The sequence below is a fragment of the Anomaloglossus baeobatrachus genome, chromosome 5 (genome assembly GCF_048569485.1).
Source record: "Anomaloglossus baeobatrachus isolate aAnoBae1 chromosome 5, aAnoBae1.hap1, whole genome shotgun sequence".
NCBI lineage: Eukaryota > Metazoa > Chordata > Amphibia > Anura > Aromobatidae > Anomaloglossus > Anomaloglossus baeobatrachus.
The window spans coordinates 569947908-570014136 of NC_134357.1; the positions used below are offsets into that span (position 1 = coordinate 569947908).

The window sequence follows — 66229 nt, forward strand, 5'->3', positions numbered from 1 at the left end:
GCCGGGCCGGACTAGTCTGGAGGTAGTCAGTGGTGGCTGGGCCCGGCTCCGTGGCCCTGGTGGGTGTCAGTAGAATATGTGGCTTGAATTAAAGTTTGTGTTCGTGACGCCACCTGTGGTATGCGGCTAATAAGCCGCCGCTGCTGTGTAAGGCCTCCGGGGTGATGATATGGCAGCAATGGTAATACTGCTCCCCACAGGTGGAGCGGTGTCCCGGGGCACAGTTGGTGCTTGTGAGTGTCTATGCAGATGAAATAACAGAGGCAACTCCAAGGGTACAGTTTCAAGTTCTTTACTCACAATTCTTGTCACAGTCCTGCAGGAACCCTTGGACTGCTGGGACCACTGTCAGGGACCTCCGCCGTTTCTGGGTGATTCTTGGAGTAAAGGCCGGTACCCTTCTCTTAAGTGTCTCTGTCTTCAGCTGTCTTCCTTAAGCCTTGCCTTTTGTAGGATAAACCTGGCTCGGCCTCCACAACAGCCTCCAGGCTGGGGGGTCACCTGTCGGCTGATTATCCCTTTTCTAGAGGTACTGCTGTGGGCTCTGGCCCGGGGAGCTTACAACATTCCCTGGGCCTCGGTTTTTACTGTCTGGAGATGATTTTGCACTCCTCCGGTTTCTAGGAACCGTCCCCTGCTGCAGCTTGATCCCTCCACCGTTGTTCCTGTGGAACAGGCCACCGCAGCTCTACAGCTACCCGTGGCCCTGGGATCCCTTCTGTTCTCAGCTTGGTGTCACCTGGACCCTCTGAGTCCCAGGATCTTCACCAGGAAGCGTCTCTTTCCTCTTCTCAGCTCCTGACTGACTTGGAGCTCTCTTTCTACTTCTCCTCTTTGCCTGCCTCCTGCAGACCTCTTCCTCCTTCCGCACTCTCTCTCTCAGACTTCTGTTGCTTTCTCTGTGCGGACGCTCTGAGCTCACAGAGCTCCTTTCTCTTTCACAGCTACATGCTGGCTCCTCACTCTCCCACTCTCTGAGGTAAACTCAAACTAACTTGACCTTCCTTTCTCTATCTGCACTCTTGTGGCTCCTCCCACCTCCCCAGTTGCTCTGTTCTACCCTATAGGAACAGGGATGGGTCTTACAGCCCCTCCCAGCATGCAGCATGGGAGGGTTTTCTGCCACTTTCCCTGGTCCCAGTGTGTTCCTAGCAATGGGTGTAGTGTAGATTTACCAGGGGACCGGCGTTCACTCCTTTCCTCACCCAGAATGGGGCATCACACCGCTGGATGGGGTGCAATGACCTGTGGCGATGGAAGCCTCAGGGGCGCCACATATGTGATATGACTTCTTAAGCAGGATGGAGTCTTCATTTGAGTCCGGTTGTAAGATTTGAGTAGATTCTGTCTTGATGTATAGTTCTGCTTATCTGTGAACTGATGTACATCCTGATTACCTGTGATTGTTTATATATATTTACATAATTGTAATGTTTTGGGGTTTTTTTTGTTTTTTTCCTGATTGTAAAAACCTTTTCAAAAATAAAAAGTTGATAAAAAAAAAATGACTTTGAGGGTCCTAGGTGACAGAAAATACCCGAATTGACACCATCCTAAAAACTACACCCCTCACACTGCTCAAAACCACATCAAAGAAGTTTATTAACCCTTTAGGTGCTTCACAGGAATTAAAGCAATGTGGAAGGAAAAAAATTAAAATGTTACTTTAGCCCCAATATTTTCATTTTTACAAGGGTAACAGTAGAAAATTGACCTTACATTTTGTTGTGCTATTTGTCCTGAGTGCATTGATACCTTATTTGTGGGAGAAAACTACTGTTTGGGTGCACGGCAGGACTTGAAGCAGAAAGAGCGCTATTTGAATTTTGAGCGCCATTTTGGCTGGAATAGATTGCACATACAATGTCATATTTGAAGAATCTCTGACATGCCAAAACAGCAGAAACCCCCATAAGTGACCACATTTTGGAGAGTACACTTCTCGAGGAATTCAACTATTCCTAGCGCTAAAGGGCCATTTACACGCTGCGACATCACTAACGATATATCGTCGGGGTCACGGTGTTTGTGACGCACATCCAGCGTAGTTAACGATATCGCAGCATGTAACACCTATGAGCAACATTAAACGATCGCAAAAGAGGCAAAAATTATTGGTCTGTGACACGTCATTCATTTACCAAAAATCGTCGTCTGGTCAGTAGCGAGGTTGTTTGTCGTTCCTGCGGCATCACACATCGCTATGTGGCATGTTCCGGCCACTCATCTCCGCCCCTCCTCTTCTATTGGACGGCCATTTTGTGACGTCGCTGTGATGCCGAACGCACCGCCCTCTAGAAGGAGGGATTGTTCGGCATCAACAGCGACGTCGGATAACAGTTATGTGCGTGTGACACTGCCGTAGCGATAATGTTCGCTACGGCAGCGAACACCACATAACGCACCAAAGACTGGGGCGGGTGCTATTGCTCGCGACATTGCTAGCAATCGCTAGCGATGTAGCAGCGTGTAAAGCACCCTTTACAGTTAAAGTACCAACCAACAACCCCCAATCATGTGTCTTCTCTTTTTCTAACATCTTCTTGGGATCATCCCCCAAGTTGGGCAGAGATACGCACACCTCAACCCCTTAGTCATCAGGTACATTTAATTCAAAGAATAAAAGAGGTTCACTAAATGCTCTGGCCAGTCTGCAAAGTTATGTTTCCAGGAGGCCCCCTGCACAGAGGAGCAAAGACCCACATCTTACACATGCAGCTCAGCTCCGTACATGTCATACACACGCTCCTCCACTCCATACACGTCATACACACATGGCTCCACTCTACACATCGTACACACGCGACTCCGCTCCGCACACCTCGTACACACATGGCTCTGCTACATCCACACTGTAAATCCCTCCTGACCAGTAGCATAGCTACCGAGAGGCAGAGGGTCGGTCAACACGGGCCCCATGCTCATCAAGGGCCCACTCGGATCTGCGCTACTGTTAACTATATTGTCGTGCAGAGCGCGTAAATATACTTAGGGGTACTTTGCACGTTGCGACATCGCTAGCATCGGCTAGCGATGCTGAGCGCGATAGTGCCCGCCCCCATCGCACATGCGATATCTTGTGAAAGCTGCCGTAGCGAACATTATTGCTACGGCAGCTTCACACGCACTTACCTGCCCTGCGACGTCGCTCTGGCCGGCGACCCGCCTCCTTCCTAAGGGGGCAGGTCGTGTGGCATCACAGCGACGTTCATTCATTTTTTGGCCCTTGAGGAAGCCACATCTCCAGTGGCGATACGCGTGGGGAACACCCCATACTTGCGCCGATCCTGAGGCCTCACACCACCTTAAACGTAGGACTTCTAGCAAGGGGTAATACATCTTGGTGATGACTTTCTGGATTATTCTGGATAGTCTGTGGTTTAACTATTGAACTGGGTGTATTGATTTCCTCATTATAAGGTTATCTTCATCCACTTTTTTAGCTAGTATTTTGTACTTATTATATTGTATTTATTGATGGTGGTGCCAGATGGGGTACGATTCTCTAGAGTACTATATGGCATAGGGTTTGCAGTGAAAATTTGTACACAGGTCCTGCATTTATGCCTGTGAATATTATTGATTTGTACATCTAATGGAATTTCATTCAGGATCATGGTGCTGGGTTCCTAACATGGAACTATGTATTGGGGTGTTCGTTGACTGTTTTTAGATGTTTTTATTATTTTTATGTTTATTTATTATTGTTATTATTTTATTATTATTTATTTTTCACTGTTCTGTGTGGATATTTTTGTAGGTATAAAATTTGTGCCAATAAAATAATTTTTTGATGATTTGAACAAAATCTTATTGGTTGATCCCTATATATGTGGCGCCCCTGACCTGGTCAGGCACCACTGAGTACTGCACCCATGCTGGGGACAGTACAATACAGGTAATCCAGAAGGCTGACCGAGGTGTGACTACACAGGCGCATAGTGATCAGGTCTCACACATGTACCTTTGAGAGGACCCCTGGGGATCCCAGGAGGGGGCAAAGCCTTCACCTCCACTGGAAGGGTGGAGGGGGCAAAGCCTCCATCTCCAATTGAGGGGTGTGGTGGAGAGCCTGGTTGCTAGGTGGCGTAGGCAAGAACAGGAGAGGAGGGAACAGTGAGTCAGTTTAGTGTGCAGCTCAGGGAAAGCAGACGTGAGGAGCAGACCCTGGAGCTGTTGCAGTCTAACAGCGTCCGCGCAGTGACTACCGACGGGGGAGAACGGTCACCTGGTAGTGCTGCCTGAACCCCACACACAGCTGGAGAGAGAGCCGCGTAGTGGAAAGTACGGAGACTGTCAGGGAGTACCAGGCCCAAACGGGCGGCAGATCCCGGTGCGGGGATAGATCCACCTTTCCTTGCTAAACCTGCCGGTGTGGGGCCCTCAAAGCCCACGCCACAACACCCCAAAGGCCGCAGCCACGTAGCCACAGTTAGGGCCCATAGTTCACAGGAGGCAAGCAGCTGGAGTGATCTGGTCCAGGCGACAAGCAAACGGCAAACAAACGAGGGGAGCAGCAACTTCCCTGGGTGACCCCCATAGGGACTAAAAGTCGGGGTTACCACAAACCACAGAAGGGCTAAGGAAGGCGAGTCGGTAGCCACCCTCATCAGTCAGCCTGAAGGACACCTGGTTCCAGCCTGGTTCATCCCAGCTACGCCCGGGTTACTCACCCTGCCACCATCAGTGAGTAAAACCCCTGAAAGACATTCTGCTTGTGTGGAGTTATTCTGCGCCTTGTGGTTCTACACACTTACACAGGGCCCTGGGGCTTGCCTCACTCTCAGGAGGCTATTACAACTGACTGCACCCACCATCAGCCCCAGGCATCCCTTAACCTGCAGTGGCGGTCCCCACTGACCGCAATTCTGAGAGTGGCGTCACGACAATCCTAGAAGAAGGTTCCCTACCTGTGACAAGATCCAGCCGAGTGGAGTCCCTGAAGGTAATGCACCGACACAATACTTGCGGGGCTTCACATCTGGCGTCACGAACAGGATAAGGACTAGACCTGTTCAGACAGGTGACCATGTGCCTGGGCGGTCCGCTTGGAAAATTGGAAGCGCCGCCATATTGCCACCATGAAAAGCGCGCTGAAAAACAACAGCAGCCCGCGCTGGGAGAAGTTACCGCCCACGAAGAGGTGTGGCTACCCAGAGATCCCCTGCAGAGTCCTGACCTCGCAAGTGAAGAGAGCGGAGGCGTTCAGAGATGTCGGGACAGAAAGGGAGCCAGAAGCCTGCTGCTGGAAGAGGCAGAGCAGAAACTGAAGAGCCTGCTACTGGAGGCAGCGACGAGTCCACTGCTGAGAAATCGTGCAGAAGAAGGCGCAGAGGAAATGGCGTCTGAACGCAGAGACCCAGAGCCAGGCTCCGCTGCCTGGTGGTATCAGGAACTTGCCCAGTTCTGCGACCAACTGGAGGCCAGGGTCATACGGCAGATCAGCGAGGAACGCACGGCGCTTCTGGAGATGGCTGCCGCGGTGCAGGCCTATGAGGAAAAAGCTGCGCGACGAGTGTCAGACCGGACGGCGACGACTCAGACCCCGATGATACCACCGATGGGTGAGTCCAGTGTTGCCCCTGCCGGCGCGAGTGCCCCGACCCCTGCTGCCACGCCCGCGGTCCCTGAAGAGGCGCCCGGCGCGGCGACGCTGACTCAGGCCGCAGCCACGCCAGGTGCGGCCCGCCAAGCCCAGGCCGCCGCAGCGATGCCCTGCCCGGCCCGCAAAGATCCGGCTGCCACCGCGACCCTCATCCACGCCGCAGGTGTGACGCTGACCCAGGCCGCCGCCCTGCTGGGCCCGGCCCGCCAAGACCCCACCGCAGCAGCGACGCTCGTCCGCGCCGCAAGTGAGGTGCTGAATCAGGCCGCAGCCATGCCAGGTGCGGCCCGCCAAGCCCAGATCGCTGCAGCGACGCCCAGCCCAGCCTGCACAGATCCCATCGCGGCTGCGACGCCAATCCAGGCCGCCGCAGCGATGCCCTGCCCGGCCCGCCAAGAACCGGCCACAGTAGCGATGCCCGCTAAGACTCCAGCTGCGACCCTGATTGACACAGCGACGCTGATCCAGGCCGCCGCCATGTCAGGCGCGGCCCGCCAAGACAAGAATGTACCACTGTTTACCCCGGCCTGCAAGGCCAGAGCAGACACCGCTCCCCAGTCTAAGGAAGTCCCTGCTAGGAAGTCCCTGATAGGAGAGGACCCCGCATACTGGAAGCTGAAGGCTGATCTAGAGGCCCAGTTCCCACAGGAGATGGTGGACCGGTATCTGCTCCCTCCGCACACCCCCAAGGCGACTCCTGCAGCAACCACGCCAAAGAGTCCCCCGCCCGGGCCTGCTGATGAACACCCATCCCCAGCTCTGCCACAACAGGAGTGCTCAGAAGAACTAAGGGGGAGAGGAGGCCAGGAAGCTGAGGAGCTGACCCCGGAGCCATCAGCAGTGGATCCATGCCCAGAGCCAGAGATGCTGCCGTACTCCCGCTGGGATGAAGAGGAAGATTTGTCCAGAAACCTTACCTGGGGGCCTGCAGGCAGTGAAGTAGCAGCCCAGCAGAATCCAGCCCGTAGGACACGGCGCCGTAGCAGAACAAAGTTTTCCCCTGCACCGCAGTCTCCAGAGCAGAAAGACGAAGTCATGGCCAGAGACTTGGAAGAGAAACGGTTCCTGAGAAGGGCCAAATCCCAGGTCAGAGGCCCACTTTGTCGGGGAGTTGTGGAAGATTTCAGTTTGAAGAGTAGATATGGCTTCATAGTAGCTCCTGGTATGAAGGAAGGCATCTTTGTTAACAGAAGAGACGTTAGAGCCCATTTGCCTAGAGGACATCCAGGAAGGAACTTACAGATGGGAGATACAGTGGAATTCACAATGCATCAGGGAGAAAGAGGATGGTACGCACTTGACGTTACGCCATGTACCAGAGATTCCTATAGAAACCCAGCTGTCTCCATACCACAAGAAAAAGAAACAGATACAGAAGAAGAAAGGAAAGAGAAAGAACCCACTGATGAGACTACCTCCGATGATGAGAGAAATGAAGAAGGCAACAGGTGCCGCAGCCCTACGGGCCCAAGCCCTGGTGAGGAGGAATCTGTTTAAAGTAAAGAAAGAAGTACAGAAGTTACCAGTTTGACAAGTTTTGAAAAGTTTGCAACGTTTATGTTTAAGCATGTGCCCACATGAACTAATGTGAGAAACCCATGAACCTTAAGGCTATGAACTGGCTATAGCCACAAACTCTCGCAGTGTAAATAGTTACCCCAGAGGTACCACCACCAGAGCCAGCCTGTTTAGGGGCTTGGCTCGCCTGCAACCAGGGAGCACGTCCGTTTATGGGGCCTTGGCTCGCCTGCAACCAGGGAGCATGCCTGTTTATGGGGCCTGGCTCTCCACCACAAAGAGGGTATCTGGTCAGCACCAACTGTGGAGGCCGCCTCTACATCCTGCCAGAAGAGGCTGAAGGCGCGGCTCCACCAGGCCAGGTATACCCTGAAACCACCAGCCCATGAAAGCCGCCTCTACATCCTGCCAGAAGTGGCTGAAGGCGCGGCCAACGGGAGAGGCAGATTGGAGGAAAGGTCTGGGGAAACGGATGGCCCAGACCTGGTTACCAAAAGAAACCGGTGACCTGCCTCCTGAAAGGGTTTAGGGTGGGTTAACGGACTTGTGGGTGGAGGGTGGTGATGTATGGTACCTGGTGGTTTTAAAAGTTTTACCATGTTTTAATGTTTTATGCATTTTAAAATGTTGTCTTGCAGCCCGAGGACGTGCTGGTGATAACTAAGGGGGAATGTGGCGCCCCTGACCTGGTCAGGCACCACTGAGTACTGCACCCATGCTGGGGACAGTACAATACAGGTAATCCAGAAGGCTGACCGAGGTGTGACTACACAGGCGCATAGTGATCAGGTCTCACACATGTACCTTTGAGAGGACCCATGGGGATCCCAGGAGGGGGCAAAGCCTTCACCTCCACTGGAAGGGTGGAGGGGGCAAAGCCTCCATTTCCAATTGAGGGGTGTGGTGGAGAGCCTGGTTGCTAGGTGGCGTAGGCAAGAACAGGAGAGGAGGGAACAGTGAGTCAGTTTAGTGTGCAGCTCAGGGAAAGCAGACGTGAGGAGCAGACCCTGGAGCTGTTGCAGTCTAACAGCGTCCGCGCAGTGACTACCGACGGGGGAGAACGGTCACCTGGTAGTGCTGCCTGAACCCCACACACAGCTGGAGAGAGAGCCGCGTAGTGGAAAGTACGGAGACTGTCAGGGAGTACCAGGCCCAAACGGGCGGCAGATCCCGGTGCGGGGATAGATCCACCTTTCCTTGCTAAACCTGCCGGTGTGGGGCCCTCAAAGCCCACGCCACAACACCCCAAAGGCCGCAGCCACGTAGCCACAGTTAGGGCCCATAGTTCACAGGAGGCAAGCAGCTGGAGTGATCTGGTCCAGGCGACAAGCAAACGGCAAACAAACGAGGGGAGCAGCAACTTCCCTGGGTGACCCCCATAGGGACTAAAAGTCGGGGTTACCACAAACCACAGAAGGGCTAAGGAAGGCGAGTCGGTAGCCACCCTCATCAGTCAGCCTGAAGGACACCTGGTTCCAGCCTGGTTCATCCCAGCTACGCCCGGGTTACTCACCCTGCCACCATCAGTGAGTAAAACCCCTGAAAGACATTCTGCTTGTGTGGAGTTATTCTGCGCCTTGTGGTTCTACACACTTACACAGGGCCCTGGGGCTTGCCTCACTCTCAGGAGGCTATTACAACTGACTGCACCCACCATCAGCCCCAGGCATCCCTTAACCTGCAGTGGCGGTCCCCACTGACCGCAATTCTGAGAGTGGCGTCACGACAATCCTAGAAGAAGGTTCCCTACCTGTGACAAGATCCAGCCGAGTGGAGTCCCTGAAGGTAATGCACCGACACAATACTTGCGGGGCTTCACATATACAGCAATTCTTTTTCTCTTTCTTGATCACAGCAACGTCACACGGCAGGCGGCCAATAGAAGCGGAGGGGCGGAGATGGGCGGGACGTAAACATCCCACCCACCTCCTTCCTTCCGCATAGCCGGTGGAGGCAGGTAAGGAGATGTTCCTCGCTCCTGCGGCTTCACACACAGCGATGTGTGCTGCCGCAGGAACGAGGAACAACATCGTATCTCCTATTGGTGCGACATTATGAAAATGACCGACGCTACACAGATCACCGATTCTCGACGCTTTTGCGATCGTTTATCGGCGCATCTAGGCTTTACACGTTGCGACGTCGTTACCGGCGCCGGATGTGCGTCACTTTCGATTTGACCCCGACGATATCGCAGTAGCGATGTCGCAGTGTGCAAAGTACCCCTTAATCTCTGAGGTAGTAGTGGGAGACACAATCTCCCTTCACTGCCGCTGATGACAGCACACGCGCAGGACATCAGAGTCCCAGCATGGTGACGTCATCGCTAAGCGCCAGGACTCTGATATCTTGTGCAAGCGATGTCCTGTCCGTGCTGCACCAATCAAGACCTGCTGGATTAGGTGAGGAATAATTATTATTATTATTTTTTTCTTTTTTAAATGCAGAACATGGGACTTGAATACCAAGGCTGGGGGCCCATATATACCAGCATAGGGCCCAGGCTGGAGGCCAATATACACCAGGCTGGGGACCCATATGTGTGGCGCCCCTGTGGCTTTAGATGCCACAGCGTACTGCACCTCATCCGGGGTGCAGTATTCATCTCAGATATGGAGGAGGTCATCACCAGTAAACGACCATAACACATCCAACACATAACACAGGAGATTTTTCACTGGGACTGGGCTAGGGTAGGTGCAGGGGGTGTCCATCACAAAGTATGGGACCTCTTGCCCATTAGTTCAGCCACCCGGGGGGTGGGGCACCTTCAGGGGAAGTTAGTAGCCATCTCACACAGAATGCAGTTAGCACCAGGCGAGGGTCCGCGCCAGGTCGGACTCAGGCAATGTAATAATACAGAAAAAAGGAAAAACGGGTTTTAGCCGCGCTAAAAAACCACTGGTGTTGAATTGATTAAAATTTCTTTTTATTTCAGCATTTCCAACGCGTTTCCGAGACAAGGTCCGTCTCCTTCCCTGAGGAAGGAGACGGACCTTGTCTCGGAAACGCGTTGGAAATGCTGAAATAAAAAGAAATTTTAATCAATTCAACACCAGTGGTTTTTTAGCGCGGCTAAAACCCGTTTTTCCTTTTTTCTGTATTATTACATTGCCGTGTACGGGGCCGCTGCTTAATACCACGCTGACACTCAAATGCGATTTAAGGGGTTGTGACTGGCACAACCGAAATAGGTGAGTGTTTTCCTACTTTACATTAATCAGAGTTATATCGGGTAAGACCCTATCTGCGCCTTTTCTCTTCCCTCACCTCTAGTATCCAAAAGGTCGGACTCAGGGACAGATGTCAGCGAGAAAAGAGAGATTAGAAAGGGGCCCGTGGTCCGAAACTGGAGGCACGACCCGGGTTCTTAGGAAGAAGAGGGATCCCAGGGTTCTCGGGGAGTGTAGCAAGCACCCTTGACCCTTTCCACGGCCCAGGAGCTGGGGTGGAGGGAAGACCACCAGAAAGGACACACGGAAGGAAACACCGGCCTTGACATCCCAACTATCCGGGATCGGCTGGAGCCCATAACAACACCCCCATCATCGCACCCCTGCACCATAGGCGACTAGTACTCCCAACATCCTCATTGGGGCCTGAGCTCTGCCTGTGGAGAGCTGTACCATCTGAGTTGCATTAACATCCGCCCCAGAGAAGACCTCCCACAGCGGCGGCTAATGCCTGGCTGCACACCACAGGTGGCATCTTGAAGGCAAATTCCACACCCCATCCCCCTTTTATTGATACCGCCGGGGTCATAGAACCGGGCCTGGCCGCTGTGACATCCCAAACCTACACCGGCCCGGTGACGAAAAACCCTTGGGACCCCATGGGTGCGTCATATACACCAGGCTGGGGGCCCATATAAACCAGAATGGGGATATACAATATACAACAGGATGGGGGACATTACTACATAATGAAGGGGGAGCAACTCATGTCTTTATAGGATTCGGATAGCTACAAGGGCCCATACATGTGACAAACATGAAGGAGTGAGAATGGGGGAGGGGGTGAGATCCAATCTTGCATCAGGGTCCATCGTACACTAGTCATACCACTGGTGTGGGGGGCACTTATACAGTGTGGGAGCTAATGTAGGGGTCATTATACAGTGTGGGAACTAATGGGGGCCTTTATACAGTGTGGGAGCTAATATGGGAGGCTGTCGTACTGTGGGGACTACTTTGGTGGCCCTCATACAGTGTGGGGAGCTACTACTGAAGCCATTATACATCGTGGGGATTACTGTATGGACAATTAATCAGTATGTCTGCTACTGTGGTGGGCACTATACAGTGTGTGGACCATTGATTTGGGGGAGCTGTGGGCACATAATACTGTGTATAGGGGAGGTGGAGAGGTATCATACTGTGTACAGGGGAGCTATGGGAACATCATACTGTGTATAGGGGAGGTTTAGGGGATTTTTACGCTATATACAGTGCCTACAAGTAGTATTCAACCCCCTGCAGGTTTACACATTCGGAATTAACTTGGCATTGTGACATTTGGACTGTAGATCAGCCTGGAAGTGTGAAATGCACTGCAGCAAAAAAGAATGTTATTTCTTTTTTTATTTTTTTTTTTTAAATTGTGAAAAGTTTATTCATAGGGTCATTTATTATTCAACCCCTCAAACCACAAGAATTCTGTTTGGTTCCCCTAAAGTATTAAGAAGTATTTCAGGCACAAAGAACAATGAGCTTCACGTTTGGATTAATTATCTTTTTCCAGCCTTTTCTGACTAATTAAGACCCTCCCCAAACTTGTGAACAGCACTCATACTTGGTCAACATGGGAAAGACAAAGGAGCATTCCAAGGCCATCAGAGACAAGATCGTGGAGGGTCACAAGGCTGGCAAGGGGTACAAAACCCTTTCCAAGGAGTTGGGCCTACCTGTCTCCACTGTTGGGAGCATCATCCGGAAGTGGAAGGCTTATGGAACTACTGTTAGCCTTCCACGGCCTGGACAGCCTTTGAAAGTTTCCACCCGTGCCGAGGCCAGGCTTGTCCGAAGAGTCAAGGCTAACCCAAGGACAACAAGGAAGGAGCTCCGGGAAGATCTCATGGCAGTGGGGACATTGGTTTCAGTCAATACCATAAGTAACGTAAAGAACCTCCGCTCCTCCATCAAGGATCTTAAGATGGGTCGTCATTTCATCTTCCAACAAGACAACGACAAAAAAGCACACAGGCAAGAAAACCAAGGCCTGGTTCAAGAGGGAAAAAATCAAGGTGTTGCAGTGGCCTAGTCAGTCTCCTGACCTTAACCCAATTGAAAATTTGTGGAAGGAGCTCAAGATTAAAGTCCACATGAGACACCCAAAGAACCTAGATAACTTGGAGAAGATCTGCATGGAGGAGTGGGCCAAGATAACTCCAGAGACCTGTGCCGGCCTGATCAGGTCTTATAAAAGACGATTATTAGCTGTAATTGCAAAAAAGGGTTATTCCACAAAATATTAAACCTAGGGGTTGAATAATAATTGACCCACACTTTTATGTTGAAAATGTATTAAAATTTAACTGAGCAACATAACTTGTTGGTTTGTAAGATTTATGCATCTGTTAATAAATCCTGCTCTTGTTTGAAGTTTTCAGGCTCTAACTTATTTTCATCTTATCAAACCTGCTAAATCTGCAGGGGGTTGAATACTACTTGTAGGCACTGTATACCAGCTGTACATGGGGCGACATTCTTAAAAGTGGATACTTAAGAAGCATTATTGTTATAGAGACACACAGGGTATTGTGACCGTCACATTACCATTATTACTTTCTAGGAGCAATATGTGGGCACTTTTCTAGGACACTTACATAGGGCATTAATATTTTCTAGGGGTCAATTTTACCATCTAGAGGGCAAAAGGAGCATTTTACCATGTAAAGGGCAGAGTGGTGGCCTTACTATGTGGGGCAGTAGGAGGAGCACGTTTTGTTTGCCACACAGCAGGTGCAGTAGTAGGGACACATACGGCAGCAGCGGCTCAGTATTGGGGTGACTGCAAGATGAGGAGTGGTGCAGATCAGGAATAGATTGGGTTGGGGCTGGAAATGTGAGAAGTCAAATGTGTCTTTATTATCTTTGTAGATGAGTTGTGGCTGGAAGAAGTTGTCATGTCGGTCTGGGCCAGAATGAAAAGACGGGTAAAGCAAACAATTCCATCCAAAAGAACATCAGCTGTAAGTCACCATCTGTAACTGTACTGTAACCTCTGCAGGACATACAGTGCTGGCCAAAAGTATTGGCACCCCTGCAATTCTGTCAGATAATACTCAGTTTCTTCTTGAAAATGATTGCAATCACAAATTCTTTGGTATTATTATCTTCATTTATTTTGCTTGCAATGAAAAAACACAAAAGAGAATGAAACAAAAATTAAATCATTGATCGTTTCACACAAATCTCCAAAAATGGGCCAGACAAAAGTATTGGCACCCTTATGCCGGAGTCACACGGTACGATTTATCGTGCGATTGCATGAGCGATCGCACCCGCCCCCGTCCTTTGTGCGTCACGGGCAATTCATTGCCCGTGGCACACAAAGTCGGTAACCGCCGTCACACGGACTTACCTCCCGCACGACCTCGCTGTGGGTGGCGAACATCCTCTTCCTGAAGGGGGAGGGACGTTCGGCATCACAGCGACGTCCCTCAGCTGCCGGCCAATAGAAGCGGAGGGGCGGAGATGAGCAGGACGTAACATCCCGCCCACCTCCTTCCTTCCGCATTGCCGGTGGACGCAGGTAAGCTGTGTTCGTCGTTCCCGGGGTGTCACACGGAGCGATGCGTGCTGCCTCGGGAACGATGAACAACCGGAGCACAGAAGGAAAATGAACAACGTGTCAACGAGCAACGATAAGGTGAGTATTTTTGCTCGTTCACAGTCGTTCAGAGGTGTCACACGGTACGACATCTCTAACGATGCCGGATGTGCGTCACGAATTCCGTGACCCCGCCAACATATCGCACGATATATCGTACCGTGTGACGCCGGCATTAGCCTAATACTTGGTTGCACAACCTTTAGCCAAAATAACTGCGAACAACCGCTTCCGGTAACCATCAATGAGTTTCTTACAATGCTCTGCTGGAATTTTAGACCATTCTTCTTTGGCAAACTGCTCCAGGTCCCTGAGATTTGAAGGGTGCCTTCTCCAAACTGCCATTTTGCGATCTCTCCACAGGTGTTCTATGGGATTCAGGTCTGGACTCATTGCTCGCCACTTTAGTAGTCTCCAGTGCTTTCTCTCAAACCATTTTCTAGTGCTTTTTGAAGTGTGTTTTGGGTCATTGTCCTGCTGGAAGACCCATGACCTCTGAGGGAGACCCAGCTTTCTCACACTGGGCCCTACATTATGCTGCAAAGTTTGTTGGTAGTCTTAAGACTTCATAATGCCATGCACACAGTCAAGCAGTCCAGTGCCAGAGGCAGCAAAGCAACCCCAAAACATCAGGGAACCTCCGCCATGTTTGACTGTAGGGACCGTGTTCTTTTCTTTGAATGCCTCTTTTTTTTTCCTGTAAACTCTATGTTGATGGCTTTTCCCAAAAAGCTCTACTTTTGTCTCATCTGACCAGAGAACATTCTTCCAAAACGTTTTAGGCTTTCTCAGGTAAGTTTTGGCAAACTCCAGCCTGGCTTTTTTATGTCTCGGGGTAAGAAGTGGGGTCTTCCTGGGTATCCTACCATACAGTCCCTTTTCATTCAGACGCCGACGGATAGTACGGGTTGACACTGTTGTACCCTCGGACTGCAGGGCAGCTTGAACTTGTTTGGATGTTAGTCGAGGTTCTTTATCCACCATCCGCACAATCTTGCGTTGAAATCTCTCGTCAATTTTTCTTTTCCTTCCACATCTAGGGAGGTGCCATGGGCTTTACACTTCTTGATGACACTGCGCACCTTAGACACAGGAACTTTCAGGTCTTTGGAGATGGACTTGTGGCCTTGAGATTGCTCATGCTTCCTCACAATTTGGATTCTCAAGTCCTCAGACAGTTCTTTGGTCTTCTTTCTTTTCTCCGTGCTCAATGTGGTACACACAAGGACACAGGAGAGAGGTTGAGTCAACTTTATCCATGTCAACTGGCTGCAAGTGTGATTTAGTTATTGCCAACACCTGTTAGGTGCCACAGGTAAGTTACAGGTGCTGTTAATTACACAAATTAGAGAAGCATCACATGATTTTTCAAACAGTGCCAATACTTTTGTCCACCCCCCTTTTTTATGTTTGGTGTGAAATTATATCCAATTTGGCTTTATGACAATTTTTTTTATTTTTTTTCATTGAAGACAAATTAAATGAAGATAATAATACCAAAGAATTTGTGATTGCAATAATTTTCAAGAAGAAACTGAGTATTATCTGACAGAATTGCAGGGGTGCCAATACTTTTGGCCAGCACTGTATATCTACCACTATATAGTCACCATATAGCGGTAATATCAGTGTCATCTGGTGGAGGGTGCACCATACCCACAATCAGTCTCCGCCATCGTAGTTATCATTGATACCTGGTTAGGGGCCCACTCGGACTTTCCGCGCCCCTGAGCTCAACCCTTAGCTAAGCCACTGCCCCACACATAAACTTCCCCTCATCCAGCACCATGACACCCAGCACAGCAGAGCCCTGCATACACTAAAGAGCTGGTCATGTGACCCCTGACTCCTCCCCTCCATGTGACATCATCACAGGTCCTGTAAGCACAGAGCAGCCATATATCTAGTGTGCGGCTCTGCAGGTGGAGGTAGGTGCCGGGTATTATATATCTAGTGTGCGGCTCTGCAGGTGGAGGTAGGTGCAGGGTATTATATATCTAGTGTGCGGCTCTGCAGGAGGAGGTAGGTGCAGGGTATTATATATCTAGTGTGCGGCTCTGCAGGTGGAGGTAGGTGCAGGGTATTATATATCTAGTGTGCGGCTCTGCAGGTGGAGGTAGGTGCAGGGTATTATATATCTAGTGTGCGGCTCTGCAGGTGGAGGTAGGTGCAGGGTATTATATATCTAGTGCGCGGCTCTGCAGGAGGAGGTAGGTGCAGGGTATTATATATCTAGTGCGCGGCTCTGCAGGAGGAGGTAGGTGCAGGGTATTATATATCTAGTGTGCGGCTCTGCAGGTGGAGGTAGGTGCAGGGTATTATATATCTAGTGTGCGGCTCTGCAGGTGGAGGTAGGTGCAGGGTATTATATATCTAGTGTGCGGCTCTGCAGGAGGAGGTAGGTGCAGGGTATTATATATCTAGTGTGCGGCTCTGCAGGTGGAGGTAGGTGCAGGGTATTATATATCTAGTGTGCGGCTCTGCAGGTGGAGGCAGGTGCAGGGTATTATATATCTAGTGTGTGGCTCTGCAGGTGGAGGTAGGTGCAGGGTATTATATATCTAGTGTGCGGCTCTGCAGGTGGAGGTAGGTGCAGGGTATTATATATCTAGTGTGCGGCTCTGCAGGTGGAGGTAGGTGCAGGGTATTATATATCTAGTGTGCGGCTCTGCAGGTGGAGGTAGGTGCAGGGTATTATATATCTAGTGTGCGGCTCTGCAGGTGGAGGTAGGTGCAGGGTATTATATATCTAGTGCGCGGCTCTGCAGGAGGAGGTAGGTGCAGGGTATTATATATCTAGTGTGCGGCTCTGCAGGTGGAGGTAGGTGCAGGGTATTATATATCTAGTGTGCGGCTCTGCAGGTGGAGGTAGGTGCAGGGTATTATATATCTAGTGCGCGGCTCTGCAGGAGGAGGTAGGTGCAGGGTATTATATATCTAGTGCGCGGCTCTGCAGGAGGAGGTAGGTGCAGGGTATTATATATCTAGTGTGCGGCTCTGCAGGTGGAGGTAGGTGCAGGGTATTATATATCTAGTGTGCGGCTCTGCAGGTGGAGGTAGGTGCAGGGTATTATATATCTAGTGTGCGGCTCTGCAGGTGGAGGTAGGTGCAGGGTATTATATATCTAGTGTGCGGCTCTGCAGGAGGAGGTAGGTGCAGGGTATTATATATCTAGTGCGCGGCTCTGCAGGTGGAGGTAGGTGCAGGGTATTATATATCTAGTGTGCGGCTCTGCAGGTGGAGGTAGGTGCAGGGTATTATATATCTAGTGCGCGGCTCTGCAGGTGGAGGTAGGTGCAGGGTATTATATATCTAGTGTGCGGCTCTGCAGGTGGAGGTAGGTGCAGGGTATTATATATCTAGTGTGCGGCTCTGCAGGTGGAGGTAGGTGCAGGGTATTATATATCTAGTGTGCGGCTCTGCAGGAGGAGGTAGGTGCAGGGTATTATATATCTAGTGTGCGGCTCTGCAGGTGGAGGTAGGTGCAGGGTATTATATATCTAGTGTGCGGCTCTGCAGGAGGCGGTAGGTGCAGGGTATTATATATCTAGTGTGCGGCTCTGCAGGTGGAGGTAGGTGCAGGGTATTATATATCTAGTGTGTGGCTCTGCAGGTGGAGGTAGGTGCAGGGTATTATATATCTAGTGTGCGGCTCTGCAGGTGGAGGTAGGTGCAGGGTATTATATATCTAGTGTGCGGCTCTGCAGGTGGAGGTAGGTGCAGGGTATTATATATCTAGTGTGCGGCTCTGCAGGTGGAGGTAGGTGCAGGGTATTATATATCTAGTGTGCGGCTCTGCAGGTGGAGGTAGGTGCAGGGTATTATATATCTAGTGTGCGGCTCTGCAGGTGGAGGTAGGTGCAGGGTATTATATATCTAGTGTGCGGCTCTGCAGGTGGAGGTAGGTGCAGGTTATTATATATCTAGTGTGCGGCTCTGCAGGTGGAGGTAGGTGCAGGGTATTATATATCTAGTGTGCGGCTCTGCAGGTGGAGGTAGGTGCAGGGTATTATATATCTAGTGTGCGGCTCTGCAGGTGGAGGTAGGTGCAGGGTATTATATATCTAGTGTGCGGCTCTGCAGGTGGAGGTAGGTGCAGGGTATTATATATCTAGTGTGCGGCTCTGCAGGTGGAGGTAGGTGCAGGGTATTATATATCTAGTGTGCGGCTCTGCAGGTGGAGGTAGGTGCAGGGTATTATATATCTAGTGTGCGGCTCTGCAGGTGGAGGTAGGTGCAGGGTCTCTTGTGTTTTTACATCTTTAGTTTTTCCTTTCCTCTCACATTTCGCCCCTGAATCCCCCCCCACTCTCCCCCTGGGTCCCCCCTGAATCTCCCTTCTCTCCCCCCTGAATCCCCAAGACCCCCTGCTCTCCCCCCCCTGCTGTCCTCCCTGAGTCCCCCCTGCTGTCCTCCCTGAGTCCCCCCTGCTGTCCTCCCTGAGTCCCCCCTGCTGTCCTCCCTGAGTCCCCCCTGCTGTCCTCCCTGAGTCCCCCCTGCTGTCCTCCCTGAGTCCCCCCTGCTGTCCTCCCTGAGTCCCCCCTGCTGTCCTCCCTGAGTCCCCCCTGCTGTCCTCCCTGAGTCCCCCCTGCTGTCCTCCCTGAGTCCCCCCTGCTGTCCTCCCTGAGTCCCCCCTGCTGTCCTCCCTGAGTCCCCCCTGCTGTCCTCCCTGAGTCCCCCCTGCTGTCCTCCCTGAGTCCCCCCTGCTGTCCTCCCTGAGTCCCCCCTGCTGTCCTCCCTGAGTCCCCCCTGCTGTCCTCCCTGAGTCCCCCCTGCTGTCCTCCCTGAGTCCCCCCTGCTGTCCTCCCTGAGTCCCCCCTGCTGTCCTCCCTGAGTCCCCCCTGCTGTCCTCCCTGAGTCCCCCCTGCTGTCCTCCCTGAGTCCCCCCTGCTGTCCTCCCTGAGTCCCCCCTGCTGTCCTCCCTGAGTCCCCCCTGCTGTCCTCCCTGAGTCCCCCCTGCTGTCCTCCCTGAGTCCCCCCTGCTGTCCTCCCTGAGTCCCCCCTGCTGTCCTCCCTGAGTCCCCCCTGCTGTCCTCCCTGAGTCCCCCCTGCTGTCCTCCCTGAGTCCCCCCTGCTGTCCTCCCTGAGTCCCCCCTGCTGTCCTCCCTGAGTCCCCCCTGCTGTCCTCCCTGAGTCCCCCCTGCTGTCCTCCCTGAGTCCCCCCTGCTGTCCTCCCTGAGTCCCCCCTGCTGTCCTCCCTGAGTCCCCCCTGCTGTCCTCCCTGAGTCCCCCCTGCTGTCCTCCCTGAGTCCCCCCTGCTGTCCTCCCTGAGTCCCCCCTGCTGTCCTCCCTGAGTCCCCCCTGCTGTCCTCCCTGAGTCCCCCCTGCTGTCCTCCCTGAGTCCCCCCTGCTGTCCTCCCTGAGTCCCCCCTGCTGTCCTCCCTGAGTCCCCCCTGCTGTCCTCCCTGAGTCCCCCCTGCTGTCCTCCCTGAGTCCCCCCTGCTGTCCTCCCTGAGTCCCCCCTGCTGTCCTCCCTGAGTCCCCCCTGCTGTCCTCCCTGAGTCCCCCCTGCTGTCCTCCCTGAGTCCCCCCTGCTGTCCTCCCTGAGTCCCCCCTGCTGTCCTCCCTGAGTCCCCCCTGCTGTCCTCCCTGAGTCCCCCCTGCTGTCCTCCCTGAGTCCCCCCTGCTGTCCTCCCTGAGTCCCCCCTGCTGTCCTCCCTGAGTCCCCCCTGCTGTCCTCCCTGAGTCCCCCCTGCTGTCCTCCCTGAGTCCCCCCTGCTGTCCTCCCTGAGTCCCCCCTGCTGTCCTCCCTGAGTCCCCCCTGCTGTCCTCCCTGAGTCCCCCCTGCTGTCCTCCCTGAGTCCCCCCTGCTGTCCTCCCTGAGTCCCCCCTGCTGTCCTCCCTGAGTCCCCCCTGCTGTCCTCCCTGAGTCCCCCCTGCTGTCCTCCCTGAGTCCCCCCTGCTGTCCTCCCTGAGTCCCCCCTGCTGTCCTCCCTGAGTCCCCCCTGCTGTCCTCCCTGAGTCCCCCCTGCTGTCCTCCCTGAGTCCCCCCTGCTGTCCTCCCTGAGTCCCCCCTGCTGTCCTCCCTGAGTCCCCCCTGCTGTCCTCCCTGAGTCCCCCCTGCTGTCCTCCCTGAGTCCCCCCTGCTGTCCTCCCTGAGTCCCCCCTGCTGTCCTCCCTGAGTCCCCCCTGCTGTCCTCCCTGAGTCCCCCCTGCTGTCCTCCCTGAGTCCCCCCTGCTGTCCTCCCTGAGTCCCCCCTGCTGTCCTCCCTGAGTCCCCCCTGCTGTCCTCCCTGAGTCCCCCCTGCTGTCCTCCCTGAGTCCCCCCTGCTGTCCTCCCTGAGTCCCCCCTGCTGTCCTCCCTGAGTCCCCCCTGCTGTCCTCCCTGAGTCCCCCCTGCTGTCCTCCCTGAGTCCCCCCTGCTGTCCTCCCTGAGTCCCCCCTGCTGTCCTCCCTGAGTCCCCCCTGCTGTCCTCCCTGAGTCCCCCCTGCTGTCCTCCCTGAGTCCCCCCTGCTGTCCTCCCTGAGTCCCCCCTGCTGTCCTCCCTGAGTCCCCCCTGCTGTCCTCCCTGAGTCCCCCCTGCTGTCCTCCCTGAGTCCCCCCTGCTGTCCTCCCTGAGTCCCCCCTGCTGTCCTCCCTGAGTCCCCCCTGCTGTCCTCCCTGAGTCCCCCCTGCTGTCCTCCCTGAGTCCCCCCTGCTGTCCTCCCTGAGTCCCCCCTGCTGTCCTCCCTGAGTCCCCCCTGCTGTCCTCCCTGAGTCCCCCCTGCTGTCCTCCCTGAGTCCCCCCTGCTGTCCTCCCTGAGTCCCCCCTGCTGTCCTCCCTGAGTCCCCCCTGCTGTCCTCCCTGAGTCCCCCCTGCTGTCCTCCCTGAGTCCCCCCTGCTGTCCTCCCTGAGTCCCCCCTGCTGTCCTCCCTGAGTCCCCCCTGCTGTCCTCCCTGAGTCCCCCCTGCTGTCCTCCCTGAGTCCCCCCTGCTGTCCTCCCTGAGTCCCCCCTGCTGTCCTCCCTGAGTCCCCCCTGCTGTCCTCCCTGAGTCCCCCCTGCTGTCCTCCCTGAGTCCCCCCTGCTGTCCTCCCTGAGTCCCCCCTGCTGTCCTCCCTGAGTCCCCCCTGCTGTCCTCCCTGAGTCCCCCCTGCTGTCCTCCCTGAGTCCCCCCTGCTGTCCTCCCTGAGTCCCCCCTGCTGTCCTCCCTGAGTCCCCCCTGCTGTCCTCCCTGAGTCCCCCCTGCTGTCCTCCCTGAGTCCCCCCTGCTGTCCTCCCTGAGTCCCCCCTGCTGTCCTCCCTGAGTCCCCCCTGCTGTCCTCCCTGAGTCCCCCCTGCTGTCCTCCCTGAGTCCCCCCTGCTGTCCTCCCTGAGTCCCCCCTGCTGTCCTCCCTGAGTCCCCCCTGCTGTCCTCCCTGAGTCCCCCCTGCTGTCCTCCCTGAGTCCCCCCTGCTGTCCTCCCTGAGTCCCCCCTGCTGTCCTCCCTGAGTCCCCCCTGCTGTCCTCCCTGAGTCCCCCCTGCTGTCCTCCCTGAGTCCCCCCTGCTGTCCTCCCTGAGTCCCCCCTGCTGTCCTCCCTGAGTCCCCCCTGCTGTCCTCCCTGAGTCCCCCCTGCTGTCCTCCCTGAGTCCCCCCTGCTGTCCTCCCTGAGTCCCCCCTGCTGTCCTCCCTGAGTCCCCCCTGCTGTCCTCCCTGAGTCCCCCCTGCTGTCCTCCCTGAGTCCCCCCTGCTGTCCTCCCTGAGTCCCCCCTGCTGTCCTCCCTGAGTCCCCCCTGCTGTCCTCCCTGAGTCCCCCCTGCTGTCCTCCCTGAGTCCCCCCTGCTGTCCTCCCTGAGTCCCCCCTGCTGTCCTCCCTGAGTCCCCCCTGCTGTCCTCCCTGAGTCCCCCCTGCTGTCCTCCCTGAGTCCCCCCTGCTGTCCTCCCTGAGTCCCCCCTGCTGTCCTCCCTGAGTCCCCCCTGCTGTCCTCCCTGAGTCCCCCCTGCTGTCCTCCCTGAGTCCCCCCTGCTGTCCTCCCTGAGTCCCCCCTGCTGTCCTCCCTGAGTCCCCCCTGCTGTCCTCCCTGAGTCCCCCCTGCTGTCCTCCCTGAGTCCCCCCTGCTGTCCTCCCTGAGTCCCCCCTGCTGTCCTCCCTGAGTCCCCCCTGCTGTCCTCCCTGAGTCCCCCCTGCTGTCCTCCCTGAGTCCCCCCTGCTGTCCTCCCTGAGTCCCCCCTGCTGTCCTCCCTGAGTCCCCCCTGCTGTCCTCCCTGAGTCCCCCCTGCTGTCCTCCCTGAGTCCCCCCTGCTGTCCTCCCTGAGTCCCCCCTGCTGTCCTCCCTGAGTCCCCCCTGCTGTCCTCCCTGAGTCCCCCCTGCTGTCCTCCCTGAGTCCCCCCTGCTGTCCTCCCTGAGTCCCCCCTGCTGTCCTCCCTGAGTCCCCCCTGCTGTCCTCCCTGAGTCCCCCCTGCTGTCCTCCCTGAGTCCCCCCTGCTGTCCTCCCTGAGTCCCCCCTGCTGTCCTCCCTGAGTCCCCCCTTCTCTCCCACTTGAAGCAACCCTGAATCCCCCTGAGTCCTCCCTGCTCTCTCCCCTGAATCCCCCTTGCTCTCCCCCCTGAGTCTTCCCTGCTCTCCCCCCTGAATCCCCCTTGCTCTCCCCCCTGAGTCTTCCCTGCTCTCCCCCCTGAATCCCCCTTGCTCTCCCCCCTGAGTCTTCCCTGCTCTCCCCCCTGAATCCCCCTTGCTCTCCCCCCTGAGTCTTCCCTGCTCTCTCCCCTGAATCCCCCTGAGTCCTCCCTGCTCTCTCCCCTGAATCCCCCTGAGTCCTCCCTGCTCTCTCCCCTGAATCCCCCTTGCTCTCCCCCCTGAGTCTTCCCTGCTCTCCCCCCTGAATCCCCCTGAGTCCTCCCTGCTCTCCCCCCTGAATCCCCCTGAGTCCTCCCTGCTCTCCCCCCTGAATCCCCCTGAGTCCTCCCTGCTCTCCCCACTGAATAACCCCCCACCCCACCCACCCCGCCTCCCCCCTCCCCCCTCCTATTCTAGCTTCCGCTATCCGCTCCTGGATGTATCAGAGGTTTGTGCTTGGCCTTGGCTCCATCATTATCTACGGGAAACAAATAGAAAAAAAAATTGTTCACACAGGTATTGGGGCTGATTTTTGGTATAGTCCGTCTTCTGGATCAGAATCTGTCATTTATTTTTTTGTAGCAGCTCTACCTTTTTCAGATTGTCGTTTCCCCTCATATTTCAGATAATTTACTCAACAGGGGTATTAATTATCTATGGTTTACCTTTTACAATAAAAAGAACAAAAAAACACAGGAAAAACTGTCTTTCCATCATACAGCTGACAATAAAAGTGGAATAAACCTCGATCAAAAAGTCATAAATAAATAAAAATGGTAATGCTGAAAACGGCATCTTAGCCCTCAGAAAAGAAGCCACCATACAGCTCTATCAGCGAAGAGATAAAAAGCTATAGCTCTCATAATACAACAATACAAAAACGTTTTTTGTTTTTCCATAAAACTGTTTTTAAGATGTAAAAGTGACAAAAAAACACAACTATATAAATGTGGTATTGCTGTAGTTGTACTGACCCAAAGAACATGACTTTGTCAGGTGAAAAATAAAAAAGCTATAGCCTTCAAGATTCGGTGTTTCAAAAAAACTTTTTTTGTGGTTTCAGTGTGATAGTAGTCAGACCTAAAAAAACAACATAAATCTGGTATCACTGTAATCGTACTGACCGGAGGAATAAAACCGCCTAATCACTTATACCTCAAGGTAAACGGTGTAAAAAAAATAAATAAAGCTAATTCTTCAAGCGCTATTGATTTGTTTCATTCTGCCTCCCAAAGATTGCAGTATGGCGCAACTTATATTTATCCTGCACTTTACACTGAGCGCTTACACTGGGGTTTACGTGTAAATCTCTGAAAAACTTAATTTAGACATTCTCAGCGGAATGAGGCAGAGGGAGTAACTTTGACCTCACGTCTGGCCTGCGATCTGGCGTTGTCTGTCTTTTTACACCTTTTTTCAGACGTGCACAAAAGTGCAGTCATCAATAATTTTGTTCACCATTGAAAAGATGGACACCGCAGAAAAGAGGATGAATGGAGTGCGGCGTAATTCTCCTGCCTCATTAGTGAATGGATCTGTTGGGAATTTCACCTGAATCACGTATACTGTGTGCAGAATTATTAGGCAAATGAGTATTTTGATCACATGATACTTTTTATACATGTTGTCCTACTCCAAGCTGTATAGGCTTGAGAGCCAACTACTAATTAAGTAAGATGTGCCTCTCTGTAATGAGGAGTGGTGTGGTGTAATGACATCAACACCCTATATAAGGTGTGCTTAATTATTAAGCAACTTCCTTTCCTTTGGCAAAATGGGTCAGATGAGAGATTTGACTGGCTCTGAAAAGTCCAAAATTATGAGATGTCTTGCAGAGGGATGCAGCAGTCTTGAAATTGTCAAACCTTTGAAGCGTGATCACCGAACAATCAAGCGTTTCATGGCAAATAGCCAACAGGGTCGCAAGAAGCGTGTTGGGCAAAAAAGGCGCAAAATAACGGCCCATGAATTGAGGAAAATCAAGCATGAAGCTGCCAAGATGCCATTTGCCACCAGTTTGGCCATATTTCAGACTTCAACGTTACTGGAGTATCAAAAAGCACAAGGTGTGCCATACTCAGGGACATGGCCAAGGTAAGGAAGGCTGAAAAACCACCACCTTTGAACAAGAAACATAAGATAAAACGTCAAGACTGGGCCAAGAAATATCTTAAGACTGATTTTTTCAAAGGTTTTATGGACTGATGAAATGAGAGTGACTCTTGATGGGCCAGATGGATGGGCCAGAAGCTGGATCAGTAAAGGGTAGAGAGCTCCACTCCGACTCAGACACCAGCAAGGTGGAGGTGGGGTACTGGTATGGGCTGATATCATTAAAGATGAACTTGTGGGACCTTTTCGGGTTGAGGATGGAGTGAAGCTCAACTCCCAGACCTACTGCCAGTTTCTGGAAGACAACTTCTTCAAGCAGTGGTACAGGAAGAAGTCAATATTGTTCAAGAAAAACATAATTTTCATGCAGGACAATGCTCCGTCACATGCATCCAACTACTCCACAGCGTGGCTGGCCAGTAAAGGTCTAAAAGATGAAAAAATAATTACATGGACCCCTTGTTCACCTGATCTGAACCCCATAGAGAACCTGTGCTCCCTCATAAATGTGATATCTACAGGGAGGGAAAACAGTACACCTTGGCGTTTGGTTTTGGGGCGCTTTTTCATTGATCAATACAATGGCTAAACATATATTCCTATTATTCATAGCAGTTATGCATATTCCATTTTTCATGTTTTTCACTTTTTCAGATAGTTCATTGTATTTTTCAGTCTAGTATTCCCATAGCAGTTTTGCTTTTCATCATTCCCATATACATTGTGACTTGTGTGCAACTCTTTATCCTATCATAAAGAAAGGTGGCTATATTGGTCACTAATTTTGTGGGGTTTTGTTTTTGCATGTCAGAAATGTTTATAAACAAGTGAGATGGGAATATATTTGGTTTTTATTAAGTTGTCTAATAATTCTGCACAGTAATAGTTACCTGCACAAACAGATATCCTCCTAAGATAGTGAAATCTAAAAAAAAAAACACTCCAACTTCGAAAAATATTAAGCGTTGATATTTATGAGTTGATTGAGAACATAGTTGTTGATCAATAATAAAAAAATATCCTCTAAAATACAACTTGCCTAATAATTCTGCACACGGTGTATGTTGGAGATGTACATGGAAACCCCGATGTAAGTGTTCAGCATAGAGCACAGGATAAAGGGGAACTAATCCAAAATGTTCTTAAATCCAAATTGCCACCAAATAGCATTAAACTGAACCCACAAAATACAAGTGACCACTCACGTTCGTCATCTGTTAACGGAAATATAGGCTTCCAGGACAAAGGCTCTGGAAAAACGCTATGGCTCCACCCCTCAATAAAGAAACCCAGCAAATCTTTGCTCCCAAATCCCAATGTCCCTGTCACTTCTGAGCCCACAATGTGCCTAAACCACAGTTAAGGCCGCTTTACACGCTACGACATCGCGAAAGCGATGTCGTTGGGGTCACGGAACTTGTGACGCACATCCGGCCGCGTTAGTGATGTCGTTGCGTGTGACACCTACGAGCGATTTAGAATCGTCGCAAAAACATGCAAAATCGCTAATCGGTGACATGCCCCCCTATTTCCAATTATCGTTGCTGCTGCAGGTACGATGCTGTTCGTCGTTCCTGCGGCAGCATACATCGCTATGTGTGACACCGCAGGAACGAGGAACCTCTCCTTACCTGTGGCCGCCCGCAATGAGGAAAAAAGGAGGTGGGCGGGATGTTCGTCCCACTCATCTCCGCCCCTCCGCTTTGATTGGGTGACTGCTGTGACGCCGAACGAACCACCCCCTTAGAAAGGAGGTGGTTCACTGGTCACAGCGACGTCGCAAGGCAGGTAAGTAGTGTGATGGGTCCGCGCGATTTTGTGCGCCACGGGCAGCGATTTGCCTGTGATGCACAAACGATGGGGGCGGGTACGCGTGCTAGCGATCTCGCGAGATCGCAGCGTGTAAAGCGGCCTTTAGCGTCCACATATTTGGCATTATTGTAGTGAGGAGAGCCCGCTTAATTTATGGGGTGCAGGTTTCCAGAAACACAAGCTGGGCCCAATGTACGGGCACTACAATGTACTAGGCACAACAAGGGCTTATTTGCAATTTCTAAATGTAGCAACCTTCACTGTATTTGACTCCACAGATGTTTTTCAGAGACTAAATCATGACTACACTATTGGATGAACTCCCCGACGGGTGTAATTTCCAAAATATTGTCATCTGAGGGGGTTTCTGTTGTTCTGGCACTTAGGAGTTCTCAAGTCCGCAAACTATTACAGGAAAATCTGTGCTTCAAACATTAAAAGGCGCTCCTTCCCTCCTGAGTTTTACAGTGCGGCCAAATAGTACTATACAGTCACATGTGGGGTATTGCCATGTTCAGCAGAAATTGTGTTACACATTATTGTGAAAATTGAAAATCTGGGGTTTTTCTTCACCGCCCAATAGTATAACATTTTGTGACACACCTGTGGTGTCAAAACATTTTGATTGTGCTATTTTGGGGGTGATATACTGACCAACATATTTTTTTCTTGCCATTTACCATATGGATTACATAGTTTTCTATTCTGAAAGGCGGGGCTTTTACAGACATGTCGATACCATTTTTTTTTTTAAAGGGAATCTGTCACATAGAATATGCGTTCTCACCTATCAGCAGACGCATGTGTGCCCTAATTACACTTCCCTACCCATCCTTGTGTTATAAAATTGTATAATATGAAAGTAATAAAAAACGTTTTATTACCTTCATATTTCCTATGTAAATTAGAGAGCCGCTGGCCACATGGGCGGCGCCTTGCCCTATGGACGTCTGCATACTTTCCGTGGTATCACGCTCCTGTGGGTTTGATACCATGGAGTCACATGAGCGACGTGCCCGTCGCTCATTCTATCCTGCGCTCGTTTATACTTACCATTGCGGCAGACTTCTCTTCTGGGTTCTCCTTGTCAGTTACAGACGCGCACTGCGCATCTGAAGCCAGCGAGTGAACACCCGGAAAAGAAGCCTGCCGCAATGCACGCAGGATAGAATGAGCGACGGGGACGTCGCTCATGTGACTCCATGGTATCACGCCCACAGGGGCACAGGGGCGTGATACCACGGAAAGTATGCAGACGTCCATAGGGAAAGGCGCCGCCTATGTGGCCAGCGGCTCTCTAATTTACATAGGAAATATGAAGGTAATAAAACGTTTTTTATTACTTTCATATTATACAATTTTACAATACAAGGATGGGTAGGGAGGTGTAATTAGGGCACACATGCATCTGCTGATAGGTCAGAATGCATATTCCAGGTGACAGGCTCCCTTTAATTTTTATCTATTTTGTTTACCTTTTATATTCTTTTTTTTATATTATTGCTCGACTGAGCCTATAATAGCTTGATGGTTTGTAAAATATAGTGAAAAATACAGACATCTGAGAAGCCAAGCCCGAGGCTGAGTTTCACGATGAGCACCAAGATGGCATTAATACGCTGTGGCATAATGACAGAGTGCAGTATAGACTTAGGTCAAAATTTATCATTTGTGCTATCTCTTTAAGTCACTTTTCTTCTTTGCTTTGTAGTATTAATTGATTTATTTTGCACCTAACTTTTCAAAATTGTGCAAGAATTTCATGAATTTTGCGAAAATTAAAACTACTCTTAGAGCAAAAATACTCAGGTATTGATAAATGGCACAACATTTTACCCAAAAATAATATATATGCTCAGGGTAAACTTGAGAACATTTGTGACAAATTCTGATACTTTTTAAAAGTTGCAGTTGATGAATCGGCCAAAAACATCCGATAACCCCAGCTGCAAGGATGAGCAGAACACAACAAACAAAAATAGGTGAACACTATATAATAGTCATACGCCACAAATATGAGAATCATTTCTGTGGTCAGTAATTGTATTGTTACACCGGATTCTTTATGATGTTCCATCGTCCTCTTCTCCCCATTCAGGTCCTTATAATATTGGATCCTCTCAGTGGAGATCTTCTATATAAGATAATTCTCCTGATTACCCCGTGAAGGATGGATATGGACAGAGACAAGATGGCGGAGAGGATATTACACCTCACCCTAGAGATCCTCTTCCGGCTTACTGGAGAGGTGAGAGATTCTGATGACGTCACATTACATCATTCTTATCTATGGGAATAACAGATGGACAGAACTGGAGAGGTGAGGACTCTGGAAATGTCTGGAGTGAGATTTCTTACTGTGTCTCTCCATAACCAGGATTACACAGTAGTGAAGAAGACCTCTAGTGAGCGCTGTCAGGCCCCTGTGTGTGAGGGATGGGGAAGACCCCTGAGCCCAATCACGGGACCTCCACCTCACCCCCCGATACATGAGGACATCAATGACCAGAAGATCCTAGATCTCATCTACAAGATGATTGAGCTGCTGACTGGAGAGGTGACACTGCTGGGAATGCTGGGACATTATACAGTAACGCTATGAAGGGATCGGGGGTGACGGTATCATTGTATGTGTCAGGTTCTTATAAGGTATCAGGACGTCACCGTCTATTTCTCCATGGAGGAGTGGGATTATTTAGAAGGACACAAAGATCTGTACAAGGACGTCATGATGGAGGATCCCCGGCCCCTCACATCACCAGGTAATAGACAGGACTAAATACACACGGCCTATAATTATCTGTATGTAAGGAATTAATTCAGTCCCTGTATGTGTCTCCTCCAGTTCTATCCAGTAAGAGGACAACACCAGAGAGATGTCCCCGTCCTCTTCTCCCACAGGACTGTAAACAAGAAGACCCCGATGTTCCTCAGGATCATCAGGTAGATGGAGAGAAGGTGCCATGAAATCTCCCTATGATGTGTAGACGGCTGTGAAGGTCTTGTGCTCAGACTTGTTTCATCCTCCAGTATTATATGTGTTATACTTGTGTAATGAGAGCGGTGGAGATGGCAGGATTAGAGCTAACCATAGATGGGACTTCTCCATCTGTCTGTGACTTTTACATTATTTGTTTCAGGGGGAAGATCTGCCCCATATTAATACTACAGAGACATATGTGAGGGGTGATGAGCGGAGTAAAGAGGAGATTCTTACAGATAATCGCCCAGGTAAGTAGTGGCCTCTATATTTATTTTTCACCAGTTGGCACAATTGTGTTTAATTTTGTAGGCCTTTTATTGAACCTATACTTTGATCTGGGTCCCTGCCTTACATGATATGAACTAAGCAGTCTATTAAGCAGCCGGTGCCGGTCTCAGGACCTGGACATCCACTTATTTGCAGGCAATTAAAGAAGACCTTTCATAATATTTTTAGTTTAAACTGTTTATATCACTAAACAGGGGAGAGTAGCTAATTATTATAGGTTTTTTTTCTCGTCTGTATTGCGAAGACATGCTCTACTGAAATTGAAAGTGCCCAATTTGAAAATTTAACCCTAGAACGCATACCTGGGGCCTCGCAGGCCTGTTAGGTTACTCGTTTTCTATTGTAGATTTCTATGGTTGCGCGTTCTAGGGTTAATTGAAGTCAAAACTCCCTTTCAACAAAAGATGTATGAACAGAGATTTTTCTGGGGTGGGGGTTACTGTTTCCACTCTGACACTATCCAATCATAGGAGAAAAAACAAACGCCCACAGAGAATGTCTAAACCTTAGGTTTTTCCTTTTCACAGTGCAGCCTTAAAAAATTTTGTGATGTAATTTGAATGTTAAAAATGCTCAACACACCCATAGATGACCTCACAATGGGGCTTACTTTGCCAAAGGGGAACACTTGCTGGTGTTTCTGCTTTTTCGGCAGCTCAGAGGATCTGCAAATGCAATACGGTCTTAGAAAACAACGAGTGCTATGTAACTTTTCGAATACAAATTCTGAGTTTTGTCAGGTGCCTAAACATTAGTTTTTGACCACATTTGGGATATTGCTGTGTTCGGAAGAAATTGCATAACAAATTATGAATCCATTTTTTCCTATTATCCTTCCGTGTCAATTATAAATTTGGTGATAAAACAGTATTTTATTTGAAAACAATTTTTTTTGTTGTTTTCATATTTATAACTTTTTGAAGTTTTCTGAATCACCTGTAAGTTAAAAATGGTCAATAAACCACCAGATGAATTCCTTCATGGGTCTAGTTTCCAAAATGGGGTCACTTGTGGTAGGTTTCTACTGTTTGGGCACCTTGATGGACCTACAAATGCTATATGGCGTCTGCAGTCTATTTCAGCCAAATTTATGGTCCAAAATTTGTATATCGCTTCTTCCATTCAAAGCCCAAACAAGGTTTCTGACCTCATATCAGGTGTCGGCGCGCTCAGAAGAAGCTGGGTACCAAAATGTGCAGCCCATTTTCTTGTTCCATCCCTTAAAAAAGTAAAAAGTGTGGGGTACTGCAACAGTTTATTTTTATTCCACTTCACATAAATTCCTGTTTAGTATGTGGGATGTGGGAAAAGCAAATGTTTTAAATGCTTTTTTCTCAACTGTGTTCACACAGGAAAAGCATATGCCATGGGAAATGCAGAGTGATCATGTAAACGCTTCATTAAGTATGACCTGCCTAACCCAGGAAGGAGTGCAGAACCGACTTAGTAACATTAAAATTGACAAATCACCAGGCCCTGATGGCATTCACCCTCGGGTATTAAGGGAGTTAAGTAATGTGATAGATAGGCCTCTATTCCTTATATTTAAAGACTCTATAGAAACTGGGTCAGTTCCACTGGATTGGCGGCTAGCAAATGTGGTACCAATATTCAAAAAAGGGTGTAAAAGGGAACCTGGAAACTATAGGCCGGTAAGCTTAACATCTGTTGTGGGTAAAATGTTTGAAGGGTTTTTAAGGGATACTATTATGGAATGTCTCAATGTTAATAATTGTTTAACTCCATATCATCATGGATTTATGAAGGATCGCTCCTGTCAAACTAACCTGATCAGCTTCTATGAGGATGTAAGCTCTCACATTGACCGAGGAGAATCATTGGATGACATTTATCTCGACTTCGGTAAAGCATTTGACACTGTCCCACATAAAAGACTGCTAAGTAAAATGAGAAAGCTTGGGCTCGGGGAAAATGTGTGTAGATGGGTAGGTAGCTGGCTTAGTGATAGAAAACAAAGAGTGGTTATTAATGGCGCATACTCAGATTGGGCTAGGGTTACTAGTGGGGTGCCACAGGGGTCTGTATTGGGCCCCCTACTATTTAATATATTTATTAATGATCTGGTGGATGGTTTACAGAGTAAAATATCAGTATTTGCAGATGATACAAAACTATGTAAGGTAGTTAACACAAAGGAGGACAGTTTGCAACTACAGATGGATTTGAGTAAATTGGAGAATTGGGCTGAAAAATGGCAAATGAGGTTTAACACAGATAAGTGTAAGGTTATGCACATGGGAAGGAGAAACAGATGCTACGATTACTTACTAAATGGGAAACTGCTGGGGAAATCAGACATGGAAAAAGACTTAGGCATATTAGTCAATAAGAAGCTAAATTGGAGTGCCCAGTGTCAGGCAGCGGCCACCAAAGCAAATAGGGTGATGGGATGCATTAGAAGAGGTCTGGGGGCACGAGATGAAAATATCATTCTCCCTCTGTACAAATCACTCGTCAGACCACACTTGGAGTATTGTGTTCAATTTTGGGCGCCGGTGCTCAAGAAAGACATTACTGAACTTGAAAGGATTCAGAGTCGGGCTACTAAAATAATAAATGGAGTGGGTGCATTACAATACACGGAAAGGTTATCAAAATTAGGTCTATTTACTCTAGAATAGAGAAGACTTAGGGGAGACCTAATAAATATGTACAAATATATCAGAGGGCCATATAGAGATCTCTCCCATGATCTGTTTGTACTAAGGACTATGACAAGAACAACGGGGCATTCTCTTCGAATGGAGGAAAGAAAATTCCTACATCAGCATAGAAGAGGGTTCTTCACGGTAAGAGCAGTGAGGCTCTGGAACTCTCTTCCTGAGGAAGTGGTGATGGCCAACTCACTGAATGAATTTAAGAGAGGAATGGATGTTTTTCTTGATAGCAAAAGTATAGAAGGGTATAAATAGCATAATCTTACAGGTAGATAGAAGAGCGACCAAGATTATTAGAGGAATGGGTGGGCTGCAATACCAAGACAGGTTATTAACCTTGGGGGTTATTTAGTTTGGAAAAACAAAGGCTTAGGGGGGATCTAATCACAATGTATAAATATATGAGGGGACAGTACAGAGACCTTTCCAAAGATCTCTTTACACCTAGGCCTGCGACTGGAACACGGGGGCATCCGCTACGTCTAGAGGAAAGAAGGTTTAATCATAATCACAGACGAGGATTCTTTACTGTACGAGCAGTGAGACTATGGAACTCTCTGCCGCATGATGTTGTAATGAGTGATTCCCTACTAACATTTAAGCAGAGCCTGGACGCCTTTCTTGAAAAATTTAATATTACCAGTTATGTATATTAGATTTTATGACAGGGTGTTGATCCAGGGAACTAGTTTGATTGCCGTATGTGGAGTCAGGAAGGAATGTTTTCCCCCATTGGAGCTTGTTTGACACATTGGGTTTTTTTTGCCTTCCTCTGGATCAACATGTTAGGCTACGGGTTGAACTAGATGGACTAAGGGCGGCTTTGCACGTTGCAACATTGCACGTGCGATGTCGGTGGGGTCAAATCGAAAGTGACGCACATCTGGCGTCACTTTCGACATCGTTGTGTGTAAGTCCTAGATGATACGATTAACGAGCGCAAAAGCGTCGTTATCGTATCATCGGTGCAGGCTCCGACTTTTTCATAATTACGCTGCCGCGACAGGTACGATGCTGTTCCTCGTTCCTGCGGCAGCACACATCGCTGTGTGTAAAGCCGCAGGAGTGAAGAACATCACCTTACCTGCCGCCGGCGGCTTTACGGAAGGAAGGAGGTGGGCGGGATGTTTACATCCTGCTCATCTCCTCCGCTATTGGCCGCCTGCCGTGTGACGTCGCTATGATTCCTTAGGAAGGAGGTGGGTCGCCGGCCAGAGCGACGGTCGCAGGGCAGGTGAGTGCATGTGAAGCTGGCATAGCGATAATTTTCGCTACGCCAGCTATAACAAGATATCGTACCTGCGACGGGGGCGGGGACTATCGCGTGCAACATCGCAGCATCGGCTTGCGATGTCGCAACGTGCAAAGCCCGCCTTAGAGTCTCCCTTCAACCTTAAAAACTATGAAACTATGAGACTTCATACAGCGTTGTTACCTGCTTGACATTGGTAGAGTGCAGAGAGCTCCTAGCGCACGCTGTGCTGCAAATGCATCAACTGTAGTTAAGCCCTGCTGGCCCCGGCCCCCCACATAGTAATGCGATCAACATGGGGTGTGCGGGCACTCGGAACGCAATAAGCAGCCTCAGGGGCCGTATGGGACCCGTGGGCCACGTGTTTGAGACCTCTGCACTAGAGGCAATTACATCACTGGGGGGGGAGGGATTTAAGTAGAAAACTAAAAAGCTTTCCCTTCATTGAATAAATAAGACAGGACTTCAGTGACATCTGGTCTCATAGTATAACAGGCTTCCTACCAGAGAACTTTCATTTTACTTCAGGCTCATATTCTTCTATTCAGGTCCTTACAATATTGGAGATCTTCTATATAAGAGAATTTTCTCAACTTATCCGTCAACGATGGATAGGGTCAGGGACAAGATGGCGGAGAGGATATTACACCTCACCCTAGAGATCCTCTTCCGGCTTACTGGAGAGGTGAGAGATTCTGATGACGTCACATTACATCATTCTTATCTATTGGAATAACAGATGGACAGAACTGGAGAGGTGAGGACTCTGGAAATGTCTGTAGTGAGATTTATTACTGTGTCTCTCCATAACCAGGATTACACAGTAGTGAAGAAGACCTCTAGTGAGCGCTGTCAGGCCCCTGTGTCTGAGGGATGGGGAAGACCCCTGAGACCAATCACAGGGCCTCACCCCCCGATACATGAGGATATCAATGACCAGAAGATCCTAGAACTCACCTACAAGATGATTGAGCTGCTGACTGGAGAGGTGACACTGCTGGGAATGCTGGGACATTATACAGTAACGCTATGAAGGGATCGGGGGTGACGGTATCATTGTATGTGTCAGGTTCCTATAAGGTGTCAGGACGTCACCATCTATTTCTCCATGGAGGAGTGGGAGTATTTAGAAGGACACAACGATCTGTACAAGGACGTCATGATGGAGGTTCCCCGGCCCCTCACATCACCAGGTAATAGACAGGACACACACGGCCTATAATTATCTGTATGTAAGGAATGAATTCAGTCCCTGTATGTGTCTCCTCCAGGTCTATCCAGTAAGAGGACAACACCAGAGAGATGTCCCCGTCCTCTTCTCCCACAGGACTGTAAACAAGAAGATCCCGATGTTCCTCAGGATCATCAGGTAGATGGAGAGAAGGTGCCATGAAATCTCCCTATGATGCGTAGACGGCTGTGAAGGTCTTGTGCTCAGTCTTGTTTTATCCTCCAGTATTATATGTGTTATAGTTGTGTAATGAGAGCGGTGGAGATGGCAGGATTAGAGCTGATCATAGATGTGACTTCTCCATCTGTCTGTGACTTTTACAATATTTGTTTCAGGGTGAAGATCTGACCCATAGTAATACTACAGAGACATATGTGAGTGGTGATGATTGGTATAAAGTGGAGATTATTTCAGATGACAGTGCAGGTGAGTAGTAGCTTCTATATTTATTATTCACTGTTTGGTACAATTACAATTGGTACATACTAAAGATGTTTTTGTTGTGCTTTTTTACTTTTTTTTAATTGCTTTTTCATTGACATATTCTGAGAGATATATCTTTTAAAATTTTGGGCACACGGATCTGTCTGTGGATTTTTTTATGATCACTTAAGCAGCAATTTGATGTGGGTATACCAAATAAAAAGTTACTTTTATTTGATGTATTAAAAAATATAAACCATCCCATTGAGACAGCGATAGCTACTAAATATAAAGTGCTCAAAGTGTACCAATGCACAATAAAAAAAAATTCAGTTTTACCAAATGTTTTCTTGAAGGAGGCCATCCATGGAAGTGGAATGAAGATCTTAGCGAATGGGGGAGCCTGGAATCCCTGTCGAGCCCATTCTTTATCTCCCGTCCTCATAAGGACCTGGGACTCGTCTAGATTTATACAAACATCTCCCCTGAGTAGTCCCATCGTAATAGGTGGATGAAACTTGTTGGAAGGTTACATAATAGTGAGGTCAACAGACCACACTAGATACTGTCCTGGTGAGGATGGTAGATACAGCATGGGGCACGACAGGGATATCATGGTTCCCCCATTCCCTAAGATCTTCATTCCACATCCATGGACGGCCTCCTTCAAGAAAGAATTTGGTGAGACCGAACCATTTTGTATTGTGCACTGGTACACGTTTTGTCTACATGTTGTGGTTTCTATTTTTTTAAGAACTCAAAGAAAAGTTATTTTTATTACATGTACTCACTTCAAATCCCTGCTCAAGTGATATTTACTGATTGGATTGTGCGCAGCTCCAGCACTGACCCTGCAGTATCGCCCTATTCCACCACAGCTCCTGCCTCCTGTGATCCCGCTCCACCACTGCTGCCACCCGCTCTCGGTAAGATACCACTAGATTGTAAGACTGACCCCGTTTTTTTTACCTTTTTTTTCCCCCTCTAAATTTGGGTTGCGTTTTATAAAATGGTGTGTCTTATAAACCAAAAAATACACTAATTTGTTTTTGCATCACTATATTTTGAGAGATTTAACTTTTTTATTTTTTTTGTCGAATTAGGCATAATATTTTAGTACTTGGATTGATGTCTGCAGTTTGTACCCCCTGTCTTCATCAGCTAGTAATTGTATATTAATACAATTTGTTTCAAAAAGCAGCACTTCTGAATACAATTATGTATATTTTTTTTCCCTTGGTAGATGACTGTGCATCAGAAAGATATCTGCCATTTACAAATTTTGACGCAGCTGATTATGGTGTCATGCCATATATATATGAAGATCATGAAATAATTCTAGATATACCATCAGCCCATCACAACAAAAATCGATCATCTATTCCTTATCAACAAGACCTATCTTCTGATTCATTACAGCCTGTTAAGCAAAAATATGGAAATTGTAAAAGGGATGCTGAACATCAAAACACTCATACTGGGGATAAACCATTTTCATGTTCAGAATGTGGGAAATGTTTTACCCAGAAATCAAGTCTTACTGTACATCAGAGAATTCACACAGGGGAGAAGCCATTTTCATGTTCAGAATGTGGGCGATGTTTTAGTAACAAAGGAGATCTTGTTAAACATAAAAGAACTCACACAGGGGAGAAGCCATTTTCATGCTCAGAATGTGGAAAATGTTTTGCCAAGAAAACAAATCTTACTATACATCAGAGAATTCATACAGGGGAGAAGCCATTTTCATGTCATGACTGTGAGGAATGTTTTACTTACAAACGAGCTCTCGATAAACACAAAAGCACTCACACAGGAGAGAAACCATTTTCATGTTTAGAATGTGGAAAATCTTTTAGCATTAAATCACAACTTGTCAGTCATCAGATAATCCACACAGGTGAAAAGCCATTTTCATGTTCATTATGTGGGAAATGTTTTAACAGGAAAGAAACTCTTACTGCACATTATAAAATTCACACAGGGGAGAAACCATTTTCATGTCAAGAATGTGGCAAAAACTTTACTTACAAATCAGCGCTTGTTGCACATAAGATAATTCACACTGGGGAGAGGCCATTTTCTTGTTCAGAATGTGGAAAATGTTTTAACAAGAAAGCAAGTTTTACTTTACATCAGAGAATTCACACAGGGGAGAAGCCATTTTCATGTCATGAATGTGGGAAATGTTTTAACTGCAAACAAAGTCTTGTTACCCATAAGAAAATTCACACAGGGGAGAAGCCATATTCTTGTTCAGAATGTGAGAAATATTTTACCCACAAATCAAATCTTACTGTACATCAGAGAATTCACACAGGGGAGAAGCCATTTTCATGTCACGAATGTGGAAAATGTTTTACTTGCAAAGGAGAACTCGTTAAACATAAAAGCACTCACACAGGGGAGAAGCCATTTTCATGTTCAAAATGTGGAAAATCTTATAGCATTAAATCAAAACTTGTTAGACATCAGATAATCCACACAGGGGAAAAACCATTTTCATGTTCATTTTGTGGGAAATGTTTTAACAAGAAAGAAAATCTTACTGTACATCAGAGAATTCACACAGGGGAAAGGCCATTTTCATGTCTAGAATGTGGGAAATATTTTACTTACAAAACAAATCTTCTGGCACATCAGAGAATTCACACAGGGGAGAAACCATTTTCATGTCATGAATGTGGGAAATGTTTTACCTGCAAACAAAGTCTTGTTACACATAAGAAAATTCACACAGGGGAGAAGCCATTTTTTTGTTCGGAATGTGGGAAATGTTTTACAAATAAATCAAATCTTAATGCACATTTGAGAATTCACACAGGGGAGAAGCCATTTTCATGTCCACAATGTGGGAAATGTTTTACTTGCAAACCTGATCTTGTTAAACATGAAATAATTCACACAGGGGAGAAGCCCTTCTCATGTTCAGAATGTGGGAAAGGTTTTACCAAGAAATCATATCTTTCTGCACATCTGAGAACTCATACAAGGGAGAAGCCATTTTGATGTCCAGAATGTGAGGATTGTTGTTCCTGTAAATCAACTCTGTTAGGAATGAAAGAATACACACAGGGGAGAAGCCATTTTCATCTTGAGAATGGGAAGATGTTTAACAGAGAAATTACACACGACAGAGAAATTACACAGGGTATTAGCCATTTCATAAAATGATTTTATTGTTGAATTATACAACAAAAATTACAGTAAAAGTTAAGTTATAGTCAAAGTTAAGTCACAAGTCTAAAAGTGAAAGCAATTTAGAACAATAAATTATGAGGAAATGTACTGTATATATTGAGCAATAAATATCAGCAAGTGGAATACATAATATTGTGCATGTAAGTGGCGCTATCACTGTCTACTCAGTCCCCATCATGTGATCCCCGGCTGCAGTGGACTTGGAAGCTGATGCGGCATCAACAAGGCAGGACCCAGTTTCCATGAGTGGAGTTTCATCGCATGTCACAGCCCAGCATTCCGCGTGCTTGTGGTGCTCTGTTAATGAAAGAGTTGAAGGAGAGCGCGTGCACAATGCTAGTCTGTAATGTGCAGTGAAACTGCCCACAGCCCAGTCACTCAGAGAGATTGGGTCCCACCTCAGTGAAGCCGGGTCCACTTCCAATTCTGGAAATGGAGGTGACATCACCGATGCTGCTGCAGCCGTGGGTCACATATCCATCTATCTATTCTAGAACACATTCTCACATATCAATATACCAGTGTGATGTACTCACTGCTCATCAAGAAGACCCAACAGGATTATCCCAGGAGTAAATAGGACTCAAGGTCAGACCACTTCACACAGGTCCATCATTTCAGGCTAAAAGGTACAAATACTGGAAGAGGAAAATATTAGCTCCATAAAATCTGCTCACCTGGCATTTATTACATTGTGATGACTTTGTGAGCTAGCACTGCTGCACAGTGTAGTAGGCTGATTGTTAGCTGCAGGGAATCAGTTACATTGGGTTCCACAACCTCTTTTCATTTAACTTTGTAAGGTGCAGGGTAAAGTCCTCCATCTAATGTGCTCTGGTACAATTTGCAAGATTATCCCTCCTACATTTGGTATATTGTGCTCGGTTTTGCTTCTTAATGAGCACAAACACATAAGGCTAGAGGAAGAGTTAGTGGATATGAAACTGCTGCCTCCCTTCATACGCTTTCCTATTCTCCCCTGTGAAGATCTATTTGGATTTATAAATTAAGAAAAAAAATATATGTTTTTGCTATTTGGTAAGTGCTGAGTTTTTCCTTTTACTATTGCTGAATCCTTAACTAATCATTTATTAAATTAAATTATTGATTTAACATAAATTTTAGTTGTGATTTATGTTTCTGTTAATATAAGGCGAGGCAAAGCAACCTGGAACTCACAGAGCAAGAGTTAGGCCCTGTACCCACGGGAGCTTGCTTCTGCGGATTTTGCCGCGGAAAACCTGCGGATTTATCTGGATTTTCCAGGTAAATCCGCAGGTTTCAGCACAGACACGCCCCATGTTATCCTATGGGACATGGGGAGTGCTGTGTCCACGTTGCGGAATGTGCGGTTGCGGAATATACTGCGGATATCCCGCAGCCGCACATAACTGCATGTCAATTATTCCTGCGCCATTACCTACGGAAATCCCCTGCCTTGGTCCCATACTTACCTGCCTTGATAGCAGACACCCGGTCATTTTCCCTCGGTGCACAGGAGCAGGAAGGAGGAGGTGGGCGGGGCCTGCACGAGCTCCGGTCATGTGACAGTCGGAGCTAGTTCAGGCCCGCCCACCTTCTCCTTCACAGTGTAAACACAGCCGTAGACTGAGAGAAGTGCTGCGTGATGGAGGTATGAACGCCCCGATCACTCAGAACTTGTTCTGCATTGAGGATGCAGTGCCGAAGCCATGGTACTGTATCCTCAATGCAGAATGCCCGCACCATATCCGCAGAACATTCCGCAAATAAACTGCAGCATGGAAACAGACAAAGTTGTGCTGCGGTTTTCTGGGAGATCCTGCGGGATATAACCGCAGGACACTTTCCCCCGTGGGCACATAGCCTTACTGTTCTAGTCCTTCATAGGGAATTCATACTTAACTCGATGGGTTTAAACATAGACTCAGTACTGCCACATCTGTAGGCTCAAAAAGACTACATCGGACAGACTTGAGTCTACCAACTCCAAAGGAATACCAGCCTTTGCCCTTTTACCCTTGTACAGAGATTTAGTGTTACAGCAGAGTGCACTGGATTGCTTCCATGGTGCTAGATGGAGTAGTAAACCAGAGGCAAGGGAAGTCAAGGCAGCCAGTTCAGAAGTAGGAGAGCAGTCAAGGCACAACATCAGAAGACACCGTGTAGGGCCTGGTCCCGGTGCGGCACCCCCGCACGCTCCTGCCTTCAGGCCGCGGAGGGGGCGCTGCTCTCTTCACCTGCCTGCCGGTTCGATGGGGAGCGCCACGTTATGGGGAGCCCACCACCCTAACAATATCAGCCAGCAGCCGCCCGGAAAAGCCGCATCCATTAGATGCGACTTTTCCGGGACTCTACCCGACTCTTCCCAAATTGCCCTGGCGCGGTGGCAATCGGGGTAATAAGGAGTTAATGGCAGCAGCCCATAGCTGCCACTAAGTCCTAGGTTAAGCATGGCAGCCGTCTCCCCAAGATAACTGTCATGTTTAACCTGTTATTAAAATTAAACAAACACACACATTCAAAAAATACTTTATTTATAATAATTAAAACAAACAAACACCCTCGTTCACCAATTTAATAAAACCAAAAAACCCATCCAGGTCTGCCGTAATCCATGGATGTCCCACGACGCTCTCAGCTCTGCTACATGACGGTGACAGGAACGGCCACACACAATGACCGCTCTCTATCACCTCCAAGCAGCAACTGAAGTGAGCCGCGCGATCACCGATGACGTCAGTCAGGTTACTCGCGGCCACTACTGGATCCTCCACCTGTGACAGCGAGTCACCCAAGTGACTGAAGTGAGCTGCGCGATCAGCGAAGAAGTCACAAGTGAGTTGTGGTGACGGGTGGGTGACTCCAGCTAGCCTTGGGTAACCTGAGTGACGGCAGCGCAAATGTCGCCGCTAACTTCAGTCACTCAGGGGATTAGCGGACGCCGGTGATTCCATCATGAATGTCCACTAATCAGGAGGCCACACAGAGACAGAGCCGTGGTATGACAAAAAAGTCGGGTGAGGTTCACCCGAGTTCATTCTCATCGTGCGTCTCTGTCTATGTCGGCTGTCAGTGGGTATGTAGCAACGACATTTTACAACACACACAGATCAACACATTCGGACACCACATGGACATTACACGTACGCATACACGGACATTCCACATGCACAAACGGCAAGCATACGCCATTACACGGATGTCACACGTACAGGAGAAACGCCCATAAAAAATGGAACACGGACCCGAAAAACGGAACGTGAGACACGTACGTTTTTTATGCGGAAGTGTGTTTCAGGCCTAAGGGAGTATCGGAGAAGGTAAGAAACTTTTTACAAATTCTACTATAAATCCTTGTTGTGACAGGTTTTCTGCTTTTAGTAATGTAGAGACAAGTGCCAAGGAGACTTCCCGACGTGTTAGTAACGACCTTTCAAGTTCCATGCCATCAGATGGAAGCCCTTTTGTTGTGAGTGGAACACTGGACCCTGTATTAGGAGATCTGGAATCTCTGGAAGGACCCAGGGATCCGTAAGTGACATAAACCTCAGGAGAGAGAACCAGGGCCTCTTGGGCCAAAAGGGCGTGATGAGAAGGACTCTCGCCTGATCTTCCTTGATTTTCCATATAACGGATTTTAGCAGGACAATCGGAGGGAAGGTGTAAGCCAGTTGGAAAGTCCATGGAAGTTGGAGTGCATCCACTGCATATGGGTGTTCTGCAGGGTTTACGGAGCAGAACCTGGCAACCTGTCTGTTGGACTGAGTGGCGAAAAGATCTATAAGGGCCTCCCCCGTAGAGCTACAATGCGCAGAAATATTTTCGGATTCAGACACCATTTCCCCTGCTTCAACTCGTGACGACTTAAAAAGTCAGCTGTTGTATTTGAAAATCCTTTTATTTGAAGGGCCGAGAGGGAGAGAAGGTGCTGCTCTGCCCACTGGAAGAGACCTCGTGCCCCCCTGGTGATTGATATAAGCCACTGTAGACTGATTGTCTGATAGTATCCTGTCATGGTGGCCTTAAAGGACAGGAGAAAAGGCTTTCAATGCCTTCTCTACTGACGATAGCTCTCTGAGGTTGGAGGGTTGTCCTGGTTCCCAGATTGACCAGGACCTCTGGGATATCTGCGCTTCCAGATGTGCCCCCCACCCCAGCTGACTGGCATCTGTGGTGACTATCTTCTGTGCCCGAGGCAGCCACGGGATTCCTGTGGAAAGATTATCCTTGGATGTCCACCACCAGAAGGAATTCCTTGTTTTCAAGGATAGAACTGTATCACCTTCTAAATATCCATCTAAGTTTCTTTGGGCAGAGAGGATTTCCCACTGAAGATCCCTTGAGTGGAGTGCTCCAGGGCACTGCCGAAAAGCATGACGTCATGGTTCCAAAAAAGACATAGCCCTCCTGAGGGACATCTTGGGATGGCGTATGGCATGTAGGGCGAGCGTCGACATCTTCAGGATTTTGTTCTCTGGCAAACAACATATCTGGTGTTCTGAATCCAACAGCATGCCCAGGAATAACTGAACTGTAGCTGCCTCGCCTCCAGTTGAGACTTGGCTGTATTCATAATCCAGCCCAGGTCCTTTAGGACTACCTGGAAGCTCCGTACTTGTTCTACACAATGTTGTTGTGATTTGCAGATGACCAGAAAGTCGTCCAGGTAGGGAACAAGAAGCAGATTCTGGAGTGTCAAGAAGGCTGTTATCTCTGCCACTATTTTGTAAAAATTCGTGGAGCAATGGAAAGTCCGAATGGAAGTGCTGTGAATTGGAAATGACAAATCCTGTTCTGGATGGACAGAGCTACCCTTAAATATGTTTGATGATCCGGATGAATAGGAACGTGGTAGTAGGCATCTTTGAGGTCCACTACCACCATGTAGTAGTTATGATGCAACAGTTTAATGGTTGACTGTACAGATTCCATCTTGAAGGGATGGGTTTGGATGTATTCGTTGAGTTTCTTCAGGTTTATTATAGTCCTGAATGAGCTGTCTGTTTTTTTCACCAGAAAAAGAGGGGAGTAAAACCCCTTCCCTTGTTCCGCAAGGGGAACCTCGCAAAGGACCTGTTTGTCTATCATTCCTATGATCTCTGCTTCCAGAGCCCATGACCTCCAAAGAGGCGTTACAACGTACCATTGTTGAAGATAGAGCATAAATTGTATTCTGAGACCTTCTCGGATAATACTCAGAACGTACGTATTGGAGGAAATGTTTTCCCAGGCGGTTAGAAAATGTAAAAGCCATCCTCCCACCTGCGGCTTTGCGTCATTGGGATGGCTTTCTTGTGGAAGTGGCGGAGCCACCGAACATAAATCTTCGATTCCCTTCTGGGCTTGTATTCCCACTTTCGATTGTTAGGTTTTTCCTTGTAAAATTTTCTCTTCCGAAAGGAAGAACGCTGGGAGCTTGATGAAAATCTAGGGAAGGATTTCTTTCTATCTGCCACATTTTTCAAGGCTTACTCCAGTTGCTTGCCAAAAAGGAGCTGACCATCACATGGCATTGAGCATAGCTTATGTTTGGACTGCAAGTCCCCTGGGCAGTCTTTTAACCATAGCTTCTTCCTTGCGGCATTGTACAAACCAGCGGATCTGCCTCCGAACCTAATAAAATCTGCTAGTAATGCCGCTGAACCCCATAGTAATGGCAGGTTTGACAGCATTTGATCATGAGGCAATCTATCTTTGAGTTGGTCTTCATCTTGCTTAAGCCAAATCATCAATGCGCGTGCTGCACAGGTATCGGCAATAGCGGGTTTCAAACTGCCCGCTACTGACTCCCAGGTGTGTTTCAGATAGCGGCCAGCTTTTTTTTATCCAGGGGATCCTTTAATATCCTTGAATCTTCCAAGGGAAAACCCCAAGCTTTGGAAGACTTAGCCACTGCAGCATCTATTTTTGGGGCTTTCTCCCATGGAACAGAATCCTTATCGTCAAACGGGTACTTTCTTTTAGAAGAGGAGGGGAGAGCTCCCGCTCTATCAGGGCGGTTCCATTCCTTTTTAGAGAGCAATTCCACCTTAGCGTTTACAGGAAAGGAAATCTTACTTTTCTCCACTAACGCACCAAACATCAAATCCTCAAGAGATCTTGGGGTCTTTTCATCTTTAAGGCCCATTGTGGCTCGTATTGCTTTGACTAGCTTCTCCATATCCTCAACAGGAAAACATGGTCTGACCCCCATGTCACGGTCGGATGATAAGGAATCTGAGCAAAGATCAAGACTGGATGAGGGGGTGAGCCGGAATCAGAATCGACTACTTTACTTTTCTTTTTCCTCAGGATATTTTTTAAAGAATCCTGTATCTCAGAACGGATGACCGATCTGATTTCAACAGAAACTCCCAGGGACTCTTCAGCTATTGTGTTGTGTATACATCCCGCACATAGCCTTTTCTGCCAGTGTGCCGCAAGCGGTGCCTGACACAAAGGGCATTCCCTGTTCTTCCATTTAGAAGTGGCTTTTTTTGGGTGCAACCTAGTGTTTTTGCAAGAAAAAACCACAAGGGACCCAGTAATAAAAGTGACATTCTTGAAGATCACTTACCAATCCAATAGATCAAAGGGTACTGGATTTGGAGGCCGCGTTGGCTTATTCACCTTCCTGATGGAGCCGCAGGAAGTCCTGGACCTTTGGCTGCCACGGCTGGGTTCGACTGGTCTCACTGGACTGACTGCTATCCTTACATTTTTCACGCTGAGGTGTTGCTTGTCTCCATCCATGGTGAAAATGAAGCAAGCGCAAAATTGTTTCCAGCCAGGTTTTTTTTTTAGGCCATAGCCGTCCTCCTCCGGTCCCGAATGGCTCCTCCCCCTTCTCCATGAATCCAGCAAGGCCCAAATGATGGTTAGCGATCCCCTGGCGAATCCCTGCTCCGTGACACCGCCGCCCATGCCACCAATGAGATCGCATGGACGCCGCCATGTCTACAGCCCTGCCTTCCAGTGCGCTCCTGTGACGTCACCCGAGATGCCCATATCTTCCAGCATGCTCCGGACACGCGTCACAGAGTGCGCCCTGCTCCCAGAAGGCCTGCAGAACTAGCAGGTCGCAGAAAGGACGCTGAGGAGCGGCAGGGAGGAGGATGGTGTGGCGATCCCGAGACGGTCTGTGCTACCGGCACCCACACAGACACCAGGTCCCAAGAGGGTTGGTAGACGGCGCTTCCAACCACAAAGAATGGCGCCACAGGACCCACCCTTTTTTTCCGGACACTGAACGGGGTTGGGTAAGTTCAGGCCTCTTCTGGCCCATAATTTCCTTCTGTACCGCACACAGAATGAGGTCTCCCATCAACGACAGGAAACCGACTGAAGAGGGGGAGAGGTACCACCCTTTTATTTCCAAATGGTTTCCTGTCCTTGCTGGGCGGATCCCTCTCTCTCACGTGGTGCTGTCATGGGTGAGGGGACAAATATCCTAATCTCTGATGACCCCCTAAAGCACCATCAAATCTATTACCAACAAATGCAAAGAACATGGTATCACAACAAACCTGACAAAAGAGGGCTGCCCACCAAAACACTCAGTCCGGGCAAGGAAGGTATTAATCAGAGAGGCAGCACAAAGACCAAAGGTAACCCTGAAGGAGCTGCAGAGTTCCCAAGCAGAGGCTGGAATAACAGTCCATACGATCACAATAAGCCATACATTCCATAGAGCTGGTCTTTATGGAGGAGTGGACAGAAAAAAAATTTTGACTTGCAGCCAAAAATTGGAAGGCTCATTTTGATTTTGACAAAAGACTTGTGGGAGACTCCCGAAATTTATGGAGTAAGGTGCTGTGGTCACGAGACCAAAATTGAACTTTTTGCTGTTTTACAATTCCTTCAATTTGCATTTTGGAGAAGGAGGTAAGGTTGCTCTAGGCTGATAACCACATGTTAACCACAGGCGGTTGTTTGATTTGGGGATGACTATTCCACTGGTTAGCTGGGCGTATGACCTGTGGATGTCCACAACAATAACATATGTGCTCCACTATTTTCCCTCCTCGTCACGGTCCTGAAGATGAGGGATGAAATGGATGTATGGTATATCATTATTTTTATTATTATTATTAATAAAAATTAATATAGCGCCATTTATTCCATGGCGCTTTACGTGTGAAAGGGGTATACATAATAGGGACAAGTACAATGATCATAAACAAAATAAGGCACAAACTGGTACAGGAGGATAGAGGAACCTGCCTGAGAGGGCTCCCAGTCTACAAGGGATAGGGATACAAGGGATTCACATGGGCATGAACATGAGATGTGGTCTAGTGGGGTGCTGAACATTGTGGACTGGATGACAATGGACCACTGGTGGTGGGAAATTGGTAGTTCTCTCTCCATTCAGCAGTAGCTTCATCCACTGAGGTTTGATAGTGAGAACCTCATCAACTAAAGCAGCAGCTTCATCTAATGTCACAGGTTTCCCCTCACGCACCCAGTGCCTGATGGCAATTTTGCAAAGAACTGCTCTTTCATGATGACCTATAGGACCTTCCCCCCCTATTCCTCCAGCCAAGGACGATATGCTTGTTTCATTATATGGGCATACCTTTTAAAAGGCTGAAGAGCAGAACTGGGTTCTGTAGGTTTCCAAAGTTACCTCATAATACAGCATGATGATTTCCTTAATGTCCTCATACTCACGGGTAAACCGAGGGTCCATAGCTCAGTACGCTTCTGCAACTTCACCCTCTAAGAGCCTCAACAGTAGTCGGACCTACTCTATTTATAGAACTTCCATTATCTGACATTGATGTTTAAAATCTTAGAAGAAACCCTCAATATCCCCTACAGCCTCATTAAAAGGCTTAAGGCCGCTTTACACGCTGCAACATCGCTCAAGCAATCTCGTTGGGGTCACGGAATTTGTGCCTCACATTCGGTCGCTTTAGCAATGTCTTTGCGTGTGACACCTATGAGCGATTTTGAATCATCGCAAAAACGGTCAAAATTGCTCATCGGTGACATGCCCCCCTATTCTCGAATATCGCTGCTGCTCGGTGTACGAAGTAGTTCGTCGCTCCTGCGGCAGCACACATCGCTATGTGTGACACTGCAGGAACGAGGAACCTCACCTTACCGGCGGCCGCCCGCAATGAGGAAGGATGAAGGTGGGCGGGATGTTACGTCCCGCTCATCTCCACCCCTCCGCTTCTATTGGTCGGTGGTTCGGTGACGCTGTTGTGACGTCGCTGTTACGCTGAATGAACCGCTCCCTTAGAAAGGAGGCGGTTCGCCAGTCACAGCGACGTCGCTAGGCAGGTAAGTAGTGTGATGGGTCCGCGCGATGTTGTGCGCCACGGGCAGCGATTTGTCCGTGTCGCACAACCGATGGGGGCGGGTACACACGCTAGCGATATCGGTCACGATATTGTGACACCCTGGGCAAGCCAGGGGTCACAGGTCATTACACCACCACACCCTACATCCCAGTTAGGAACACCAAAGCTACCAAAATCCTTGTTGCCTTCCTCCAGGGGCTGATGTTCACACCAGGGGGTGGGCCAGGCGGTTGGCTCCGCCCACCGAGGAGTACACAGCCCTGGAGGCGGGAAGAACCAAGCAGTCTAGTGAGGGAAGTGAAAGTGAGAGGAAGCAAGATAGGGTTTGGACAAGAAGGAGTAAACAGTGGAGTGGTAGAGGAGCTAAGTGAAGTGAAAGTGAAGTAGTAGTGGAGCAAAGAAGAAAAGAGTGAGAGTAAGAGTAGTAACGCCTGAAGTAGTCCACCTGTGTGCAGGACAGAGTCAGCAAGGTCAGCAACGGCGGTGACAGTCTGGAGGGGGACTGCTCGGAGGTTGCTGGAAGGACCGTGAACGGGTAGTGGCCCGGCGGTCTGGAGCAGTATACGAAAAACAGTCAGCACCAGGGCAGGGGCCTCTCGGACCCCGGCAAGGCTAGGAGTCGCCATAATTTGCCAAATCCGTCAGTGAAGGGGACGTCTGTCTCCAAACAGCCAAGTCCCGATTGAAGGCAACAGTCCGACCGTAACGGAGATACACCGCCACCGCCAGGGCACCAGTCTCTCAGGGCCAGCGCCTGCGGGCAAAGTAGGGCTCCTCCGGCACATATCCAAGTCGGGGAGCGGGTTACCGGTGGGAACCCATCGCTACCAACAACGAAACATAGGGTGCAGGTCAAAGGGACATCACCGTCACCTACTGGGAAAGCAAGTGCAGCCGTCCGTGGGAACCGTCTTTCCAGCCGTGTGGTTTACCGAAAAACTGTGTCAACGTCTCAGGCTGAGTGAGTACCACAGTGCCGCAAGGCACAGCACTGCCCCCGCGTCCCTGCATCCCCCACCTCTTCACTGGGCCCCGGGATCACCAACCCCTACCCACGGAGCGGCAACACAACAACTGGCTGCTCCATACCATCCTTCCCGGGAACCCCATACAGAGCAGCGGTGGTGCTAACAAATCACGACAACCGTGGGTGGCGTCACGGACAATAAACAACCCCCACACCCAAAAACAACCCCCTTTCACTCACGGGCGAGGAGCGCCGCTAGAGTCCCCGGGATCCGACCCACCGCTCGAGCCACCGAGCAGCAGCAGGCCGCAGCAGCCGCGGCAGCCGGACCCGAGCAGCAGTGGGAGAGCGCGGCGTCCCCTCCTCCGCCCGCGACAATATCGCAGCGTGTAAAGCGACCTTTAAACTCCTTCCGGGACACTATTGGGGATTCCCTCATGGTGAGTATTGGGGTGAATGACTGCCTCTAGTTTTTAGCTGCTTCCACAGTGAGTGGCTGTTTATGAGCTCTACGACTGGCCTCTTGTTTATCCTCTATGGTGGCTTAAGGTGGCTTTACATGCTACGATATTGCTAAAGCAATCTCGTTGGGGTCATGGAATTTGTGACGCACATCCAGCCGCTTTAGCGATGTCATTGTGTGTGACACTTATGAGCGATTTTGAATCGTCGCAAAAACGTTCAAAATCGCTCATCGGTGACATCACCCCCTCTTCCCAATTATCGTTGCTGCTGCAGGTATGATGTAGTTGGTCGTTCCTGCGGCAGCAGACATCGCTACATGTAACACCGCAGGAACGAGGAACCTCACCTTACCTGCGGCCGCCGCTAATGAGGAAGGAAGGAGGTGGGCGGGATGTTATGTCCCGCTCATCTCCGCCCCTCCGCTTTGATTGGGCGGCCGCTTAGTGACGTCGCTGTGACGCCAAACCAACCGCCCCCTTAGAAAGCTAGGCAGGTAAGTAGTGTGACGGGTCCGCGCGATTTTGTGCGCCACAGGCAACGATTTGCCTGTGTCGCACAAACGATGGGGGCGGGTATGCACGCTAGAGATCTCGCTAGCGCGATTGCAGCGTGTAAAGCCACCCTTAATCTCCCAGTAATGTCATATCCTTCTTGTACAACACAACCCAAGGACTTTTCAGGGTATTTACCTCCAATTGCTCTGGGAATCCTTCTCCAGTGCTATCTTGAAGGCTAGCTGCTCCCAAAACCTCAACCATTATTGGACAGTCCTCTGTAACTGACTCCTAATTCACAGGCCTTTGTATTTTCACAATAGTCCAATTCCTATATCCTGAGGTTCTGGTTCCATTCATTGCCAGATCGCTGTTTTCAATTCCATCTTCTCTTATCCCACAGATGCCAACCAGGTTGTGACACAGCAGGCTGGGACAGTAGACCGATGAACAATCAAAAAACCTTTATTACGTGACTTGGAGAATATTCTACCAAACATACAGTAGTTATAATTCCCAAAGTCTGTAACCGCAAAAGGAACAAATCTGGAGGCGCCACCCAGTACTCCAACGCCAAGGGGAATAAAAACACTTATCCTTAGAAGATCTCCTCAAATCCAGCAGGTTGGTTGATGATCCTGTGAGAATACAAGCCATTTTGTATTCTCTAAAAACCATCTTGTCTTATAACTGAATGATGTCATAGGGTTTAGCTTACACTGATGGGTGAGGAAGTTTCACATTTCTACAAACACCCCTGTGGCCCTTATTGGTGCATGGTGACTTCTTTGTTGGAGGTACTATATAAGCTGGTCTCATGATGAAATAAAGCAGAAACCTTCAGTACACCATAGATGGTGGGTGCTGTATTGATTTCTCCAAGCGCTTGTAAAAAAAAAATCTTATTAATTTGGAGTTCCAAGGGCATAGAAGGAGTGTATTTTGCTCACAATCCCATCTGTAAGGGCTAGGATCTGGAAGCAGCAGATCCTAGCCCTTGCAGTTACAGTACCAACAAACAACCCCCAATCATGTGTCTTCTCTGTTTCTACCTTCTTCTTGGGATCACCCCCTAGTAGGGCAGAGATACGCACACCCCAGCCCCTTACTCCTCAGGTAAATTTCATTCAAAGCGGGTCACTGAAGTGTCTGCAAAGTAGTGTATACAGGAGGCCCCCTGCAGAGAGGAAAAAACAAGCATATTCCCCCCCACCCCACCAGAAGCAGTACAATGAATGTAGATTACATTAGAGTCCATGGAGGCCAACTAGGATGACACACACAGCCCTTATGGATATAGTGTTATAGTACATCCTGATGATGGAGACCAGGGATAACCTCAACATATACAAGGTGGCCATAAAATAACCTAAGGTGTTTGGAGCCGTGTGCAGACTGACCCAGTGGACAGAAGTGGCTAAAAATTGGTATGTATGCTATTCAAGGCATGGGAAAACGAATGGCATGTTAAAAATTTTTTTATACCAAAACTTTACTGAAACAGACTATGACCTGTTTTGAGGCAACAGGGTTACTGAGGGTTCAGCCAGGGTGCTTGGCGATGACCAGTAAGCAGAGAGGTTTTGGATGACATTGCCACTGCCGTCATGGAACAGGGCACGAACAACCCTGCCGGGAACAGCAGTGCACACAGTGTTTCCAGGCAATTGGGGCTCCCATACAGCAGTGTGGAAAGTTATCCTCGCCCTGGTTGAACACTCAGTAACACTGTTGCCTCAAAACGTGTCATCATTAATTTTTTTTCAGATGCCTTCCGTCTCCCCATGCCTTGAATAGCATAGATGCCAATTCTGTCCACTGGGTCAGTCTGCACACAGCTCCAAACACCTTAGGTTATCTTATGGCCACCTTGTGTAAGCCAATAATAACATATATACCGTAGTAGAAGAGGCTAGTAGTCTGTACATATAACATTTCCCTGATTACAGCTCCAGCCTAGCCGTGAAGATTGGCCCCTATTAGATACGTATGGAGCCCCCGCTCCACATAGGCTGCTTTTAATGTTCTCACATACCCTATATATAACATCATTATTAATTCCCTCAAAATGTAGAAAGTGGTCATCTCCAGAATGATCACATGACCCCGGCATCATGAAGGCTCCTCCAGCTCATCACTACTTTCCATGTGTACAGTCATGGCCAAAAGTTTTGAGAATGCTACAAATATTAATTTTTACAAAGTCTACTGCTTAAGTTTTTCTAATGGCAATTTGCATATACTCCAGAATGTCATAAAGAGTGATCAGCTTAACAGCAATTACTTGCAAAGTCAATATTGGCTAAGAAAATGAACTTCAACCCCCAAAACACATTTCAACATCATTGCATTTCTGCCTTAAAAGGAGCAGCTAACATCGTTTTAGTGATTGTTCCAGTAACACAGGTGTGGGTGTTGATGAGGACAGGGCTGGCGATCAATCAGTCATGATTAAGTAAGAATGACACCACTGGACACTTTAAAAGGAGGCTGGTGCTTGGTATCATTGTTTCTCTTCAGTTAACCATGGCTATCTCTAAAGAAATATGTGCAGCCATCATTGCTCTGCACAAAAATGGCCTAACAGGGAAGAGTATCGCAGCTACAAAGATTGCACCTCAGTCAACAATCTATCGCATCATCAAGAACTTCAAGGAGAGAGCTTCCATTGTTGCCAAAAAGGCTCCAGGGCGCCCAAGAAGGACCAGCAAACGCCAGGACCGTATCTTAAAACTGTTTCAGCTGCGGGATTGGACTACCAGTAGTGCCGAGCTAGCTCAGCAATGGCAGCAGGCTGGTGTGAGTGCTTCTGCACGCACTGTGAGGCGGAGACTGCTTGAGCAAGGCCTGGTTTCAAGGAGGGCAGCAAAGAAGCCACTTCTCTCCAGGAAAAACATCAGGGACCGACTGATATTCTGCAAAAGGTACAGGGAGTGGACTGCTGAGGACTGGGGTAAAGTCATTTTCTCAGATGAATCGAATCCCCTTTTCGATTGTTTGGGACATCTGGAAAACAGCTTATTAGGAGAAGAAGAGGTGAGTGCTACCACCAGTCTTGTCTCATGCCAACTGTTAAGCATCCTGAAACCATTCATGTGTGGGGTTGCTTCTCAGCCAAGGGAATCGGCTCACTCACAGTCTTGCCTAAAAACACAGCCATGAATAAAGAATGGTACCAGAATGTCCTCCAAGAGCAACTTCTCCCAACTGTCCAAGAGCAGTTTGGCGCCCAACAATGCCTTTTCCAGCATGATAGAGCACCTTGCCATAAAGCAAAGGTGATCACTAAATGGCTCATGGAACAAAACATAGAGATTTTGGGTCCATGGCCTGGAAACTCCCCAGATCTTAATCCCATTGAGAACTTGTGGGCAATCATCAAGAGACGGGTGGACAAACAAAAACCTACAAATTCGGGCAAAATGCAAGCATTGCTTATGCAAGAATGGACAGCTGTAAGTCAGGATTTGGTCCAGAAGTTGATTGAGAGCATGCCAGGGAGAATTGCAGAGGTCCTGAAGAAGGAGGGTCAACACTGCAAATATTGACTTGCTGCATTAACTCATTCTGTCAATATAACCTTTTGGTACTCATAATATGATTGCAAATATATTTCTGTATGTGATGTAAACATCAGACAAACACAATTAAAAACCAGAGGGCAACAGATCATGTGAAAAAATAATTTTGGTGTCATTCTCAAAACTTTTGGCCATGACTGTAGAGTGATGAGCCGATCCCGGTGAGAGAGACGTGAGCAACGCACAGAGATCGGAGGACAATATGTGATTGTATTTCTAGAGGAAAGTGTCAGGACGAAAACACAGGAACAGACATCAGTTATAACAGAGTAATGGAAGTGATAGATACATACGGCTCCAATCCATACACGTACACACACGGCTCTGCTACATCCACACTGTAAACCCCTCCTGACCCCACACATAAACTTCCCCTCATCCAGCACCATGACAACCAGCACAGCAGAGTCCTGCATACACTGAGGAGCTGATCATGTGACCCCTGACTCCTCCCCTCCATGTGACATCATCACAGGTCCTATAAGTACAGAGCATAAGGGGTCGGGGCTCGCGAACCCTGCATGAATATAGTGGACAAGAGGAAATATCGCTACGCCCACAAACCGGGAATCAGCCCATACATTCTAGGCTCAACTACTAGTGTGCGTGTGCAGGTGGAGGTAGGTGCAGGTTCCCCATTATTTTCTTTCTGGATTAGTTTATAGTCACACTCATTTCCATTTTCCCTTCTCAAAAATATAAATGTGTTTGTTTTTTATCTTTGTGATTTCTTTTAACTTTAGCTTTTACATCCCTGTCACATTTACCCCTGAATCCCCCCCCCGCGCTCTCCTTACCTGAATCCCCCCCCGCGCTCTCCTTACCTGAATCCCCCCCCCGCGCTCTCCTTACCTGAATCCCCCCCCCGCGCTCTCCTTACCTGAATCCCCCCCAGCGCTCTCCTTACCTGAATCCCCACCCCGCGCTCTCCTTACCTGAATCCCCCCCGCGCTCTCCTTACCTGAATCCCCCCCCATGCTCTCCTTACCTGAATCCCCCCCGCGCTCTCCTTACTTGAATCCCCCCGCACCCTCTCCTTACCTGAATCCCCCCGCGCGCTCTGCTTACCTGAATCCCCCCCACGCTCTCCTTACCTGAATCCCCACCCCGCGCTCTCCTTACCTGAATCCCCCCCCGCGCTCTCCTTACCTGAATCCCCCCCGCGCTCTCCTTACCTGAATCCCCCCCCATGCTCTCCTTACCTGAATCCCCCCCCATGCTCTCCTTACCTGAATCCCCCCCGCGCTCTCCTTACCTGAATCCCCCCCACACGCTCTCCTTACCTGAATCCCCCCCCACGCTCTCCTTACCTGAATCCCCCCCCATGCTCTCCTTACCTGAATCCCCCCCGCGCTCTCCTTACTTGAATCCCCCCGCACCCTCTCCTTACCTGAATCCCCCCGCGCGCTCTGCTTACCTGAATCCCCCCCACGCTCTCCTTACTTGAATCCCCCCGCACCCTCTCCTTACCTGAATCCCCCCGCGCGCTCTGCTTACCTGAATCCCCCCCCGTGCGCTCTGCTTACCTGAATCCCTCCGCGCGCTCTGCTTACCTGAATCCCCCTCCGCGCGCTCTGCTTACCTGAATCCCCCTCCGCGCGCTCTGCTTACCTGAATCCCCCCGCGCGCTCTCCTTACCTGAATCCCCCCCTCGCGCTCTCCTTACCAGAATCCCCCCCCCCGCGTTCTCCTTACCTGAATCCCCATTTGAAAATGAACGACGTGTCAACGATAAGGTGAGTATTTTTGATTTTTGATCGTTAACGGCCGTTTGTTGGTGTCACACGCAACGACGTCGCTATCGATGCTGGATGTGCGTCACAGAATCCGTGACCCCGGCGATATATCGTTAGATACGTCGTTGTGTGTAACGGGGCCTTAAGTCTTTGGTTTTCTGATCTTATGTCGTTTCTATGGTATGGTATGGTATGTGATGACATGAAAGCCTTATGTGTCTAATATATACTACAGTTAAAATGTTTAGGGTCACTTAGATATTTCCTTATATTTGAAAGAAAAGCACTTTTTTTTTTCTTCAATGAAGCTAACATTCAATTAAACAGAAATCCCCTCTATACATTGTTAATGTGGTAAATGACTATTCTAGCTGCAAACATCTAATTTTTAATGCAATATCTACATAGGTGTATAGAGGCCCATTTCCAACAATCACCATTCCAGTGTTCTAATTGTACATTGTGTTTGCTAACTGTGTTAGAAGGCTAATGGATGTTTAGAAATCCCTTGAAAACCCTTGTGCAAGTATGTTAGCACAGCTGAAAACAGTTTTGCAGATTAGAGAAGCTATAAAACTGACCTTCCTTTTGAGCTAGTTGAGAATCTGTAGCATTTCATTTGTTGGTTTCATTAAACTTTCTATATACAGCTTTTCTAGTGATCCGCTGCTGACCTCTGATTGGCCAGCATATGATCATTGCAGCAGCTGTATACAAAGCTTGTATCTGAAGAGCGCCCGGGAATCTGTCCTCTGATATAAAGCAAAAAACCTACTCAAAATAATGTACGCAATCAGAAACCAAGTTTCAAAGAGTATAAAATCTCTTAATTTTATTTCAATTAGATTAAAATACAAAACAATGACAATATTATATCGATATAAATAAGCAAAAAATCGCCAATTCATAGGTCTAAAACCCAAAATATACCAACATCTTATAGAAAGTGCCTCCTGAAGAAGTTATAGCACGAAACACGTGTCGAGGTATCAGGTCTATCCAAATACCGCTCTGCAGTAAGTAGCCTTATATCAATGTCATTGTATTGTTCTATAATATTATTTTTGAATTTTCTTGATGTATTAATGCTATTTATTATTTTTTGCACTTTGAAAGCTCTACTTGTTACTAGAATTATCTAAAGCTGATGACATTGGATATAAGCTACATGCTATTATTTATTTCACCACTAGATAGTAGTAATATTCAATTTTGGAATAAAACACATCTAAAATAACGCTCTATATATTATAATGAATTAAAAAACCTTTTCTATATGATGTTGGTATATTTTGGGTTTTAGACCTATGAATTGGCGATTTTTTTGCTTATTTATATCGATATTATATTGTCATTGTTTTGTATTTTAATCTAATTGTAATAAAATTAAGAGCTTTTATACTCTTTGAAACTTGGTTTCTGATTGTGTTCATGGTTAACGAGTTTAGCTCAATATTTATATGATATTTATGATACAATTGTATTCAAAATAATGTGTTGCAAAGTGTGCACAGTACCAGCATTTTGATATAAAGCGCTGACTATGCAGCCCCAGCACGGGCAGTGATCAGCAAGGGGCCTGTGGGCCTGCACATCGCAAGTAGCATCAGTGGTCACATGCAGCTGTCAGGGCCAGGTGGACGGGTAGACCCAGGAGGTGGATCCACTGGGCCGAACTCCTAGATGGTGGTAAGGGGTCCAGTAGCTGGAGCACTATAGGCAGCAGAACAGTCCGTGCATAGGAGTATAACGGAGAAGTCCCTGGGACCACGGAGTCACTGATGGTAGTCCGAGTGACGCAGCTCAGGTTCGGAAGCCGAGAAGATGTCAGGCGGGGTCCGGAACCTTTGGAGCGAGATGACGGGTCACCGCAGGGATCCGAGATGGTACGGACTGTCAGGATGGCAGATGGACAGCGTTCGGGGTTTTCGGAATTCGGCAGGACTGGATGGCGAGGCAGGCACGGCTCTACAAGAGAGATAGGTGAGTATATCATAGAGAAACCAGGAGACCTGACTCCTAGCTTAAGAAACACGAAGATCAGGCCCCGCCCCCTTGGACATCAAACCTTTTTATACCCTGTACCTGTTTGCATCATTTCCTGTTAATGGACGCTGGCCCTTTAAGAAAGGGTCAATGACCGCGCGCGCGCCCTAATGCGCATGCGCGCGGCCCGAGTGCCAGAAGCCAGAGCAGGAAGCTGCGAGGAGAAAGCAGCAGGGCCGGGCTGGGGCTGAGAAGCCGACGGGCGCCGGGAGCGGGGACCAGGACGCCGGGGACGCGCCGGCAATGGATGCTGGAGAGCGGGGAGCGGCGGTGACCGGACCAAGGAACCGGGAAGCGAGGCAGGGGAGCCGGGGAGCGTGACAGGTGAGCCGGGGGGCAGCGCAGGGGACCCGGGGAGCGTGACAGCAGCCTACGGGCAGAGTCTTTGAGACCACTGCACTATGGGATATGTGGGAGGGTGCGGGAAAGGGGGGTAAGGACTCCATGCACTGTACCCATCCAGCAGGGCAGCAACATGAAGACGGCAGTGTTACCTGTCAACAAGGTCCTGCCCCTGTCAACGTGACTTCACAGGAAGCAGCAAAATCACGGCAGGAGCGGTCACATGGCCGCTTTGAGCCAGGGAGAGGGGCTGACAGCCGGGTAGGTAGTTAGTTGCTATCTACTTACCTTCCCCTATGTAGCCCAATAGTGAAATGACAAAAAAAAGGCAAAATAAGTCGGATAACCCCTTTAAGTGTTTAGTAGACATTAGTTCTAGTTTTCGATCAGTCGTATGCACATACAAAGGGTGCATCTTATCTCATTAACTAGAGCCAATGGAAGAAAAAAAGGGCAAATTTAGACTTGTGATGTCATCAAAGAACAAATTTAGCCTATAGGGGGCCATATCCTCCCACAGCCTAATCGTGTGGTGGGGTCCAGGACCAGAAGTTTTACTACAAGGTCTTTAGCGCTGGGGAAGAACTTTTCCAGGATGTTCTTCAATGGTATCGCGTGGCAAGACTTACACCTTCAGACTTCTCCTAAACTCACAGCGTACAGTACCTGCTGGCTATGGCCGAAGATTGAAAGTTTTATGGAAATTATGATGACCTCTGTCAGTTTGGGGGTTGATGCAGGTTGCCTAATCCGTGTCCTAACAAGCACTGTCCATTCCAGAACCGGTTCAGCCGCAGCGATCCAGCTGTAACATTGAACAATACATTCAAGACGTAGATAATAACGCTTTCGAGCTTGATCTCCAGTTCACAGAAGAGGATAAGCGGCTTCTGCTAGAGAAACAAGCCTGTGGAAATCAATGGCGTGTGTGTGTGTGTGTGTGTGTGTGTGTGTGTGTGAGTGTGCGTGCGTGCGTGCGCGTGCGTGCGTGCGTGCGCGTGCGTGCGTGCGTGTAACAATTTAATACTGAAAATAGGTCCAGTTGATAAGAGAAAGGGGTTGTTTGCTCTTTGGCGTCCGCTTCTACTTACAGAAGCCCCAATCCTTTATTATGTGGGCCATTAAAAACAGTCCTAAAAGGAGATATCTTGAAATCACAGTAGTTGTGCTTAAGGCTATGTGCGCACAGTGCGTTTTTCGCGTCGGTTTTGCGCGTTTTTTTGGGTGCGTTTTTGGCCTCAAAACTGCATGACTTTGCTTCCCCAGCAAAGTCTATGGGTTTTCATTTTTGCTGTCCGCACACAACTGTTTTTTTAAGCTGCGTTTTTGAGCTTGAAAAAAAAATGGACATGTCAATTCTTTCCTGCGTTTTTCTGCGTTTTCCCCCCATGCAATGCATTGGAAAAACGCAGCAAAGCGCAGAGATCAAAAACGCAGCAAAACGCAGCCAAAAACGCACCAAATCGCGGTAAAAACGCATGCGTTTGTTTGTGCGTTTTTAGCGGCCAAAAACGCACAAAAACGCAGCGTCAAAAAAACGCAGTGTGTGAACTTAGGCTATGTGCACACGCTGCGTTTTTTTGACGCTGCGTTTTTGTGCGTTTTTGGCCGCTAAAAACGCACAAAAACGCACCTGCGTCGAAAAAACGCGGCAAAAAACGCACGCGTTTTGCCGCGATTTGGTGCGTTTTTTTGCTGCGTTTTGCTGCGTTTTTGCTCACTGCGTCCTTATGCGTTTTTTATCAGTGAACAAAAAAAAAAGGTCTGATGTCATTTCCTTCTTCAATGTGTTCTTCATTCTCCACTAGTGTATGCAGAAGAGCAGACAGCTGCAGAACTACAAGGCTCAGCATCCTCGATCCAATAGTGTATGCAGGACAGCAGACAGCAGCTGTCGAACTACAAGGCTCAGCATCCTCCATCCAATAGTGTATGCAGGAGAGCAGACAGCAGCTGTCGAACTACAAGGCTCAGCATCCTCCTTCCAGGACTGTATGCAGGATTTCTTTGCCCCCCCCCAAAAAAAAAATGACGTGGGCTTCGCCATATTTTTGTATGCTAGCCGGGTACAGCAGGCAGGTACGGGCTGCCCCCAACCCCCAGCTGCCTATTTGTACCCGGCTGGGAACCAAAAATATAGGGAAGCCCTTTTTTTTAAATTATTTCATGAATTTCATGAAATAATTTAAAAAAAAAAATGACGTGAGCTTCGCCCCATTTTTGAGTCCAGCCGGGTACAACTAGGCAGCTGGGGATTGGAATCCACAGTACAGGGTGCCCATGCTTTCTGGGCACCCCCGCTGTGAATTGCAGTCCCGCAGCCACCCCAGAAAATGGCGCTTTCATAGAAGCGCCATCTTCTGGCGCTGTATCCAACTCTTCCGGCTGCCCTGATGCCGGGTGGCTAGCCAGGTAATAATGGAGTTAGGGCTAGCTGTATATTATCAGCTAGCCCTAAGCCCGAAATTCATGGTGTCACGCCAATATTAGACATGGCCGCCATGAATTTCTAGTAAAGATAAAAAAAAAACACAACACAGAAAAATATTTTTATTAGAAATAAAACACAACACAATTAGTGACTCCATCTTTATTGAAATAAACCCCCCTCCGCAGTAATCCTGGGTCAGGGTCCCGCGCCGTGCAATCCGGATCCAATATCATCTGATCGGTTTGCTGGAAGGCAAAGCGATCAGATTATGTGTCAGGTTCTAGGGGCTGAATCCCATCACACATCAGCTGATTGCATAAAAGCCGATTATACAATCAGCAGATGCATCAGTAGAAAAAAAAAAAAAATAATACTCACTTATGTGCTGAATTACCGGCAGCTCCCGGAGCGATGGGGCGGAGTCTGATCCCGTCCGATCGCTGCAGCAGCTGCCGGTAATCAGGGATGAAGTCTCCTGACGCATCCGCTGATACCGGCCGGGCGCCCGCGTCAGCCCGAGACTCGATCAGCTGATGCGTCAGGTGACTGCATCAGGTGATCCATCGCCAGGTCCTGCAAGCAAGGTCCTGCCCCGGGGAGACTGCGCACAGCCGGAGCGGGAGCGGCGATACCGTGACAGGAGCTGGGAGCGGGCATGGCACCGCGAGGCTGCAGACAGGTGAGTATAACTTTTTTTTTTTTTATTCTACTGTTAACTTTTGTTTTCGCAGCCGCTTCCACCTCCTGCCTGTACATGGCGCCGCACGGCAGCATACATGCACAGGACGGGAGATGGACGCGGCGGGTGACGGTACCGGGAGGATTCATGCTTCTGTCTATACTGACAGAAGGAATCCTCTTCCTGTACACGTCACTTTACTACCCACCTCCTGCGCTTATAGCTGCGTTTTTGGTCTTAGAAACGCACCAAAACGCAGCTATTTGCGTTTCTCATTGCGTCTTTCAACATCCCATTGAACTCAATGGATGAAAAGCGCAGTGAAAAACGCGGGAATAATTGACATGCTGCGTTTTTGTGGTCACCACAAAAACGCAGCTGAAAAAAAACGCTGTGTGGGGACAGCAAAAATGAAAACTCATAGACTTTGCTGGGGAAGCAAAGTCATGCAGTTTTGAGGCCAAAAAACGCACCCGAAAAACGCGCAAAAACGCCGAGAAAAACGCACCGTGTGCACATAGCCTTAGCCTAAAAGCGAAGAGTTTTAAAATCTTTTTTGTTCATATTCCTAACTGAACATATTACCTGAAGGACCCTGGTTGAAACGCAATCAAATGGTGCAATTGATCCAGGACGTTTGGCGGAACAGATACCAGAATATCAGCATCTAGCATCATCTTTCATGTCTCGCAAGCTTCCCTCATCCTTCTAGAGTCCCGATTCAACAGCTGTGCTTTATATAGTGGAGCAGAAGATAAACCCGTCTCCACTCGCCAAGCCGCCATCTCTCCATCAGGAAGCATAACACATACATGAAAACAAAAACGTGGACAATAATGGAATCCAGGGTTTATCTTGATTCTTCTCTGCTTCTGTTGATTTACAACTTGACATGCGTATTGTTGGTGTGGTGATTATTTTATTTACTTTTGTGCATACCAGCTCTGCATCGTCTGTAACCTAGTGGGTAGGCCTTGCTCCTCCAGTTTAACGTACAGTCAGTAGAAAAAACAAAACACAAATCTTTGTACTGGTGCACATGTTGAGAATCTCATATGCTGTAGATAAGGGGTCTCAAACTCTGCTGGGTGTATGGGCCGCACAGAGGAAAAAAAATAATTTGTGGGGGGGCGGGCGCATTCTTTACAAGACAAAGTGACATTTTTATTGCTACCATTTTTTTTTATTTTTCTTTACACACCTTTTGGATCACGGATTTTGAACATTTTTCACTTGTTTATTATAACAAATGTGCACATTCTTTGTTTAACCCCTTAAGGACGAAGCCAGTTTTGTACTTAATGCCCAGGCCATTTTTTGCAATTTTGACCAGTGTCACTTTATAAGGTTATAACTCTGGAACGCTTCAATGGATCCCGGTGATTCTGAGATTGTTTTTTCGTGACATATTGGGCTTCATGTTAGAGGTAAATTTAGGATGATATTTTTTTATTTTATTTGTGAAAAAATCTGAAATTTGACAAAAAAATTAAAAATTTTGCAAGTTTCAAACTTTTAATTTTTATGCCCATAAACCGGAGAGTTATGTCACACAAAATAGTTAATAAATAACATTTCCCACTTGTCTACTTTAGATCAGTGCAATTTTTGAAACAAAATTTTTTGGGGTTAGGAAGTTAGAAGGGTTCAAAGTTCATCAGCAATTTCCCATTTTTTCAACAAAATTTACAAAACCATTTTTTTAGGGACCACATCCCATTTGATGTGACTTTGAGAGGCCTGGGTGACAGAAAATACCCAAAAGTGACACCATTCTAAAACCTGCACCCCTCAAGGTACTCAAAACCACATTCAAGAAGTTTATTAACCCTTCAGGTGCTTCACAGGAACTAAAGTAATGTGGAATGAAAAAAAATAAAAATTAACATTTTACCTAAAAATGTTACTTTAGCACTAATTTTCTTACTTTTTCAAGAGGTAACACCAAAAATTGGACCTCACACTTTGTTACCCACTTTCTTATGAGCGCGCCGATACCCCACATGTGGTCAGAAACCTTTGTTTGGGTAAATGGGAGAGCTCGGAATGAAAGGAGCAATATTTGAATTTTGGAAAGCAAAGTTGGCTGAAACAGATTGTGGGCACCATGTTGCATTTACAGATCCCCTAAGGAACCTAAACAGCAGGAACCCCCTCAAGTGACCCCATTTTGGAAACTAGACCCCTTAAGGCTTCTATCGAGGGGTATACTGAGCATTTTGGACCCACAGGTACTTCACAGATTTTGATAACGTTACTTTGTCATATTGAAAATTGTAATTTTTTTCTCAAAAATGTTGCTTTAGCATCAATTCTCTCACTTTTTCAAGAGGTAATTCCAAATATTTGACCCAAATGTTTGTTACCCACTTTTTTATGAGCGCGGTGATACCTCACATGTGGTCTGAAACCTTTGTTTGGACAAATGGGAGGGCTTGGAACGAAAGGAGCAATATTTGAATTTTGGAAAGGAAATTTGTCTGAAAAAGATTGCGGGCACCATGTTGCATTTGGAGGACCCCTAAGGTACGTAAACAGCAAAAAACCACCACAAGTGACCCCATATTGGAAACTAGGCCTCTCAAGGAATTTATCTAGATGTTTGGTGAGTACCCTGAACCCCCAGGTGCTTCACAGAAGTTTATAACGTTGAGCCATGAAAATAAAAAAATAAAATTTTACCACAAAATTGTTACTTCAACCAGGTAGCTTTTTTTTTCACAAGGGTAACAGGAAAAAAATCACCATGAAATGTATTCTGCAATTTCTCCTGAGTTTGGTGATATCTTATATGTGGTGGAAATCAACTGTTTGGGCACACGGCAGGTCTTGGAAGGGAAGGAGTGCAATTTGACTGAACATTTGGCTGGAATAATTAGTGGACGCTATGTCGCATTTGGAAAGCCCCTAAAGTGCCTAAACAGTGGAGATCCCCCACAAGTGACCCCATTCTGGAATCAAGAAACCTCAAGGCTTTTATCTAGGTGTATATTGAGCATTTTGAATCCACGAATACTTTACAGAATTTGATAAGCTTAGGTTGCCATATTGAAAATTTTCATTTTTTTCACAAAAATGTTTCTTTAGCATCACATTTCTCACTTTTTCAAGAGGCAACAACAATACGTGGACCCCACAGGTTGTTATCCAATTTCTTGTGAGCGCAGGGATACCCCATATGTGGCCAAAAACCTCTGTTTGGATATATGGGAGGGCTTGGAATGGAAGGAGCACCATTTGAATTTTGGAAAAGTTGAAATAAATTGCGCGCACCATGTCACATTAGCAGGGCCTCTTGGGTACCTATACATTAGAAACCCCCCACAAGTGACTCCATTTTGGAAACTGGACCCCTCAAGGATTTTATTCAGGAGTATAGTAAGCATTTTGAATCCACAGGTACTTCACAAAAATGTTGCTGTAGCAACAAATTTCTCACTTTTAGGCTATGTGGCCATGATCCAGCGACACGGCGTCCAGTACACAGTGTCAGCCTTCCTACAGAGATGCGAGTGTTGTCCACGGGAGAACGCAGCTGCCCATGCCCACGATTTGGGTTCAGGCTGCTGTGGAGCTCTATGCTACCTGCAGAGCACACTCATCTCCGCAGCATAAATTGACATGCTGAGGCTCGGGAAGCTGCGCCACACGTCAGTGTATCCTGCGGAGAAAAGAAGCACAGTGGGCACGGGATTTCTAAAAATCCTTCCACTGTGCTTCTACTGCACAACGCAGCGTTATGGACGCAGGGAAAACACTCTGCGCCCAAAACGCTGCAAACCCTGATTGTGGGCACATACCCTAAAATGCTACAATGGATGAATGGATAGATGTCAAACATATATAACGTCCCACCCCCCTGCATATTCTAAGCTGGCGCCCTTTAGTACCTTTCATGTGGCACTAAAGGGTGCCTAGCCTTGTATTTATCCCAAAAAGAAAAAAAATTAATTAAAATAAATGACGTGGGGTCCCCCCTATTTTTGATAGCCAGCTAGGGTAAAGCAGACAGCTGTAGCCTGCAAACCACAGCTGACAGCTTCACCTTGGCTGGTGATCAATTTGGAGGGCTCCCCAAGCTGTTTTTTTTTTTAATTATTTATAAATAAATAATTAAAATAAACAAACAAACGTAGGGTCCCCCCAAATTAGATCACCAGTCAAGGTGAAGCTGACAGCTGGGGTCTGGTATTCTCAGGGTGGGAAGAGCCATGGTTATTGGACTCTTCCCAGCCTAAAAATAGCAGGCCGCAGCCGCCCCAGAAGTGGCGCATCCATCAGATGCGCCAATCCTGGCGCTTCGCCCCAACTCATCCCGCGCCCTGGTGCGGTGGCTAACGGGGTAATAAATGGGGTTGATACCAGATGTGTAATGTCACCTGGCATCAAGCCCAGCAATTAGTTATGTCACAGCGTCTATTTGATACCAGACATAACTAATTGACAGTAATAATAAAAAAAAATTGACAACAAAAAAAAAATTTATTTGAAAAAACACTCCCCAAAAACATTCCCTTTTTGGCCAATTTATTGAAAAGAAAAAAAAAAAAAAAAAATCAAGTCCCTGCTGTAATCCAGTGTGAAAGTCCCGCGGCGATTCTGGACCTTCTAGAATATGGGGGGCACGTTCAGGGAACGTATCCCCCATTTTCTAGGTATGCAGACCATCCATTTGACGAGAGTGGGTGCAAAGAATTTGCACCCACCCTCCCCGGGTCACAGCTACAGACTCTGTGCAAGCAGCAGCAGCCAGCGTCTGAGTCACAGACACAGGAAGCTGTCAGCCGCGCTCTGCACGTGTGACCGGCGTGCACTGTGAAGGAGGAGGGGGCCGCGGGGGATCAGAGCTAACAGGTATGTAGGACACCGGGGAACACCGGGCGGGTGGGAATAGGGGGTGACCTGGTAGGGCCTGGGGAGCAGGTTTCTGTCGTATGTGTCATAGCACATGCGACAGAAACCATAGGAAAGGGGGAAATGCGGCCGGCGCGCTGCTGTGCGCGCCGGTATGTGCAGCGCCATATTAGATTTTCGGGAGGAAGGGGGGTGTGGGGGGACACTTTGGCGACACCGGGGGACCGGAGAGGACCGGGGGATGGGATTTATCTCCCATCTGACATGTTTGTTTATGCCAGATGGGAGATAAATGAATTTTTACCGGCGCGGTCATTTACTGAAACCTGATCATCGGTATACGGTGTATACCGGTCATCAGGTGAGCGGGGACCGGAAAAACCGGCCAGAATCATGATCTCCAGGGTCTCAGCTACCCCCGGCAGCTGAGACCCCGGAAATTTTCTGACTCTGGGGGGCGCTAGACCCTTTTTTCCGACCGCCGTTAAAAAGCGGCGGATCGGAAGAAGTACCCTAATTTGTCACCGTTAAAAGGCGTATCGGCGGTCGTTAAGGGGTTAAATATAAAAAAAAATACATTTTGATGGTAAAAAAAAAAGTCATGTCTTATTTTCAATTTTTTTTCAATACATTTTATCCCCTTCTTGAAACTCTTACAATTAGCACCATATAGAAATTTTGGCCAACATCTTTTAGTAATGTTTCCCATTTTGTTGTAATGTGCCCATCCTTGTCACCTTGTTGTATTGTGCCCCATCCTACAGTAATGTGCTCATCCTTGTCCCCATCCTAATAGTAATGTTCCCCATCTAATGTTCCCCATCCATGTCCCCATCCTATAGTAATGTGCCCATCTTGTCCCCATCCTATGGTAATGTGCCCATCCTTGTAATGTCCCCATCCTATAG

General features: G+C 48.3%; 2 protein-coding genes across 3 annotated transcripts; both read left to right on the forward strand.

Moving 5' to 3' along the window:
• Positions 1 to 28500: 28500 nt before the first annotated feature.
• Positions 28501 to 34406, forward strand: LOC142310585 (uncharacterized). Its single transcript, XM_075348104.1, has 5 exons — positions 28501 to 28955; positions 29037 to 29160; positions 29244 to 29341; positions 29539 to 29629; positions 34148 to 34406. The coding sequence occupies exons 1-5, from the start codon at positions 28701 to 28703 to the stop codon at positions 34333 to 34335; spliced, it is 756 nt and encodes a 251-aa protein (XP_075204219.1). The 5' UTR covers positions 28501 to 28700; the 3' UTR covers positions 34336 to 34406.
• Positions 34407 to 34872: 466 nt separating this feature from the next.
• On the forward strand, positions 34873 to 50387 carry LOC142312369 (uncharacterized). 2 transcript variants are annotated; one of them, XR_012754369.1, is made up of 4 exons: positions 34873 to 34968; positions 35166 to 35256; positions 36132 to 36179; positions 50056 to 50387. XR_012754369.1 is itself a non-coding variant. In XM_075351308.1 (4 exons), the coding sequence occupies exon 4, from the start codon at positions 36559 to 36561 to the stop codon at positions 38260 to 38262; it is 1704 nt and encodes a 567-aa protein (XP_075207423.1). In that variant the 5' UTR covers positions 34873 to 34968; positions 35166 to 35256; positions 36132 to 36179; positions 36497 to 36558; the 3' UTR covers positions 38263 to 39573. The 2 variants fall into 2 exon arrangements, 1 of the variants encoding a protein (XP_075207423.1); XM_075351308.1 differs by lacking the exon at positions 50056 to 50387 and adding an exon at positions 36497 to 39573.
• The last annotated feature ends 15842 nt before the right edge of the window (positions 50388 to 66229 follow it).

Excerpts from the sequence above, each read along its gene's own strand:
- LOC142310585 (XM_075348104.1), top strand. The coding sequence starts at position 28,701 with ATGGACAGAACTGGAGAGGTGAGGACTCTGGAAATGTCTGGAGTGAGA. Across the intron at positions 28,956-29,036 it reads TTGAGCTGCTGACTGGAGAG|GTTCTTATAAGGTATCAGGA; the intron begins GTGACACTGCTG and ends TGTATGTGTCAG. Across the intron at positions 29,161-29,243 it reads CCGGCCCCTCACATCACCAG|TTCTATCCAGTAAGAGGACA; the intron begins GTAATAGACAGG and ends TGTCTCCTCCAG.
- LOC142312369 (XM_075351308.1), top strand. The coding sequence starts at position 36,559 with ATGCCATATATATATGAAGATCATGAAATAATTCTAGATATACCATCA.